At 31.5% G+C, this 53,259-nt stretch overlaps 2 protein-coding genes and 1 long non-coding RNA gene across 3 annotated transcripts; all 3 read right to left on the reverse strand.

The window, feature by feature from the left end:
* Positions 1–22,249: 22,249 nt before the first annotated feature.
* Positions 22,250–27,475, reverse strand: LOC143055284 (uncharacterized). Its single transcript, XM_076228418.1, has 5 exons — positions 27,160–27,475; positions 26,724–26,756; positions 26,212–26,256; positions 24,137–24,367; positions 22,250–22,890 (listed from the first exon to the last, which is right to left on the reverse strand). Exons 4-5 carry the CDS (start codon positions 24,252–24,254, stop codon positions 22,250–22,252), a joined length of 759 nt encoding a protein of 252 aa, XP_076084533.1. The 5' UTR covers positions 24,255–24,367; positions 26,212–26,256; positions 26,724–26,756; positions 27,160–27,475.
* A 3,715-nt stretch (positions 27,476–31,190) lies between these two features.
* LOC143055498 (uncharacterized) lies at positions 31,191–37,201 on the reverse strand. The gene is made up of 5 exons (XR_012972052.1): positions 37,126–37,201; positions 35,770–35,935; positions 34,830–35,123; positions 33,809–33,875; positions 31,191–31,245 (listed from the first exon to the last, which is right to left on the reverse strand). It is a non-coding gene; the product is annotated as an uncharacterized LOC143055498 (long non-coding RNA).
* Positions 37,202–46,281: 9,080 nt separating this feature from the next.
* On the reverse strand, positions 46,282–50,670 carry LOC143055116 (ras-related C3 botulinum toxin substrate 1-like). Its single transcript, XM_076228258.1, has 4 exons — positions 50,472–50,670; positions 49,429–49,597; positions 48,677–48,810; positions 46,282–46,390 (listed from the first exon to the last, which is right to left on the reverse strand). The coding sequence occupies exons 1-4, from the start codon at positions 50,652–50,654 to the stop codon at positions 46,340–46,342; spliced, it is 537 nt and encodes a 178-aa protein (XP_076084373.1). The 5' UTR covers positions 50,655–50,670; the 3' UTR covers positions 46,282–46,339.
* Between the last annotated feature and the right edge of the window lie 2,589 nt (positions 50,671–53,259).

Below are 53,259 nucleotides of genomic sequence, written 5' to 3' on the forward strand. Positions count from 1 at the left end.
TTCGCTAGAAACCGCTACTAAAACAGCAGTCCCTTTGTTCATAGCAGGATTGTTTCTGTAATCAACGATATCTTCTTTATTGTAATATTTGTAGCTGGTCATATCGTCCAGGGAGTTTTACTAAACAATTCCGCAGAATACATTTGTTCACTATCAAAGTACTGCGTGATACCAGTGTTGACAAATGTAGACTGGCTCCCGGTATGATAATACAGTTGTAGAACCTATCTAAATTTTTAACATGATGTCATTCAAATAATGCATGAAATATTTGGCACTGGACGTTATGTTTAATCGTGTGTCTTAAGTGATGCTCGAAACCTAAAATTTATTAAAAATAACTGAATAACAGTTTATGATTTGATGAGCTTTTAAAATATCAGAAATGTTGAATAATTGGAAGTAAATAATGCTGAACGATCGCCGTCGGATTGATATAAAAGACATCACTGGAGTTTATAATACACAAATAATTTACACAGTAAACAATTAATTCAACTACCTTTAATTTTTTGTATGTTCGCTATTAATGAGCATGAAATACTTGCAACTGGACAATAAGCAATTTCAGTCAAAATTTAATTCATATGATACAGATTAAATTTGAAATTATGATAATCATTAACAACCGGCATTGAACAAACTAATGCTAATAAATGGCTACCTCATCAATTGCTTCCCTCTTAATAGAATTGCCGTAAACGTTATCGATTTCATTTAAGACATACATGTATTAGCGCTAAAAGACGTGAGACGTTCTGGCGTGTAATAGTGGACACGTTTTGGGGAAAAACAATTATTGGACACGTTTGGGGGTTCTGAAATCGGACACGTTTGGGAATTATTGAATATTACGGACACGTTTGGGGAGAATAGACACGTTTGGGGGAATCGGACACGTTTGGGGGGAAGGACACGTTTGGGAGTGTTACATATATCCTATACTTAAATAGAAAAATAAAAGTATAGGGTCACCGTTCATTAAAGCTCACAATCTGCCTTCGAAAGAAGTATGTATTTTTTTGCTAAGTACCTTTTACTGTAGAACTAAAACATGTAATAGGACAAAATGTAAGAGGAAAAAAATGTAATTTCAAAATATAAAGAACTAAATTACAGAAATTGCTTAAATTTTACAATAGTTGAGTTTTAGTACAGCTTATTTTGAGAAAAAATAATGAAAAATATAAGTCACCCATGAGTTGAAAAAGATGTTTCAATTTTAATGCCAAAAAAGTGCATTTTTTCATCTAAGGGAGATAAATTAGAGCTTTTTCAGTGGTATAAACATTTCAAAAATCATCTGGGGCCAAAAAAAATAGATTTTTTGGTTGATTTTTGTACCATATCATATATTAACCTCTGATACTATAAGAAATAAAATTTGTAATGAAAAAAAAATGTTTAAATTTTTGCTGAATTTTTATACCCTCAAGCATCCTTAAGATACAACTTTAGGTGACAGGAAAAGTCTTGACTTGGGAAAGCCACATGCAAACTCAATGTTGCTCCCCTTGTAAATCTCAATTAGTGTTTTTAAAAAGAAAAAAAGTTAACATAAAAGAATGCAGGTTGTCAGGATCATTCAATTGGAGAAAGGTAAAAGAACACAACTTTACACTAAATAATTTTGAAAACTTATTGCCTATACTATCTTTATTGATAACAGACTGAGCCAAAAACAATTTCATCTACTAGTACGGACACTAAATATCAAAATTTGTGCCTATATAACTATATAAAATTTTAATAGTATATACTAGTCCGAATCAATATTTACTGGTCTGGGGCATTGGACTAGTGGCTAACAGTGCAGACTGTGATAAAAAAAATTCAGAAACATTATGTACATTATGATCATTGTGATTGTGTTAAACATCAGACAAGGCAATCAAAATGGTCAGAGGGGGCAAAGAAGTTTTGTTATAAATGTCAAATGGTTATAGTCTCAACCTATCAACATGATCAAAATTGTTGATTTCACAGTTAATATTTACTTTTAGCATGTTCAGCAGAATAGAATGTTTTTGTTATATTTTATTAAATGTAGATTTACTTTGTTCTTATAGGCAGGAGTGAATGGAAGAGAAAACAAGGCATCAGTAAAGAAGCAGATCAATTTATATTGATATGTAATAATTCCAACTGCATATGTTACAGACATTGCACATGCTATGAAGATTTATTCACATGTATACTATGATTTGTAGTTATATTTTATTGTATACTTTTGTAATATTATAAAGTACTACTACATGTATTTTTATATTTTGCTGTGGAGAATATCAAAGAAATTTAGAAAAATATAATTAAAGATAGTTTCTTCCATGTTTTCTGTGACAAAAAAAAATTGTGCAATTAGGAAAATGAAATGAGGCTACATTATTGAATATTTTTGAGTTTGAGTTTTTTTTTTATTCCTATTTGAAAATTTCATTGATATTTGAATGAGTTGAAACTAGTTTTTATCAATTAGTTTGTTTTCAAGATGAACAACAGTACTGTAGGTAACGGTTTTTTGTACAATAGTTTACTATGATGTTATGGTCACTCAAATAAACTTGAAACTTTGTACTTTCAAGTGTTCATTATGAAGTCAGTATTTTTTAAACAATTACAAATAAGTTACTGAACATGGAAATCTGACTGTTGAAGAAGGGTACAATGTGTTATGGACGCATATCTCAATTGCCTCCTCACCAGCCTCTCAGTAATGTAATTTTGACTTTGAAAATTTCCTTAGTTTACACTGAAATATTTGTGATAACCGGGTTAGTTCAGTTTAAGGAGAACCAGGGGTATTTTATATGCAGTTAAATAAGCTTTTGGACAATGCATGTGCTTGGGGATTTTAATAATCCTGAACCTTAAATCATAGTTTTATAACTTGCAATCTTTTGCAGTTTACATGTTAAAGTTTATGCTTAGGCCAGTTTAAAATCGACCTCTTATAAATAGGATTTAGAGGTAACAAAAAGACTCCCTTTTTGTGGGACAAATTGGCCTGATATTATATTTAGAAATTTACTGAAACATGACAATAGGGATGCAATAGAGAGTAACCTTAATATTTCTAAGAAAAGTAATGAAAAATGAAGTTGTAAACAAATACATATTTTTTTCAGTAAGAAACATATTTTTTATGAATCAAAATTTTAAAAAATTAATTAATGTAAAAACTTTTTTAAATGTATCAAAATTTTGTGTTGTAAAATCTTAAAAGATTTTGTTTTTCGGGATTTTTCCCAAAAATGTTTAAGAAATCAAAATGCATTATTTCTGCTTGTAGATTTTATTTCGGGATTTTTCCCGAAATGGGTAACAAAAATCTATGTAACAAGTGAGTGCCTGATATTAGATTTATATTTTCGGGATTTTTCCCGAAATGTGAAAAGAAATTATTAGTCATTAGGTCTAGCATATACACTTGATTTTTCGGGATAAATCCCGAAATATTTGAAGACATCTGTGTACATATTTTGTAGTTGGTTAATTTTTGTCGGGATATTTCCCGAAATGTGTTTCAGATATTTTTGTTAAAACGCTCTGCCAACATATATGTTATAAATAATAATGTTGAAAATGATTTCGGGACATTTCCCGAAAAAATAGTTGTCACATACAGCTTCACTACAAATATTTTAAAACTTTCATATATTTTGGGAAATTTCCTGAACATTAAATGTAAATTTTATCAGTTTTAAGAGTAAAAACATGCAATATTGTAAAAAATGTGTGTTTCTTTATGAAATTTGCATTCAATTTATGGTAAACATTGAAAAAGATTAGAAAAAGGAATAAAATGGATTTTACTCTTTTAAAATAGAGTCTGTTCTGTATTATTTGTTTTCTTAATGAGAGTATGATGCAATGAAGTACTGTATTCGAAAACGAAATATTAAAACTCATATGAAAATTCCTAAAACCTATAATCCTTCTGTAAGCAGTTATTTATCAATGTTTATAGTTGGGGACTTAATATTATTATGCAGATTCATGAAATATTTTCTTGGTGAACAATATTCCGGAGGATAATTTTGCTTTACACATTCACTTAAAGGAAAAACCATTCCCTTATAGAGTAGCACAAACATTTGAAAAGGAGATGAAACGGCTAGCATGGTAACGTACAAACAAGAAAATACTGTGTTTGTTTCATGACTTACAATAATACTTCATATTTTTCATATCAATGTTAAGTGTGAATTTATCAATAAAATTACCATAAACATCGACAGTGAAGTTAAAAAAAATAATCGCTTCTGTACGTTTTAAAAATCGTGATAAAAAAATAATATCTTAACTGAATAATTTTCAATACTGTTGATATCATTGCATTATTGATAAAAACGTTATGAAGATATACGTTGTGTATTTGAATAATCAATACCATGGCAAATAATAGTTTACAATATAACGTTATGCATACATCACTATATATTTATATTGATATATACCAGTTTTGCCATTTGAATTGAGGTTGAAGTAACGTAATATGCGATCATTTTTACTGTTTTCGTAATAAAAGACATTTATTTGGACATGTCATTTCTGATATAAATTGAGTTACAAATCCATGATCAATGACAGCACAAAAAAACGTATAATTCATTATAAAAATGTAATTACTTACTCTATATATTCCCGGAAATTTAAAACAAAACATATATTACTCTATATTGTATTTATTATGCTTTTTGATATTGCACTGTTATGTATTAACTGATTTGCATGTCTGCAAATACGTATGTACATCAGTATGATTCCCTGAACGTAAATATTAAAATGACGACAACAAGATAGATAGATGAATAATATAATTGTTATATTGTGTGATAACTAAGATTTTGCGTTCAATAGAAATACAAAATAAACATACTTAATAAGAGGTACCAAGAGCTTTGAGATATGACATCGCTGTAATCATTTTGTAAAAAACATTAACCAGGGGGAACACATGTACTGTTGTATGGAATCATTGCAAAAGACATTATACATGTTAGAAAGGAAGTCATAGTTTATTGAAGATCATTAGAGGAAGTAAGAATTCTGAAAGTTTAATCAGAATTTTGTTTAGAGAGTAAATTATGTTGTGTCGCTAACAAGAACTAAATTGCTTTCCAAAACAGTGCACGGACTGAACGTATAACATAAACCATTGCCTGAATGCTGAACACTTTGACACATCATTACAACATTAAGTTAAATATTGCAATGCCAATGTCAAGTGTGGATCTTTCTTCTTATAATTTAACATGTAATGATGAAAATAAAAAATTGACGAAAGTATAATGTAAACTGTAAACTTTATAGCATTTGTGATAAAGAAATTTGAAAATATATTGAAATTGTTTGAATTATCATTATTATTACAGTTTATACAGTTTATAATATAAGTTAGATAAAACGTTATTTCGAGATTAATATTGCTACATGCATATCTTAGTTTTGACATTAAAACAAAGGCTGAAGGAACGTTACGTGAGATTTTTGTACTGTTTCCGTATTAAAATGCACTTATTCTAACACGTCTCTCCTTTTTTATTGCTTTTTCCAACAATGCACGGAGAGTTATTACAGTGATATGATTTTTTCTTTACAGGTTTGACAGAGTGTAGGACAACCAGTGATATAATATGCCTGCTGAAAGAAGACAATTATATGCTTTTCTTCTATCTGACAAATATTTGTGATTACCTTAATACACGAAAAGTATTTGGAAGGCCATTTATTTTACCTCAATTTAGGATAGACTCTTGAATTTTAAAGAGTCAAAATAGAATGAACAGATTATATCAACTGGAAAGAAAATATAATACAAGCCCAAACGAAACAAATATAAACAAGCCTTGAAAACAACGTTCAAACCTATGACTGCGTTGGAAAAAAAACGTAAGTTTTATGCGCGTGTGTATGTAACAAATTTCGTTGTAGAGGGGTCTAAATACAGCACAAACAACATTTTCCAAAAAACCAATAGAGAGAAAAAAAATATATTTTAGCAAAACGCATTTGATTAACAGGTCGAACAACTGATGTTCTTAAACCCTGCTGACTGCCATTGATGATTGCCAAATAAATTGATCACAAGGTGTAACAAGTGGATCTCTATATTAATCTAATACCAAGTAGAAAACAAAAAACTTACGGCAAAGATGGTTAACCACAACATAAGGTGCTAATTTTTTTTACACCAGATCCGGATTTCGACAATTAATGTCTCTTCAGTGATGTTAGGGATTGAAAAGTATTTGGAAGGGCATTTAATGACCTCAATTTACGATAGACTCTTGAACTTTAAAGAGTCAAAATAGGATGAACGGATTATATAAACCGGAAAGAAAATATAATACAAGCCCAAACGAAATAGATATAAACAAGTCTAAATTGAAAAACACCGTTCAAACCTATGATTGCGTTGGATAAAAACCGCAATTTGTATACGTGTTTATGTAACAAATTTCGTTGTAGAGGGGTCTAAATACAGCACAAACAACATTTTCCAAAAGACCAAAAGAGTGAAAAAAAATATTTTAACAAAACGCATTTGATTAACAGGTCGAACAACTGATGTTCCTAAACCCTGCTGACTGCCATTGATGATTGCCAAATAAATTGATCACAAGGTGCAATAAGTGGATCTCTACATTAATTTAATATCAAGTAGAAAACAAAAAACTTACGGCAAAGATGGTAAACCACAACATGATGTGTTATTTTTGTTTGACACCATATCCAGATTTCGACAATTAATGTCTCTTCAGTGATGTTAGGGTTTGAAAAGTATTTGGAAGGCCATTTAATTTACCTCAATTAGGATAGACTCTTGAATGGTAAAGAGTCAAAATAGGATTAACGGATTATATAAACCGGAAAGAAAATATAATACATGCCCAAACGGAATAAATATAAACAAGTCTAAATTTTAAAAAAACCGTTCAAACCTATGATTGCGTTGGATACAAACCGCAATTTGTATACGTGTGCGTGTAACAAATTTCGTTGTAGAGGGGTCTTAATACATAACAAACAACATTTTCCAAAAGACCAAAAGAGTGAAAAAAATATATTTTAATAAAACGCATTTAATTAACAGGTCGAACAACTGATGTTCTTAAACCCTGCTGACTGCCATTGATGATTGCCAAATAAATTGATCACAAAGTGTAACAAGTGGATCTCTATATTAGTTTTATACCAAGTAAAAAACAATAAACTTGCGGCAAAGATGGTAAACCATAACATGAGGTGCTAATTTTTTTTACACTATATCCGAATTTCGAGAATTAATGTCTCTTCCGTGATGTTAGGGATCGAAAAGTATTTGGAATGCCATTTAATTTACCTCAATTTAGGATAGACTCTTGAATTTTAAAGAGTCAAAATAGGATGAACAGATTATATAAACCAGAAAGAAAATATAATACAAGCCCAAACGAAATAAATATAAACACGTCTAAATTGAAAACAACATTTAAATCTATGAATGCGTTGGATAAAAACCGCAATTTGAATACGTGTGCATGTAACAAATTTCGTTGTAGAGGGGTCTAAATACAGCACAAACATCATTAAATATACAATGTCTAAAATTGGCAACAATCAACATACAATCTATTTATGTGTGGATCAGTTTGTGAAGATAAACTGATACAATTACTGAATTAAAATGATATAAATGTCTAAGAATATACCTTAAACACGCTAATTAATACATTAAAAAGTTCTATTAGATTTTAAATAGAAATACTCAATATTTCGCTAAACAAATTAGCTTCATCAGGCGTGTTCATCTCTCAATGTGAAATCGGATGCATGACAAAACAATATTTTTGTAACTTAAACTACACAGAATTATAGTAAAAGTTTAACATATTTATTGATGTTCGATAAATTGTATGAATTTCTATAAATTAATTTGTATGATTTCAAGATTTATATTTAGATTTGTTTTTAAATCTTTTTTCGTCTCTCTCATTGAGTCCATTAGGTTCAAGAGTTCGTAACTGGTGCATCCAAAATCCCTCTCTTTTTGTCTTCTTTGTGTATCTCAATTTTGGTTTTTCTCAATGATTTGAAATGTGACGTTTTCAAAATCATGCCCTGCTCTTTAAAGATGCCTTGTGATTGGGCAGTTTTTTTCTTTTGTATGGTTATTTAATCGGATGGTAAATATGTTGCTATATCGAAGTAATGACATTTAAACAGAAACTACAGGAACGTTTAATATACGAGAACATTTACCTTTTTCGCAATTTTAAAATGCAAATATTAAGAGACGCGTCTCTTATTTACAAATTAGAAATACAGATCCATGATCAATGACCGCACATAAATTGTATAATTATATCTATACTTACATCCTTTTTTTCCTGAAATCATAAATCAAGTCTATTAATTCATTAACAGTTTAACATATTAAATATACAACAGTATGGTTCCTTGCACGTAAATAGTCCAACGATGATGAATGGAGATACCCAAATGAATTAAGGTTGTAATATGAAGAGACCACGCATTTTGATATAATCACAAACAAATTCTTACTAAAATCAGGTCAACAAGAGCCGTAAATTAAAACGACGATTATTTCCGCTGAAACATTTGCATAATTTTGTGCATTAACACTGTATCAGGGGGGACATATTTAAGGGTGTGTTGAATCAGTACAGAAAATACTATCTATGTCAGAAAGGAGAGCGTAGTTCATTGACGAGCTGTGGAGAAAGTAAGAATTATAAAAGTCACGACTTAACTCTTTAAAGGATGTAAATCTCTGATGACCCAATCTTTTCTAGAATTCAACTTTGTTCGTTACTTTGTGGGTTTATGTGACTGTTCAAATCTATTACTGGTGAAGAAAAGATCATATGGTAGTGCACTTCTTTTTTGAACACCGGTTTACAACTGTTGCCTTTATTTACACCTTAATATGCTAGTATCATTCACAAAAATTCACAGTTTCACAATAAATTTGTTTTCATACATACTTTCACTAAAGATGAAGACCAATCTTAGGAATTTAACTTTTAAAAGCTATATGTTGTGTTAATATAAGAAAGTTTTATAAAATATTGTTGCTTTTTCGTGTCAACTTTACCCTGATGTCAATTTTGTAAATTTGGGATTCTTTTTTTTTTTAGAACAAAAGGCATCATAATTGAAGTTCTTAGTGATAAATGATTGGAAAAAATACATTTCTTAGAAATTTCTAAAGAAGCAAATATGTATGGGATGTATACCATGTACATAGATATAAGAATATGTGGTATGAGTGCAAATTAAACATATATCAATCGAATAAACTCATCATTAATACCTTGATTGAAATGTTATATTTACACAAAACGCGCATTTCGTTTGCAAAAGGCTCGAATAAAAAAAAGTTAAAAAGGCAAAATAAAAAAATAAAATGAAGAGCATTGGGCAGGTTGAGAACCACAAATTCGAAGTGCATGAAGCTTTTGTAAAACCATTGCCTTAATGCTCAATACGTTGACATGAATTGTGAGTTGTAACGAGGTTATATTATTTTCTGCTGAGACATTTGAAAAGTTTCTTCTTAGGAAATGCCTAACAAAGTCCGAAATATAACCGTTGTTATATGCCTGGCGTATTAAATTATAATCCTGGTACCTTTGATAACTATTTACACCACTGGATCGATGCCACTGCTGGTTTACGTGTCGTTCCCAAGGGTATCACCAGCCCAGTAGTCAGCACGTCGGGGTTGACATGAATATCAATTATATGATCATGTTTATAAATTTCCTGTTTACAAAACTTTTAATTTAAGATTTTCATATCCCAGGCACAGATTACCTTAGCCTTATTTGGCACATTTGTTTGGAATTTTGGGTTCGCAATGCTGTTCAACTTTATACTAGTTTGGCTTTATAACTATTTTGATCTGAGCGTCAATGATGAGTCTAATGTAGACGAAACGCGCATCTTGCGTATCAAACTATAATGCTGGTACATTTGATAATTAGTTATCCATTCGTTTGATGTGTTTGAGCTTTTTATATTGCGTAAGGACTTTCCGTTTGTTATTTTTGTTATTTTTTTTAACATCAACACTATCTAGGGGAGGGCATATGTAATGGTGTGTTAAAACATTACAAAAGATGTCGTCTATGTCAGATAGGAGAGCATAGTTCATGGACGGGCTTAGGAGGAGGACAGAATTATAAACGTCCCAATAGACCTCTGTTAAAAACATGAGACAACAGTGTGGTGCTAAATAAACCTATCTTGCATTTCTCAACATGTCAAGTTATAGATATTTCATATCTTTTGGACAGTTTTGTGGTGTTTCGTAAATTATACCATAGCTTTTGTTGAAACCCCCCGGCAATAACCTCACGAGACGAAGTCGAGTGAGGTTGCCGAGGGGTTTCAACAAAAACTATGGTATAATTTTTCACCATTTAATAACCGAAAATCAACATATTTTCAAACTTTATTTGTTTGTTCTGGGAGCGAATCTTGGTTCATTTAAAATACAGGACAACAGAGTTGGTGTATGTGGGTTCGATTCCCACCCTAAGCAATCATTTATTTCAGCTGGTGCAAAGCGGGCAGTTTAGCTTAGTGGCCCCACACTGACTTTGTTGTTTCTATCAAAAAATTCAGGCGGCCGCGGCCAGGTCTTGACAATTTTTTTCTTTTGAATACCTTATACAACAAAACCATGGTATAATTGTGGAAATTAGACCATGGATAGCTATGGTATAATTTTCGGTTATTGAGATTTATACTCTGGTTGCACTCCCATAGGTTACATTGTACAGCTATAGGTTAAGGACAGTTTAAATAGTCATTCCCTTATTGTTCAAAATATATCGTGACATGCTGGACAATATCCGATCAAGTAGGTTCAGCTTATCAATTGCTAGTATATCATTTATATTCACATCAACTCATACTAGTGGCATCAAATTCGTAAATCATTTAAAGATAGGTTTATTTTTCATTTATAACCCTGGTTTCATCACGAGATTCCCATTTACGATAAAGTGATTAACAGAGGGTTTATTTAGGACGACATGACAAATGACATGAAAGACACTGGTAAATATATTCATCACAAATCATATACTGTAATAATGTCTAAACATTTCAACAAAACACATTTTTCAATACAAAACATTGACTTTTTACAATGGATTTTTAAAACATTATAACAATGAATGATAGCCTAATGACGTTTTCAAACGAATTGGCCCAACTCAAGGGCTGGTATTACCCAAAAATATCCGTCTGGTTACAGACGTTACATGATCATATTTGCAAACATTTTAATCCTTAATTTCCTCATATCTCGAAATATACTATGCATGCACTTTTGATATAAAACAATCAAATACCGGTTTACGAAACGCGCGCGTATGGCGCACAAACTTGAAAATTTGTGTTTTGGTCAGTTAAGATTCGCATCAAACGTGTCAAAGCGTAGAACACTGATTATTTAAGTGAAGTCAAATGACCATACCTTTGCACAAAATCTTCAGATCGGAACAAAATTCTAACTTGATCTGTAACTTTTCATAATAACACAATCTACCAATTATTAAATAAATATCTTCAAGCATAAAATGCGAACTGAATATTACAGTGCATTTTCAAATCCAAGGAACATAACTCTGCACAAAATCATCAGACCGGAACAAAATTTGATCTTGAAACAATTAAATATTTTAAGATGTTTATATATCTCAACTTGTTCGATTTGCTTGTGTATGTAACAACGTATTTGATGTCAACGAAAGAAATCTTTGTATTACTGAAAAATTATTACATCAAGGTTTTCGATATTACAAACTAGTTCAAACAATTACTAGATTTTATCATCGGTATAAAGAAATCATTCTTAAATATTAATCAATATGCAGACATCTTATACGTTCAGGTATTTTACATTGGAACACATTTATTATAAAACCAGTTGTTGGCATGATACAGGTTATGTTCATCTCATAAAAATTATGACAGTATGATACTAAACGCCTAACCGGAGGGATTGTACTTAATTTTTACATGATGAAGACATAATATTTCATTTAGTATATGTGAGGTCTGTAGTTGGCAAGTCAGTAACTGATTGTAGTCCATTGTTAGTTTATGTATCATTGTCATTTTGCTTAGTTTCGTTTGTTATCTTTTCTGACATAAGACTCGGAATTCTTTTAAAATGAGATTTGATGTGCGTATTGTGCGTTTCTTTTTATTAACAATGGCTAAAGGTATAGAGTTAGGGTTGAGATCTCACAAAACATGTTTAACCCCGCCGCACTTTTGCACCTGTCCCGTGTCAGGATCTCCTGCCCTTGTTAGGCTTGTTTGTTTTATTAACTTTAGTTCATTTATATGTTTTGGAGTTAAGTGTGACGTCAATTTTCATTGATCTAGTACATACTTTTATTTAGGGGCCAGCTGAGGACCACATCTCGGTGTGGAATTTTCTCGTTTAGTTGCAGACCTATTAATGGCCTTCGGCTGTTGTCTACCCTTATGAAATTTAAAATGTTGCTGCAGCATTGCCGCAGCGTTGCGGCTTTAAAGCTGCAACCTAATCAGGTTGCCAGAGGATTGTTGCCGGGGTAGTGCCGGATGATGCTGCTAGCGGCATTGTTCTGGCATCATTGCGACACTAATTCCATTCAAAATTAATGAGCACCACAATATAGCCAGAAAATTTGATGATGTCATTTCCAGCGTCTTTAGCTATTCCCTGTACTAGTGTGTTAGAAATTCACCATGTTGCTTGTGATTATAATTGTATTGAAGAATTTGGTGTTCTAGCTGGGTTTTTTTTTGGAAGATTTGAAGACTTGTAAGTAAACTCATATCAAGTAATTGCATGTATAGAAAAGATCAATCTTGCATTGTGTATTTCAATAACATGGCCTCATCTGAGTTCACTATATATGTATTGGTGAAGTGTGTGTTGTTGTTGTTTTTTTTGCAGCAGTTTAATTGCATACTTGTAGTTTGGTAAATAACACAATATTATTTGCTAAACTTAGGGCACATTAAAAATTTTCATTATTTTTTATGCAGATACCGCTAACATTTATTTTATGTGCCTGTGCATACAAATTTATAATGCATAAACAACTTGTTTTTGCCGGCACAATACATTTTATAGAAAGCACGGCCTATTCGCATATTTTGTCACTAAAATGATGCAAGAATATAGCCGTATTAGCGCCGCAACCGCGCCACAATCATAATGCCACAAAACTAAGTTGCATACGAAATACGCTATAGCCGCATCAGTGCCGCAACATGATGCCAGAATATTGCCGCAACGGTGCCAGAATATAGCCGCAATTATGGTGCCAGAAAACTAATTTGCATACGAAATATGCTATCGCTGTATTGAAGCCGCAACAGTTTGCAGCAACAAAGCCGCAGCATAGCCATACTGCTGCCGCAACTATGTGCCAGAGGGCTTATATTTCCATAAGGGTAGTCTTTGGTTGGGTTGTTGTCTATTTGCCATATTCCCAATTTCTATTCCTAATTGAATTGCAATATTTCCTTGTTTTCAATACATTGTAATAGCCATTTTCGTAATATCAAAGATGCTATTATTTTCTTAGCATGGAATATAAAAAAGGAGATGTGGTCTGATTGCTAATTAGAAAACAACTCTCCACAAGAGATCAAAATGACATAGAAATTGAAAGTTGAATCCTTTATTGCCTCATAATTGAAATATACATAATATACTATCATACAAACTTGTATACAAAAGGTCAAGCTAAGATGAGACTTGTAACTTTATGAAAGATTAAACGATCATAACAATCTGAGCAATATTTGAAAAGTCATTAAGCCATGTTTAGTCATTCAATCATTTTCCGGATTGTGGAAAGTTAATTCAGTTATGATCAGTATATTTCAAACAACTGTAAATGTAGACAGGTAATCAAACTGTTGAACAGTCTATCGTAGGTACAAGGGTAATTTTCAAGCACAACATCGCTCCTCGTGTTCTCAATAGATTGAACAGATCTAAGTTTGCCGTAGTCAAATTGTCTGAGCAGTGCTTTAAGTACTGCAGTGCATAAACTTGAAATTAAATAAGAGACTAAAAATGATTTTTTTCAGTCTGTAATGAACTTTTAAAATAACTGTTTCAGATTAAAATGTTTTTACTAATACCAGTTGTTTAAATTTATTGTACATATCGACCCAACTACGAGCAAATATAGGTCAATGTATAGCAATCAAAAAGGAACAATGTAAAACGAGTAAATCAGAATCCTGATTTATGTTTCATCTTTTACATTCTAGATACTCAATATTTTATACAGTTTAATTGTAAAATATAATATCTAAGTACTAGGTTTAAATAGTTTTTTACTATTGATTTTATTTCAATTCGCTTTCCTGTAAAATAATAATTGCTTACGTTTTCTTTGAATTGATATGTCTTACAAAACAAAAAAAGCAACTAGATTATTGATATGAATTATATAGCAATCAACAACATCGTTGCAAAAGAAACACCAAAAAGGTAAAAAAAAAAGTCACTAGCATATTTAATAAAAAAAAAATAACAAAATTAACCCTAAGAAAAGCCCGGTGTTAATTTTTTTGGATCCTTAATGGCATTCATCATTTTTTTTTAAGAAAAACTTAAACTTGTATCACAAGGACATGCTGAATGGGGACATATAATTTAAATCAAACGCGGTGTAAACATTGTTATATAGAAATAGGAAATTCGTAACTTAACGGACCCGCATTATCATTGTCTAGACGTGAAAAGATGCCCGATTCTGACAGGTTAAGCTAGCTATGAAACCAGGTTCCGACCATATTGCTTTTTTGGAAAAATGTCTGTACCGCATTTAAGAATATGGAAGTTGTTTTTTATGTTATATTTTTTGTCCTACAAAAACCTCAACAATCCGAAGCATATGATTCGATGGATAATACGATCTCTGACATGGAAAAAGATATTTGATAGCATATATATGAGGCTCAAACAATGTATTAGATAAAAGTCTCCAAAGTTGAATGTGGCATGTTGTTGTACGTTCATTAAACGAAAGTCTTTATATACCGCCATTTTTATTAGGAACACTAGTGACGCCATTAAGAACAGGACACAAAACCAAATATTTACAGAACTGTGATAAGAGTATTATACAGTAAAAAACGATGTTACAAATGTATGCAATACCCTATAGGCGAGTAACTTTAACCATAAAATTAAATTTTTAATGCACCCACCAAACACACGGCTAAATTGTATATCATTTGAAAGCTACACATCTGTACTATCTGATTTGCCCGGTCGTAAAAAAATCGTACGGTGCAATTTCCGTCAAATCAAGATCAAAGGTCAAGGACGAATAAGTGCAAATTTTGTATGATTTCAGCTTGATTGCATAATATGACTTTTATATACTGAATTCACATATGCAAAAATTAAAATTTAAGCAGAGAGATTAACAGTCATTAATCAAATGCATTTTTAAATATTAAAAGCGTATTTTTGATAGACAGCACATGTTTCCTTAAATTCGCGTAAAAGTTAACAAAATGTGTTTAAACCCAAAATTTTCTTTCTGATTCAACTCTTAATCACTTAAAACTAAGTAAAACCCTGTAAAAACTATCAAAGAAGTTTTTGAAACCATAAATTTCCTAAAATAGGCTTACTTCTAATCAAAGAGCAAATCATAATAACTCATACAGTTGCCCAAAATACCGCCATCTGCGAAAAACAATTGTTAAGCATATCTTCCTATTTAAACATTGTATGTTGTCAATATAAGATTTAATAAACAAATTCTTAAGAATCTGGAAAATTTAAAGTAAAAAAATATGTGCGCGATCATACTATTGCTTGAAATAAAGGGGGGGGGCGAAACTAAGAGATTGCAATCTGCATTGTAATAACCAGACTGAAATAAACATCTTTCGAATTTTCTAATTGTTTGATATGTAGCTTCATTATGAATATTGATGTAGTGAAAAAAACCGTTAATTGATTTAATATGAACCATAAAAAAAAGAAACTGAAAATTTAGACAAAAATAACTAAAAAAAATAAATTTATGTAAATTGAAATTAAAAATTTAAAAAAAAAACAGTAAACACATTATAAAACTTGACTTTTTGAATGCTTAAATTGTGTTGTTTATTGTTTAAATGCATTAATTCATCAAATAAGAATAATTTTGACGAAAAAAATTATTTAATATGCAACGATTCTGCCCGGTTACAACTAGACTTCCTGAATAGCTTGAATGACGAGTTCGTTTTTCATACGAGGATGCAAGAGCTTCTGATGACGACTAAAAAGAAGCTACCATTATCTTGAAACTCCACTTTCCACTATATAGATGATGTCATCTCACTTAATAGTGCCAAATTCGTGACAATGTTGCATTGGACTCGTATTTTTCATTGAAATTTAAAAAAAAAAACTCAGCAGATATAGTTTACTCTATCACGTATCTTCAAATCGACGATTAGGGTTGGTTGAAAGTAAGTTTTACGACAAAAAAGATGAGCATAGTTCAACCCATGAAAACAATCCTTACTACCCAATTATAAACTATTCATTTCTATGTAGCAACATTATAGCAACGCCTGCATATCTATACCACTAAAGGAGTAGACCAATTTCATTGAGCCCCAACTCCTCTGAAACAATAACAAGTCGGAAATATTTATGATAAATGTAGGGTTTTGTATCTCCTTCATTTGTCTTTGCACGTTCAGTCGACGTCCTAACAGCGAAATTAAAAAACGTATTCTTATTTGAAAACTTGCCTAATTGTAACGCAATTTCGCGGCATCTTGTTGTGGAGTATATTTATTTCCAAGTTGATACAATGTTCCAGAGCTTGCATTTACTTTCACGATTGTCGTTATAGTGCGTAACTGCTCACAATGGAGATATTGAATAAAGGCAACTATAGTATACCGCTATTCAATAGTCATCAATCGATTTACTAGTCATTGAAACAAATCCGGGTCACAAACCAAAACCGAGGGAAACACATCAACTATAACAGAAACACTGAACTGCTACAAAAACAAACACAAACCAACAAAGCAACAGATTATTCGATACTAACTGCCATATGCCTGACTTGGTACAGGACATTTAAAGAATAATGATGGTTTGAACATGATTTTAAACCAGAGTTTAAATGCAAAGCTGAAATCATCCCTTCGAAACTTTTATGGATGTCACTACGAGTTGGTTGATACTTATGAAATATCTGTTTCGCCAGATGACGATTGAGAAGTTCCAATCGACGTAACCAAAATACCATCATCTTTGCCTTGAATGTCACCTATTGAATAAGGCTTCGCACCGAGGTAGGAATAACATGAGCCACAAGACGGGTGTCACATTTGGAACATGATCAGTTTGCCCTTTTGGAGCCACTGACTTCAACCCAACATTTTTTGGGGAGTTTGTGTTACTCAACTTGTAGTTTTATATGTTGTGTTTTGTATACTGTTGCTTGTCTTGTACGTTTTTTGCCCGACTTTGTCAGTTCGTTTTCAATTATGCTTTGATGTCCCTTTGATATATTTCGTCACTCTTCAAGTAGTAAAGTTTAAAAAATTGTAGATTATTTTAGTTAAATGTATCATGATAACGATTTGGTTCTATATGTATATATATATATATCACCTTGAGCAAATTAAGGTATTTTCGCGGATATTTGTCTTATTACGTTAATCTTCTTTACATTACTTTGAGAAGATTTTTTTGCCGATTTTCATTACTGCAAGTTTATGTCATGAAAGTAAAATAATACCAAAGGGACAATCAACATCTCAAACCATGAATCAAATAAAACTTAATCAAAACCATGAAAAAAATAAAATTAAAGTCCAAGAGACGAACAACAGACCACAAAACACAGCACAGCATAAACACGATCATTGCCTAACACAGCTAATGAGGGAAGGGTATTCAATTTTTTTATTTTTTTATTTCACAACTGCTTATAGTGTTTTACATACACAATGACCTGCATTTGTATTTGAAAAGCATATGTTAAAAATACTCAAAGCATCTTTTATTCAAACAATTAGAGATATTAAACTTCTAAACACATGTTATATATCTTACACGATTTTAAACTTAATAAGAAGCAGCAGTATTATATTTAGTTCGTTTACATCCCGCTTTAGATAACTAAGTGTCTCTAAACAATGTTACTTATTTCAATGTTGCTTACGAATTAGTAGCAAAGTGATGTTTGCATTTAAACATGATTACAAAAAGTAAATAAGTTTGACTTCGTAAAAAACATATTTTTACCTCAATTAGCTCGTATACATTCTTGTCGAATTTAAATACCCCTTCTTTTATTATGGAAAATCATTCTTCTCCCTGATATTGACAATTACCGATGTGCTATCTTAACATAGAATAACAAAATGATCGCTAATTGCAGACGGCAGATTTTTGGGCAACTGCAAACACTTCAATAGAAGGCTGTTCTTTGAACAATAAGTAATACTTGCATCTTAAAATTACAAAACAAATATTTCTTGACCTAAAACATATACATTTATCTATTTTTTTAGCATACAAATATCGATCCCCCAAGATATATTTTGCTTTTTGAACAATTTTCATTTTTTTTTTAGGATTTCTGATGAATTTCAATTTCTCGGGAAATATTGAGCATCTAACCTCTTATTTTTTGTTTGATTTGGAATTAATGTATCATGTTATATAAAGTTCATATGATCTTTTGGAAAATTTTATGGTAGAAGAATTAGAAAATGACGTTTTGTTAAGTAATCGCAAAAAAAATTATGTTTTTTCATGACCTTTGACCTTGATTTAACAGAAAATGCACCATACGATTTTTTTACGACCGGGCAAAACAGAAAGTACAGATTAATAGCTTTCGAATGAGATATAATACAGCCGTGTGTTAGGTGGGTGCATTAAAGTCGTTAACTAAGCGTCTTTTTTTAATAAGTCACTCGCCTACTATGTTTTCCTGCAGTTATACGTTGTAAAATATGTTGAAAACAAAACAATATAGGAGTAAATGTTGTACTTACTCCAATTCTTCACTGAAGTTCCAAGGCTTTACTAAATAGTCTGATATGTGAATTGTATTATGCTCTGAACACAAGTAATTTTGACTGATTAATTCATCAGTTGTTTTTCGATTGACAGCAAAATCACCGTCCTTACAGGTAAATGTGTTTGTATATGATATGTGTAGATTGTAGCGCTTTTGCAGTGTATCAACGAATTTAAATAGGTTCGACGCCAAATCTCCGTAAGTCTTATTTGGCGTTTGAAAATCCCATGCCTGAATTCCTATGGTATTAGGCTTTACACAAACAACAAGTTTATCACAACCAGAAGAATCCAAATCAAATACACCTAACTGGCGATATAACGCATTTCTCTTGCTTCGAATTTTCTTATCGATAATAACACTGACAGAATACTGCTTAATGTACCAGGCAAGGATATGGTTGAAAAAGGCTGGAGGAAGAAATTTAAATTCTAAACAGAACCAACTAGTTTTGTAAAATGGTTGATTTCTGACACCAAACTGCTTTAGAACTTCAGCGAAAGAGCCAGACTTCATCATGCATGGCATGTATAATTCAGATGAATCTTTCAAGTTTACTATGATATCAAACCGTTTCATCACTTCAAGTAAATGTGCTTTGTTGTCTTCAAATTTCAATTCTGATTCTTTCTCGAATAGGCGAGAAATAAGTGAATCTGTTAATAGTCCAGTATCCATCAGGTTTTGCCAGTCATCTGAAACTTCGATAACATTATCAATTTTATCAGTAACAAGACACCGAAAGGCATTTATCAACCATTTTGGGTCCAAAATAACATGATCTGCTAAGTTTTCTTCGTCAAAGTAGACAACTGTTCCAATGTCATGACAGTGTTGCAAGCATTGTTTAATTTCATTATCTTCGCGGATGTCAATATCTTTATGTTTAGCAATTTTTAGCAATTCATTTGTTGATGAAATTGGTACATTGTTGTCTCTCAACTTTAATAAGACTTGTTGAAATAAAAGCCATTTTAACGGACAGTCTTTGCCCCAATCTTCCATTTCCATAGCTTGACGTGAAATGTCTTTTCTAATCTCTTCAAATACATTATCAGTGTCTTCGGTATTAGAAATAAAATAAATGTTTCTCAAGTGTCCTTTCTTTTCCTGTTTATTCATAACTTTTCCTAAATTCCTTTTAAATTTTTTCTGTCGCTTTGCTCTCTCTGAAGATCCCTTTAACACATTAAAGGCAATATATATCATTTAACGTGTTGAATTAAATATTTTACAAGAGAAAATAAGATTAATACGAATAATTTTTGAACAATTAAGAAGACTTTAATTATCTCCTTTTTTATATTTCAATTGTTTCAAGCGACTATTATTACCGTTCTTTTGATAATTATTTAATTGTTAAACAAGGCTCATCCATTTCGACGGGATTTGAATCATAATACATGTAGTAATTTTGACGCTTTGTTTTATAGTCTAACGGCTAATATAAAAAAATAAACATATACACCCAAATAAAATTTCGTTTGCTACTGGCATTCTTTGAAATTTCAGGTTGAGTGAACAGTCTATATCAAATCACTAATCACTTGAAAGACACTTTATTTTAAATACGTTGATACTGTTAATATAAATGCTGAGGTCAAACATATATGAACACTTAATATGCACAGTGGAATGTATCTTATGTTGATGCTTGACGCCAAATTACCATCTTCATTCAGAGGGGAGCTATCTATCATTATCTGAACCAAGGTTAGAAACATTATAATACTGTCCTTGAACGATATCAGTCGTGTTATGAAATATTTATTGAATTTAATCGATACCTATAACTTAGTGCGAGTTAAAGGTTTAACTCACTGGGCTTACAAAATGGATTTGATATCACATTAAATGATTGATACCCTTTGTTTCTTTTAATATTTTATACCAATATTAAATATTTACAATAAACCAATATATAGAGTTTCATAAATTTAGCTAAAATCGAATGTATCTTTGACTAGTATATCAAATGTTCAATTGTAAAATAATTAGTATTCAACCATTATTGTTTTTAACGGTTGATACTTTCGAAGAAAGTACATATCCCGTTAATGTTGTGGACGAACTTTGTGTCACAATTGTATGCACTTTTTATGGCTTACAATCTAACTCACGAATTATATAAATGATTTGAATGACGAATTCATCGAGTCTATTTTCTGGGTTTTTTTTGTACATTATTTGAGCATGTAATACTCTCGAAGACATATCAGTGACCCTCAAATAAATTTAATATAATCCGATGTAGTAAAAAGAGTAAACAGCTTGGACAAATACAGTTTAAATGATTTCCATAATACAGCGTTGGTAATATATTCCTTGGATAAACAATCATATTTATTCCGAACTCTTCTTATTGTAACAACGCAGAAAGAGTTAAAAACACGTTTTTGATGCTTCATCTTTAATGTTCTGCCTGGTAATTTTACTCTATTTTTTACTGGTATTTATCATATTGTTTAAACAATTATATTTTCTATTTAAATGTTTAGACTCTAATTTGGCCATATAGCGTCTTTCTATTAATTGTAAAGATATAATAATTATGAACTGAAATGTTTTACAGGAATTAATATTAATACCTTAAATTTATCTTCGTTTGTACACACAACAATGATCGGAGGGTCAAGTCTTCCTTGTTTTGTATTCGACCAGTAGCAGTGAATGGCGTCAAACCAGAAACTTACATACTCTGTATAAATATATGTTTACGTTATGTGAATATATCTGCATATTTTTTACAAAATATCTAGTATAAGTAATTAAAACAAAAGGTCGACTGTTATTTCTAATTCATTTTACCTATGCTGGGAAGTTGTCTTATTGGCAATTATAAAACACCTCCGTAGTTTTATATTTAAATCCCTAATAATTGTTGTTTAAAATTTCTAAATAAGACCTCGCATGAGATTATTTCAAACATTGCTATGTATTAGAATAAAAAAAACAGGGGTAGCTTAACTGTATCATATGCAGCTGATCATATGAATGATTAAGGTTTGCTATCATACTTAACAACTGTTCAATATAATCCTATCAAAACACTTTGTAGATGTAAACTAATATATGTCAGATGATCATTGACAGCAATGAAAAATGTATAAGGATAACAATATGAGGTAGGTTTTTTTTTTGGTGTCGGTTTATCAATTTAAAAACTTACGTGCAGAATCTTTAAAATCTGTCCCTTGATTCTCTGTAAAACTAAACTTCAAGCTATCAGTTACCAGCAAAAAAACTGCATGTTTCGACAGAAAAACTTGGTGTGTGGCATAAAAATCCTTCTGGCCAGCAAAATCCCACAACCAACAAAACCCCAACATATCATCTTGTTCCTTTTCCTTATATTGAAGATACGATTTCATAATTGTAGAAGTCATTTCGTTTATACTCTCATCGTTAACAAGGTCAGACTCATTTTCCTTTGTATAGTTGTTAATTTTAGAGTCAAACGTTTTTTCTAATTTGAAATTATCCGGTTGCATCATATCTAAACCAGTCTCTACTGCTGCATGATCGTCTTTCTTATCAGCTAGGATTAATGTTTGCATGTTTAATGCGTCAACACTTTCATCACTTTCGCTCTGAGCATCGTCCATAAAGCTATCTTTGCTATCACGTTCATCCAAACTTGTGGGAAGTTCTTTGTCTGATACACTTCTTGATTCATCTTCGTTTGAACTTAAAGTTTCCTGATCATCAGCAGTTCCAGTTGATTTGCGTTTTGCATTAAGCATCTTCTCTTTAAACACTTGGCGAATCAATCTGCGTACATCATCGTCCGTCTCTGTTATCATGAAAACAAAATAAGATATGTTAACAATTTGGAAATTAGGATGGCGTTCATTATCACTGGACTAGTATATATTTGTTTAGGGGCCAGCTGAAGGACGCCTCCGGGTGCGGGAATTTTTCGCTACATTGAAGACCTGTTGGTGACCCTCTGCTGTTGTTTTTTATTTGGTCGGGTTGTTGTCTCTTTGACACATTCCCCATTTCCATTCTCAATTTTAACATGTGTATCAAAAGTTAAAAATGTAAAAAATAAGATTGTTTCGTTTCTGTGTCGCACGAAGAGAAAATGCACGAGCATATGTGCAATGCATTGATTTGCTGTTTGGTAAATCTTTAATATTTTAAAAAACAATAATAATGTGGAACAGTTTCAGTAAGTATAATGCAGTTTTCAATCAAAGCTCTGGTTGGAACAATGTCTCTGTAGCTTCTTGATATACTTTATGGTTTTCATATAGAAGAAACGAAAATCCAAATAAATGAAAATTCAAAATGGGAAAACTCTATGAAACTGACAAAAATCATTATATTATCAAAAATGTCTGTCTGTCCCAAGTCAACAGCTGGTAGTTCAGTTGCTGTTGTTTGTTGCTGCTTTTCATTAATGCTCATGTTTTAATGTTTTGTTATAAAACAAACCCTTTATATAATTGTTTGAATTGTAGCACATTATTTTATGTTTGGGATTTAAATAGCTGACTATACGTCTATGCTTATTGTTGAAAACTATACGGTAACATAAAGGCGCATAATTTGTTTCGTTTGAATGGTTTTTTCTATGACAACTATACATACACCATATCACCTTGTTTAAGACATGTATGAGTTCAGATAGTTTACGATTAATGTCAAAACTCATTATGTAAAAACTCTTTAATTTATTGAACATCTAAACAGGTGATACTACTAATAGTTTATTACAAGAAATATAATTTTTCGAGTGTTAGATACACTTATAAAAAATAGTTGATGAAAAACAATTAAATAATTGTATTCCTAGTCCTTTGAAAAGTATAATGAAGATACTAATAATGCTGTAGTTCATGTCAACGGTTTTAAAAAGCAGTTCACAGGCGCTCTGTTATGATGCAAGCGGCTGTGTAAAATAGAAGAAATTAACACGACTTCGCGTTCATGAGAGTGTTTCGAAAGTACTAAATAGAACCCATTTGTAAATTCTTTTGATTTTTTTAATCTAATGACTAAAACCTTACACTGAATATACGAATAAATCTTACTATTACATGGACTCCATTTTCCATCAGCAATACTGATATTACATTTCTCGATTTCAATCCCATCTGTACTCTGTGTAGAAGTGACATCTTCCTTTTTGTGCCACAGTAATCGTCGCATTAAACTGGTTTTTCCTACTCCGTTTTTTCCAATAAATACAAGTCTTGTAAAATGAAGTTTCCCACATTCACCTTTCAGAAAAAGTTCATGTATAAACTTTTTACTTTCGTCATCTAATAGGAATAAGAAAAAGAAAAATCATTTTCTATCAGTCCAAAACATGTGCATGAAATGTTTTGTTTCATACCACACATTCATCTATTTTGTCATGATCAGGTTTACCTTGTCTTTCGTTTATTGCTTATCGTCGCGTCAATTTGTTTTTTGTACTTAAGGCTTTTCGGGATTAAGATAAGAAAAGAGGGACGAAAGATACCAAAGGGACAGTCAAACTCATAAATCTAAAACAAACTGACAACGCCATGGCTAAAAATAAAGAAGACAAACATAAAAACAATAGTACACACGACACAACATAGAAAACTAAAGAATAAACAACACGAACCCCACCAAAAACTAGGGGTGATCTCAGGTGCTCTGGAAGGGTAAGCAGATCCTGCTCCACATGTGGCACCCGTCGTGTTGCTTAAGTGATTACAAATCCGGTAAATAGTCTAATTCGGTAGGTCATATTCATGAAAGGGAAGGGGATTGTAGTTACGACGTAAGGAACATATCCGATATCATTTGTGAAACGGTTATTCCATAACGGTCAACCAACTCGTGATGGCGTCCGTAAAATTTACGAAGGGATGATTTCAACTTCACCATTTGGAACTCTTGGTTTAATAGCTTCCTTGTGAGCAGCAAACCTCTATCAAGAAAATCATGATAGGAAATGCAAGCACGGGAATATCGTATCAATTGGGAGATATATACCCCGTATGCAGGTGCTGCTGGAATGTTGCTACTTAGAAATGGAAAGTTCACAATTGGAAAGCTGAAATCATCTCTTTTGTCGTAAAGTTTTGTTTTCAACCGACCCTCATTGTCAATTTCTAGATGTAAGTCAAGATATGAAGCCGACTTAACTGTAACATAATACTGACTACTGTACCCATATTATTTACATTTTTATGTAATTTGTCTATTTGGTTTGCTCGAACATAGTCTTAAATATAAATATATTTATTAAAGTTATTGGTCACATGACGTTGTAACGGTCAAGTGATTGTTTACTATAAACACGTGTGTGTGTTTATATCTAGCACATGGTGTGTGTTTACGTTCAATTTGATTGGATGCATATACTTGTAGTGCCGGTTTTACGGGTATATGCCCTCATGATTTTCGTGAAAAGCATGATTAAGTATTACTTAAGGGGTTAGTTTGAGAAAATAAAGTTATTCGAAGTTTGCCTATAGTTCAAAGTAGCAGCATTCGTTATTATGTTTACCCACCCACCCACCCTTTTATGAGATGGTTATCGTTAATGGGAGTATATGCATCATATATTACATTATATTAATATGAATCTTTCCTCTTTTGTAGATAGTTTATGATTGTGTAACTGTATATTTTACTGTGCTATTGTATGATTGGATTGGTAGTGTGCCTGAATTATAGTGAAGGACTTTAGTTTGAGAATTATATTGAATGTAAAGTTAATATTAAAGGCTGCTACAGCTGTAGGCACACTTATCCTATATATGTGTTGTTTTATTTATTAAATAATTTATATTCGTTTGAGCTGGCGAATTAGAATATAATAGAATTTTACGTGACTGTCATACAAATGAGATGTTTTAGAACTAGCTATTAAAAACCTGGTTTAATCCTTTATTTGCTACAAAAGAAAATACCTGTACCAAGTCAGGAATATTACAGTTCTTTTACATTCGTTTGATGTATTCAAGGCTTTTATTTCTGCAATTTGATAAGGGACTGTCCATTTTGATATTTCCTTGAAGTATTATTGTTGTTTTACTTTTGATCATAATGCTGTTTAGTCTCATTGTATTGATAAACTTTTTTTACATTCTAACCAAATTAAGATTTATTTTAAAATTTTACATACCTGTCGCTTCTTTTCCATTTATTTGAGTGGATATGTCATCTGCAACTATATATATAGATATATCTGATCAATAACGATATGTTGGTTGATGTGTCTCAAAATATAATTTGTCTTACAGATGATTATAAATATGAGTAGATGTGGTATATTCGTCAATCAATCAAAGTTCAAATTAAATCGACGCAAGCAGTTATAAGCAACCGTAATGCCTTCAACAATCAAAAAACCTCAAACCGTTTTTTCGTCAAAAAAGGCCCGACATACACAACATGATACAGTAATTTGAGAGAAAAAAAATGTCTTAATTGTTTACCATGCATTTTACTTAAAACAAATATGACAGATATGAACTAACAACAACTATCGACATATATGCTCCTGACTTTGAACAGAAACAAAAATAATGTGGCGCGGTTAAACATGATTAAAGGCGCCAACTCTTACCCTAACCTCTGACAGTGGTGTAACGGCACAACATAAAAACAATGAAGGCTCATATAATTTTTACATACCAGTCGTTTCGTTTGGTTTTGGGTAAACGTCATCTGCAAATATATATGTAACTGATTAAGTGTCTTAAAACATAATTTATTCAGCAGATGAGTTTGATTAGGAGGTAGAGATTATTTTAAAAAAACTACAGTAATATTGATGAAAGGCGTATGAACTGCATTCATAGCGATGTATTGAATCAAACTGTTTTATACGTTTAGTAATTCGGATCTTTAAACCTTTCTGGATTCAGTGCAACCAAAATGGATGGCCAACATTAATTTTTTTCTTAATTGTTTATTATTCATTGTGTATTGCTGCTTTGTTATCGTCCTGAATTGTTTTCATATACTATCATAAATTATGGTTATAGAATTGTCAAAGTCTTAGTCTATTGATATTTATTAACTCCATCTTATATTATAAGCAATGAAGATTCAGAGATATTTTACTCACCTATCGTTTCATTTCCATCAATTTGTGTAGATATTTCATCTGTAACTTTATATACAGAGTTATAATATGAGTGTGTCTCAATACATAAATTGTCTAAACTTATTGTTTGTTCCTAACATTACATTTGTATCATCTGGGTTGATTGATATAGAGCCTTTAATTATTTTTTTTCATCTTTGATACGTTCCTGATGGAGTGATGATTATTTCAGAAAAGGGCTTCGAACAACAATGAATGTGCCAATGCCATTTAATTTTTGTCATTGAACGTTTAATAGGTATAAACCAAAGACATTATAGAGACATTGCATTTCAAAATAAACAATGTCGTCAGTTACTGCATCTTCATATTGATATTAACATCATTTTCATTGTATTTTGCATTAAACACCAGTAAGAAAATTCAAATCGAAAACTCCCTTATCAGTAAGAAACTAATTATCAAAATAATACAGTTTATCAATATTGAAACATTTGACTTTTCTACACTTTACACAAGAATACCCCATTTTAAACTGAAAGAGAAATTGAAAGAGTTGGCATTGCTTGGTTTCATAAAAAAAAAAATTGCCAACGAAGATACAAGTACCTTGTCTTAGGGAGGAATTATCCTACGTTGAAAATAATAATTAAATATGTTATTTGACAGTATATGAACAACTAATTGTATGAACATGATGAAAATGTAGTAAAGCAGTTCCATAGAGAAGATTACTCTTATATATAACTATGTAACATTCTTAAAACAAAAGAATTACTATTATTATCAGTATTATTATGTTTATTATTAGGAAATAATCTAAATCATTTCCCTTTAATTAAATTTGTTTATAGTCTTATATATTGTTAAAAGTAATTTTTCTTTTGTTTTGTAATTATTCATACTGATACACGTAAGATCATATAACACTTGTTTTGACACACACACTGGAATTTTGTTTTCTCTATTAATAGATGCATTTCATACTCCTGTTACTAATTTTATTCTCATGGGTGTACATCTCAAGGTTTGTCTGTATGATTGTTCGGAGTGTTATCTTAGAATTGAATGAACGCCATACCTGTTTGATTGACCCTCTTTTCTTCTATCAGGTGTTTGTATTTGTACTATTGAAAGAAAACATGCTTACCAAAGACATAGTCCTTGCACAACACGATGACAGCAAACACAAAACAAACTGAAAAGATGGAAGCAAGTTTAATTGATTATAACATTTTTCTTATTCCTTTTCAACCTTTCATTTTTTATTTTTTTTTTTTTTGTTTTTTTTAACAGGATTTGCTCAAAACTTGATGGCTATGTTTTACAAAAAATAACCTGTAAGGGATTCTATAACACATTTAGTATACACTATAAGGGGAAGATTTTCAGTGGAGATGGACATGCTTATTACTTTGAATTGCATTCCCAATTAGAATAGTAAAAACAAACACGTTGATGATTCAGTTCGCTTTTATGACCGAGTTTTCTGCAAACCTAATGCATGGATATTCCGCAACCTCAGTGTATCTAAACAGTCAATGTTGTATATTTGAACAATTCTGTTCAATTAAAACATTATCATATTACGAAGAAAATGTTGAAAGTATCATCAAAACATGTCCTTCGCGATGGTGGTATTATTCTTGTCGTATGGTATTTAAACATTTGTTAAACTTCCCGTCTTGTACATGTTATACGATTTGCTTTGATAAGTAGTTGTCTCTTTGTTTTAAAATGTATAATCCTGTTTTTCTAACCAAAAAAACTTACTTCTGTATGTTTAATTGTCACAAACTTTACCATTCAATTTATAGTAGTTTAGAAAATTTTAATTACCGAACGTGACTTATTCCCGATATGACTGTTTTGCTGAGTGTGAACTCGTATTGCTATGAGACGTGTCACGGTACTTTTCGATCCAAAGTTCATGTATCTAGTTTTGATGTTATATTTGTTAGTCTCATCGAATTTTGTCAAATGTCTTAATGTCTTTTCTGTTATATTCGTGTGTTATGGTAAAGATAATTAATCACTCCTTTCATTTTTTAGATTTTAGTTTGGTTCAACGAAATTTATACGATATATTTGGTTTACAGTTTGATTCAGAAGAAACACCGACATAGCTAGATAATAGTTCAAAACTCATAGATCATTAGAAAAAACAAATCCGGGTCACAAACTAAAACCGAGGGAAACGCATTAAATATAAGAGGAGAAGGACGACACAACATTAAAATGTAACACACACAGAAACGAACTAAGCATTAGACAAAATCCGAAGAGAATAACAAATATAACATCAAAACTAAATACATGAATTTGGGATAGAAAAGTACCGTGACACATCTTATAATAATGTGAATTCACACTAAAATATAAGAGCAGACAATCGATACAAAAGAAACACAACGTTAAAATGTAACACACACAGAAACGAACTATAATATAACAATGACCATATTCCTGACTTGGTACAGGACATTTTTTTTAAAACAAGGAAAAAATGGTGGGTTGAACCTGATTTTGGGGCATGCCAAACCTCCCGCTTTAATGGTCATGTTAAATATAACATTAAAATGACAACACAACATTACAGGACTACAATACAAATAAATAGGAGAACACATTTGACAAAGAAACACACGAATAATAGTTAACAAAAGGCACCAGGTTTAAAATTTAATACGCCAGAAGTGCGTTTCGTCCACACAAGACTTACTAGTGACGCCCAGATACAAAAGTTTGAAAGCCAAAACAAGTACAAAGTTGAACAGCATCGAGGACCAAAAGTGCAAAAAAGTTGTGCCAAAAACGGCCAGGGTTTTCTGTTTGGGACCAAAACATCCCTATTATTTAGAATAATTTATACTTTTGCAAATAGTAAATTTTATAAAATGACTATATAAAAGATATACATGATAAAACTGAAGTATTAACTAATTACAGAAAACAACCGGATACATTACATAAACCGACAAAATCCAACACAAAAAATAGACACATCCGAATTAGTCAAGGCCTCAACGCAAAGTGACGTCACATTTGAAATTGTAAAAAAGGACAAAAAAATGACGTCACATTTGAATTTGTAAAACAGCACACAAAATGACGTCACATTTGAATTTGTAAAACACACACAAAATGACGTCACATTTGAATGAATAAAACTATCTATCAAAAATAAGATAGAATTAGGATTGATTTAAGATTAGATTTGTACTAAATACTGATAATTATTATACAATGCTATATATACATTATACATATTATACAATTAGACATTCAACTATATTCTATGTCCGGTTAATTTTGAATCAAACTGTAAAAGTAATACATCGTACAAATTACGTTGAACAAAATCAAATCTAATAAATGAAGGCGGTGATTAAATTTCTTTACCATAACACATAAATATAACAGAAAAGACGTCAAGACATTTGACAAAATCCGATGAGAATTATAGTTTGTTTCTGTGTGTGTTACATTTTAATGTTGTGTTTCTGTTGTGTCGTTGTTCTCCTCTTATATTGATGCGTTTCCCTCAGTTTTAGTTTGTAACCCAGATTTGTATTTTTCTCAATCGATTTATGAGTTTCGAACAGCGGTATACTACTGTTGCCTTTATTTAAACAAATATATTTCAAAAGAGTTTTAGTTTGTAACACGGATTTGTTTTACTCTCAATTGATTTAACACTTTAAAACAGCGGTATACTTTTGTTGCTTTTATTTACTGTCCACACAAAATAACTTTTTGAAGAATACTGTGTACTCACCAGCTGCACTTGCAATGATGATATATGCAACTTTTTGTGCATCGGTGTAACCTGAAATAATAGAAATTTCATTTTATAACAAAATTTATATTTATTCCGATTTTGAGTGGCATATAGAATGTATACTGTTGGTTATATATTATAAGAAACTATGAATTCGAAAGAAATGTCTCATTTCCTGCAACAAGTAGCAATTGAAAATCGAAGCATACTTGAGGAACCTTCACTTGACAAATTTATAACATGTTTTTTTTTTTTATTTTAAACATTGCTTACTTCTTCTGCTACTTTCGATTAACTGAACGGTATTATCATCTGTGTTGTTCGATCTAAAAAGAGACATGTACTAAGTACTTACAATTAACACAATTGTCAAAATGATTGAAAATATAAAAAAACTAAATCAACAAATAAATGATCTTTTTAATTCGTATTCATGCCTCATTCAAGTTCATAATATTGCTTTTTTATTTTATCACATGAGAATATTTTTCCTCAATGCAAGTAGTCGTGATTGCATGAAAGTGTATGATTCAGACATTTGATTTTATTTCTTACTCCGTATAGTAATTTAGTAATTAGGCGAGTTCATTCAAGATGTGATTTAAGATCAATGTATAGAAAATTGGTTACATCATAGATTTTGGTTAAATATTATAACGTTACAGGAAAGCATATATAATCAGTCAACACTTTCATTATAATGTGTTTTAAAATCATAATTTTCAAGTATATAGATATTTCTATAAAGAAATATATTATTGTCAAAAATTCATTGAATTTCTCGCTACATTGAAGACCTGTTGGTGACCTTCTGCTGTTGTGTTTTTTTCTATGGTCGGGGTTGTTGTCTCTTTGGCACATTCCCCATTTCCATTCTCAATTTTATGTATTATCATATTAGAGAGAGAAAAATATATAAATGTTACGTTTATGTGTTAGTTGATTGGTCTTATACTTCATCAAAAACGACCTTGACCAAAAACTAAAACTTGAAGCGGAACATTCGGACAAACGGCTAAACAAATGGAATGGACGGACGAAAGGAATGACGAACGAACGGACTCACAAACGGGAAAAACTGATGTCCCTGGATTGGGCATAAAGTGATATAGACCGTTCAGAGTACCTTGATCCTAAAATACGTAATATGGTAATGATTTTCGTGGTACCATGAATGCATTTAACATGGTCAGGTATGCCTAAAGAATGTCTTTCTATTAAAAAAAAAACATAAATAATTTTACAAAATGAACGTATGCAAACTTACAGCCACTTGATGACACAATTCATCAATGTATAACTGTATCAATCAATTGCATGAACATCTCCATCTTTATTCCTTCTTTAAACTGTGTTTGGTATTGATGTTTTTCTTTTTCATTCTTGTTGTGTAATTCCCATGAGGCATTGACTAACTTATATCATTTTGTTTATTTTCTTTTGTTACCTCTTCTGACATTGGACTCGGACTTCTCTTGAACTGAATTTTACTGTGCGTGTTGTTATGCGTTTACTTTTCTACATTGGCTAGAGATATAGGGGGAGGATTGCGATATAAAAAAACATGCTTAACTCCGCCGCATTTTTGCGCCTGTCCCAAATCAGGAGCCTCTGGCCTTTGTTAGTCTTTTATGATTTTTAATTTTAGTTTCTTATGTATAATTTGGAGTTTAGTATGACGTCCATTATCACTGAACTAGTATATATATTTGTTCAGGGGTCAGATGAAGGACGCTTCCGGGTGCGGGAGTTTCTCGCTGCATTGAAGACCTATTGGTGACCTTCTGCTGTTGTCTGTTCTATGGTCGGGTTGTTGTCTCTTTGACACATTCCACATTTTTATTCTCAATTTTATTGTTTAATAATTTAAAAGAATACCATAAACATTTTAGTAAAACAAAATCAAACACTCCTTTGATAAATAAATTTTATTCAAAAACTTTAACCTACCTTTGAGCAAAGATTCATTGATTCTTATTTTTTTTTTTATTGTAGGCAAACAAATTAAGCTGTTGTAAATGCATGCATCTCCGATATAAAAACTGGTTAAATTTGTGTTGTTTCCGTCAATAAATATGTAAACAGGATTTGTCGAAATATTGTCGATATATGAGCTAATGTTATATGAAATATAAGTCTATTTTTGGAATTTAAATTTTCTTTTTCAAATGTAAATAGACAGTTGGAAACATTCCGTCCATGTTATTCCACTACCAAACAGCATACTTTTGTAGCAATACTTAATACATTTTAACAGACCCTAGTGAATGGGAACTGTTTGTCATTTTAGTTTGGTTTAATATCTCAGCTGTTAACCATATATACACCTAGATCTTAATTGTCAACCTCTTTGTCTTTTGACATTGAAAATCATTGCACTTATCATATTTGTATTCACATAGTTCTTATATCATTAGTGTATAAGTACAGAATAATTAATATTGTGCATGTCATAATCTTACTAGCTCGTCGTGTAGAGTTAATATATTGAGTTTTCCTGTGATCGATATTTGATAAATCACTTCCTGAGCTACTTTTGAAATAATAGGCAAATACATGAACATTAGATAAGAAAAAAAAACCAGATTCAATCGAATGATACATGTGAATATCCAAGTGGATAAACACTATGCAAGAATCAAAGAACTAGACAGATATTTGTGCAGAATACAAAAACACTAAGAACAAGAAAGGATTCCGACTATTTATAGAGCACATCAACGGGTGTAGCTATCAAATAAAATTTAAGATGGTCGTTTCTTGCAATGTGACATTTGAAATAACCTGCAAATACATTTACGTAAGTTTACATTTTAAAAACATATTTAATCTAATAAACTATCTACGAGGATAATATATCCCAGTAACCATGGTAACGATCTAACTTACATGGAGGGCAATATTTCCTGGCATGTTGCATTCACCAGTGTTTCCCCATCAGTGATGCATTGGAAATCTACAGAGAAAATCTATAAATTACTAATCCGTATTAATCGTATTTATAATAAATTCACTAAATTTAGTAAGTGAACATCAAAAATCAGTCTTTTAGATTTACAGCTCTTCGATATTTCTATTAGATTTCGGATTCATATATAAATTTGCCTGGAGTGACAATATAAAAAGATGAATAACAACCGGTATGGCCCAATTTTATGGGCAACATTTTGTCCTGGAGATTTTAACGAAATTGAACGATACTTTGTTACATAGCAACGTAACATGAAAACAAACAGAACAATTTGTTTCCGGATGCACAGACAAGCATTAATAACTGCGTACAATAAATTTTGATTGTAAATTTAAAAGGTCTTTTACATTACGTTAAGGAATAAATATCGAAAAAGGTATCAATTTGACATAAAATAAAATTCCGTTAAACTTCATGTACGATTTTGGCACATCAACGTGACGTCATACAAAATGGAAACTTTTGAACTGAAGGCTGTTGTGTCGAAAATACGTTTTAACCTGTGAATAAAAAAAATCGATCAAATTGCTGGAAGGAAAAAAGAATATTACTTCTGATTTGCGATATCATTTCATTAATTGTAGCATTACATAAATCTTCATGTTTACTATGTGAAGTGCTGTGTAATACACGTAATTTGATTGATCGACTAATCATATTATTAAATAGAGCGGATCTCACCGGTTGTCTATGAAGTCAGATGTATGATGTATGTGTCGTCTATATTCTTGTTAGAAAAACCGAGTAACAACATAAGAGTTAACAGAAATATGAATACTATTATCAAAATGTTCGTGAATGAAAATATTAATGATCTTTTCAATTTGTTTGAGTTACAACTCAAATATAAAGAATTCACGTCAAAGAAAATAGCATATATTATAGACTTCTTTCTTTCTTAAAATGTATATAACAATCAACTTAATAAAACAAATTCACCTTGGGATAGTTGTATACACCTAGCTCTAAAACATGAGCAGTCTTCCTCAGATGGTTTACAGAAACAACTGTTCTTTGGTTTTGTAACAAAAGCATACCCCTTTGTGTAGTCACAGCGACAAGCAACATCTCTGCTAGAAGAATCATTCCTAAATACTACCTGTCCTTCTTCAGTACACTTTGATTTACTGTATATACATTCACTGTTTCCATGTGTGGTGAACACAATAGGTTGATATCTTCCGGCATTACATTCTGCTAGGTTGAACAACGGTTGGAACACTAGCTTACTTCCTTTGAAAAAATAATGAAAATAAATTGATTGTTACACTGGTGTCTACATGATGTAGTTTCTACTCACAAGAGTGGCACATCTGGTGCCATATGTGGAGCAGGATTTGCTTGCCCTTCCATAGGACCTGAGATGACGCCGGATTTTTGGTGAGGTTCAAATTGCACAGAAATACTTTTCTATGTTATATTTTGTATACTGTTGTTTGTCTTTTGATTGTTATTCGTTTGTTTTCGCCTCATGCGTTTTGGCGTTGCTTTGGATTTCTTATCTCTTTTTTATAACATGATTTTTATTCTTGTTCTCACATTGTATTTTTTTTTTTTTAGAAAACAAATCCAACCAATTTGTCGTTAATGAACATACTATTGTACTATTGTTTTAACAGAGAAATACAAAAGTATGATAAATTGTAAATTTTAACTGAAATTAATGAGTTAAAGTATGCGTCCAATTGTATATTCGTCTTACGAAATCTAAATAAAAGTGAAGTTTAGTCTTGCGGAAACAATTGTAACCTATGTATCTTTGGTGAAAGTGTCTCATTTTTATGCAATTCCATTCTAGAATATTCAATACAAACAATTGAAAATAACTGACCTATAACTACCTAATCATGAAATATTAAATTTTAGAAATCAGTTTTACCTATGCTACTTTTATCTGTATGTGAACAATTTTCCATATATTTCTCTTCCAGTAGGTTAAACAAACATGCATATGTGTCCTCCGAATAACATGAAACGATTGCTCGCAATCTCCATTCTGCTTTTGTCGGACATTTTAATTCATATCCCGTCGCCGTACAAATAATCTAAAAGAGATATTAATTTACTATTTCCTTTATATCAAACATTGTGACCAGATTTTAGTTCTCTTTAATATGTCATTACTCAAGGTGTCTTCTTTAGCAAGGTTTTTAATCAGAATGTACCACTGGACAATTAAATTAACATATACACACTCATGAAGGAAATGGTCTTTTTTCATGATGTGAAATGTTGCCAGTAATTCAGACTAACTTATTATTATCTAAACTGTTTGGTTTAATTTTGTGTGATTTACTGTTTGGATTAATTTTGTGTGATTTACTGTTTGGATTAATTTTGTGTGATTTACTGTTTGGACATTGCGTCTGCCGTTATTTCAGAGTCAAGTAATTTTCTAGTTTTTTATTTCAATGTTTGATTTAGATTTGCACAGGGGTATATCAAGCATACTAGTGACACTGGAGATAAACTGTACTGTAAGTTATATATAATAAGTTATATGGTTCGCTACTGACCTTCTACGGAGGTTTAGTAAAATCCATAAGGGGTGAGGCCAGAGGCTGTGTTTTGTTGGAAAAAAACAATGGAGCACAACAACATTAACAGTAGGCGTGACGTCATAAACCTCTATGAAATATACTTACCCCCTACGGATACATAGGGAGTCACGACGTGACGGCTTTAAACCAATTTAAGCTTGATAAATAACCCGTGGTGCGATAACAAAGTTTGTATTTAGATATGATAAGACAATTTGTAAATTTAATCTACGTATAGCAGGACCTCAACTCTGTAAAATAGGGGGAAAAATACCAGAGGGAAGGTCAAACTCATAGATTGATTTTTTGTGAATTGAATTAGTCAATCAAAATGATTGACATTTGCTTCACTTTCAATGTTGACATCCTTTTCCTTTTAAATAACCAAACACGCATATAATTCATACGTTAACCATCTACAGCAAAGCGGTTACATCGACGTTCACATGAAAAATGATTCAAATGGGATCGAATTATTGCAATGCAAGTGAATGATTCATAATCAATGTTTCTTAGCTTTATTTGACAGTATTGAACCATAATGGCTGCTAAAAGCGAATTACTATTTCTTTCACAAACGGAAAAAAATCATGGTTTAGATTTTTTAAATGTGCCGTAGCTAAAGTCCCATTAAGAGAAATGGAGTACAACAGTTTACCTGTTGAAAAGTCGTATAACATTATTTCTATATTTACCAGTATTAGAAGAATAATCATGTTGCTGCATCATTTGTCAAATTAACAGTTTTTCTGTGAAACCTTAAAAGACAACTGCAAAAAAAATTAATTAAATTAAATATAAATTAATATATAATAAAGTGTCTCACTATCCCCTCAAGTGGTGTTGATTTTGCCATTTGATAAGTGACTTCCGTTTAAATTTTTCACGGAGTCTGTATTTTAGTGATTTTACTTTATACATAAGCGTAATTATTATTTAAAAAAACTCACATATATTTATTCACCGCCATAGAATAATCAATATATGCAAGTATATGATTCAAAACTGAGATTTTAGCCTAAATGAAAAGATGAAGTAGGCATATCACATGTTTTACAGCAATATTTTAAAATTATATGGAATGAACTTTTTTTTTTAAATTTGTCGTCAAAATTCTTCTTTTTTTTGCCAGTGACACTATTGTTTGTTTCGTATAATTTTAACTCGTAGATACATACTTAATATGGAGACTCTACTTATATGTTGAATCAAAGTTACAATTTGCAAGTCAAATCAAATCGTTTGTCGCAATTTTTTCAGACCAACCTTCATTAGCAATTTATAGATGTAAATCAATTATGAGGCAGACTAAACTATAATATCTTTTATTTTCCTTTCAATTAAATGAACATTTTCAAATAATTTTCAAAGGTACCAGGCTTATAATTTGATAGCCATACGAGCGTTTCGTCTACATAAGACTCAACATTAAAACTCAGATCTAAATATTTAGAAATTCAAACAAGTACGACAATTTTAAAATAGTCACCAAAGTAAATAAACTGGTGTGAGGCTATCGTCGGTATAATGGAACGTGAAGTTATTAGAAAGTGCTTGTTTTTCTATGTATCCGTCCTTAGAAGCTAGTTTTGGATTGCAGGTAACAGTAGTATATCGCTGTTCAATATTCATAAATCGGTTAACCTGAAACAAAACAATGACCACTAATTGATATTCATGTCAACACCTTTTGTGCTGGCTACAGGGCTGATAATACCCTCGAGACGACACTTCACTAAGCAGTGGTATTGACAAAGTGGTGTAAATAGTAATCACAGGTACAAGGATTTTGATTTGCTACACCAGACGCGCTTTTTGTCTGCATAAGACTCATCAGTGAAGCTCAAATAAAAATTGTTGGAAAGTCGAACAAGTACAAAGTTGAGGAGCATTGAGGACCCAAAAATCCAAGCAGTTGTGTCAAGTACGGGTATTGTTTGTGGAAAAAAACACTTATCACTCAAGTGTTTTATAATCGGATGGTCCATGTTGTATTGTTCAGTTTGTAAACTTGAGTTATCTTTTTAAAACATCCGTAGCATTCCAAAAGGAAAATATGTTGAGATATTTCTTGGCGCTGTTTTAAGAAAAGAAATAACTAATATGAAATCCTAAAAACTTCCAAATACCAGTCCATAATGTATTCATCCCATTTCCACTATGTGACAAATGTTTAAATGTTTTTAAAATTCCGTTTTTCAATGACAAAAAACTACTTTTTTTCTTTTTCAATTCGCAAAAATAGTGTTTATCTGCATTTAAAAATTTTTAGCAATCAAACGCTTGACTAATCTATGTTTAGCGAATCAATTAAATCGCCTGGTCTCGTGCCATGAATCAAGTTTAAACTATTATGTATCTATCCTTTTGTGATTTATCAAAGATATCTGTAATGAATTACTATAGACCGTGTGCTTCGTAACACCAAAACTATTATTTACACTAACATGACTAAATACAAAACTAGTCTCCAATGTTAAGGTTATGTTGTATATTAAAATGTCCTTTTTACAATACGTTTAGGTATTTATATTGTTTGGATCTTATCAAAAATACATTTAACCCTTTTCGTCCTGTAACTTATAAAAAATATGTTTTTATTTACACTTTAAAAAATCTATCTTGCAAATCAATTTCAGATTTGTTTAGTTTGAAATAATTATTGATGTTAATGTTTCATTAGATCTTTGTGGTTGGTTTTCCGTGTCAAATTATTTATTAACAATGCCATGTATCCTTAGGAATAAAAAAATAAACAGATTTGCAAAACGGCGCTTAACTGCTTGTTTTTAAAAACACTCCGGAAGTCATACCAACTGTTGTTCCATTAGAGTTCATCATTTTAGTTAAATTGTGGCATAATAACGCTCATACTTCTAATTTAGATATATCAAAAGCTTAGCAAAAACGAAAGTGCAATACAATTTTAAGACACGTTACTGACATAGAATTGAGTACTTACTATCAGATAGTGAAAGCATCGTAAATTCGCATGATTCCTTAATGCCCTTTTGGTTCAATTCCTGATTTTATTTAACAATTACAGTCATCGATTTATGCGAATTGTAACTTCCGTTTATGTCACATTACTACATAAGTTATCTCCCTTCGTATGTTCATTTGGATTGTAATGTGCCGGATCAATTAACACATTACAGTAGTTAAAATCATTATCTACGTATACGTACTATTTCAATAGTAAAAGTATTAGTGACATTTGCCTAAACGATAATGATATGTTTTATTTCATTTTTACAATTGACTTAATGTGCATCGCAGTGTCATTGTATTAATAATATATCTTGATACCTTGGAGTGCAGTATATTTTATTAACAGTTGGAGATTTAAAATGCAACTTCCTTCTTTTTCATTTCAATCTATTTGTTGTTGGAGAGTCTGCTGTTTTTGATTTTCGTAGTATCATGTGCTGTCCAATATTTTGATGTGATAATTTCCACACCTAAATATGTTGATGATTAATTTCATATGTTGTTGGCTTCATTGTGTATGTGTCATTGATGTTTTCCTAGTAAAGATATAAAGAAATTTAAACATTGTCGAAATCTAACTGTCACCGCAGTGTAAAGTTAAGACGGACCCTATCACTGGTTGGAGTGGGATGGTTAACTAAATGATTCGAATAAACTTTGTTAAATTGATCACCACCAAATCCGACTGGGCTTTGTTTTTTGTGCACTGATATGTTTCATTTTAATCAGTAGTAGTTAATTCGTTATCCTACTGCATTGTCTGATGTAATGACTCGTTATAACTGCAAACACATGACGAGAAACCTTACATAAAATGTATTTATATCACGTCATACATAACGAAAGAATGAAATTAAACTGCCGAAATTCTTAACTCACTTATGGAAAGAATATAATTGCTTTGGTCTTATCTCTTACCTTTTATTACTTATGTTAATTGTTCCTCGTCCATGTAATCTACTGTGTCCCAAATTTGTCACATATTATTAAAGATGTGTTAAGTGTACTTGTCACAACATCTTAACAAACATTCTCCTTGTTTTAACATCGTCACAAAATACCTTTTCCACAGGCCATACCATGAAAGATTGTGTGGACATCATTATTGTGTGCGTATAAAAGAGGGACGAAAGATACCAAAGGGACCGTCAAACTCATAAATCGAAGATAAACTGACAACGCCATGGCTAAAAATGAAAAAGACAAACAGACAAACAATAGTACACATAACACAACATAGAAAACTAAAGAAAAAACAACACGAACCCAACCAAAAACTAGGGGTGATCTCAGGTGCTCCGGACGGTAAGCAGATCCTGCTCCACATGTGGCACCCGTCGTGTTGCTTATGTGATAACAAATCCGGTGAATAGTATAATTCGGTAGGTCACATTCATGAAAGGGAAGGGGATTGTAGTTTCGACGTAAGTAACGTAAAGTAGTCTGGTTAAATTCGCTGATGGCGTTTCAAATTAAAAGAAACTTGTATTTTTGATCATTTTGCACAACCACTTGGTCATGTAACTGCTGGTGATAGATTTATCCATGAGGTTTTCTCCATACAGTAATTTTAAAACACTTGTATTTTGAAAAGAATATCAAATATATATTTCTAATATGTACATAAACTGTTTATGAAGTGATTAATTTTTCGAAACCTTTAATTTTTTCACCCATAGCATTACTCATGTGACATAACTTTTTGTAATTGTTTAATTGGAATTTTTTATTTGACCTGAAAACTACTTTGATGATAGCGTTACAGGTGAGTTTTTCGAAAACATATAGCGCGTCTATCGTACCAACTAACTAGAGGCTATCAAGAGCCTGTGTTGCTCACCTGATTCTACTTGGGATTTTGAAATAATTTTGAAAAATGGAAAAATAACAGATACTTATAATGATGTTCGAGGCCAAATTTGGTTTAATATTGCTATGTTTGCATTCATTCCATTCAGCGGTTCTTTAAAAGAAGACATTTGTAGGTATTTTCTAAGGGTCCTATATTAAATTAATTTCACTCGCTGGCGGCCATCTTGGATCATGGATCGAATACAAAGTAACAACACTTGGTCAGCATCTCATAAAGAAAATTCATGCCATGTTTGGTTTCATTCCATTCAGTAGTTCTCTAAAAGAAGACATTTGTATGTATTTCCCATTGGATCCTATGTTAAACTCAGTCCCCGCTAGCTGCCATCTTGGATAATGGATCAACTACAAAGTAACAACACTTGGTCAGCATCTCATTAGGAACATTCATGCTATGTTTGGTTTCATTCCATTCAGTGGTTCTCTAGAAGAAGTTCAAAATTTGAAAAGTTATCGACGACGACGGACGACAGACGACGAACGCCAAGTGATAAGAAAAGCTTACTTGGCCCTTCGGGCCAGGTGAGCTAAAAAGCTTGGGTCATTTTAAAAGTTTTTATATATACTCGTTTAATAGATTATATTCACTTCCGTTTTTTGCTATTCCATCGTTACTTTTTTTTCGATTTCGAGTTTGAATATCTTATTGGTATTTTGTCTTCTTTTCTTCAAACATGACATTAAAATACTGGTTGTTTTTATCTGACGTTGAGTCTTAAACCAAATGTGTTTACTAACATTATGTGAATAGAACTATTCAATTATCATGCATGTCATACCTAAGTTATCATTTTCAACATAAAATGTTTTAATATTTTTCAAATTGCTAGCGTTAAACTAATTACAATAAAACAATAAATTCCAACCATGCCCCCCATGGAACTATTTGACCGACAGCAGCTACAGGCCACAGGGTTGGAGTATTTTAGAAATACCGCAGAAGTTATGACGTAGCGTTTGATCTATAATTGTATATAAGCTTGATTAAAGGACGTATTTTAAACATTTAGAACACATATGAAGTAAAATATAAACAGTATGGTTGATTTTTTGCTTTTTATTTAATGATAGTTTATTTAGCCAAACATTTAGATTGTTATCTCTTGTTAACTATATAATAAAACACTCACAGACTCGATAAGTATTGTTAAAGATACAAGTATAATAGTGAAATAAATATCGAAATAAAAGGGTTCCAAAATTAGACGCTAATTATTGTTAAAGATACAAGTATAATAGTGAGATAAAAATCGAAATAAAAGGGTTCCAAAATTAGACGCTTTTGTCGCCTCAACACCTAAGTGAACCATCTGTTTGTGTAAAGTCTACCAACCACGTCAAGGTCGCAGACCGTCTGGCGGGTTATTTTTATATATATATATATATATATTTAGATTTCTTCCTGTATTAGACAATTTTAGAGTACATAAAAGGGGTTTGTGGTTATTTAAATATATAAAAATGTTGAAAAAATAAACACACAAAGCGACATTTCATCTTGTAATTCATTTACACTGAAACAAAATTCAAATTCATATTTTAAAATTGAAATGAAATCTGAAGAGCTTTCTATTCTTCGTAATCGTCAAGGCCCTGTTGACTTGCCAATGTATAAGAATACATCTTGTTTCCTTGGAAATGATATTGTTCAGTGCAACGAAGAATTTGTTCAACACAAACCCATTCTCTACCACGAATCTGTTTTTCTTTGAAAAAACAAATTAAATCCTAAATTTAGTCCAGTGAATAGAACTGGGGTCGTGTTGGAACTTTTTTTACAACCGTAGTTATCGGGTTGGCGGCTTTGATTGATCTGATGTCATATGTATGTGTGTTAGTATGCTGACTCTTTTGACAATTGGAAGGCGTAACAGGATAGCTGTCTTTTCTAGTTGCAAGTCTACCACGTAACTTGTACAAATCGTGATGCATGACTTATTTTTTGCTTTTTTGGTTTTAAAAATTAGCAACACAGATAAAGGTCTAAATATCTTAGTATCTTAGTTGTGATAGCGACGCCACTTATGCAGATGAGGAATTCAGCAGCTTTAACACAGACTTTCCCTATTCCAACGATATTTGGTGTAGTCTCCTAAGCCGTGAGAGCATGAGCTGCTGATAGAATTCGGAAACATGTCCCATAACCTAACCGTAGGGGAGACAGCACATTTACAGCTTCATTCCTGAAATGTTTTCATTAAAGGCGCTAGATGCATATTAACAGAAGGGGGCTATATCCTGATTCCCTGAAGACATATTATCATGAAATGTATCATAGCACATAAGAAGTGCGTCCGAAATAATATCTGGTATGTTTATTAGAGGATCTGTTAAACAAAACCATACAAAATATTGATACTCATAGCGACAACATTGCCTCAGATGTAAGAGTAAGAGCTCTAACAGCTGTGTTGAATTGTTTTCCGGAAAGCATTAGTTCTATGGTACATGCTACGTAAACTCTAAAATCTAAAGTAGATCTGCCAGACCCCCAGAGTTTCAATAGACGCAATACAGTATGCTACGGTTTGGGACCCTCCAAAACGAATGATATGACTCTGGAATTCAAAAGGTTTAGACCATTTGATCTGCTGTGTAATGGCATATAACTGTTGGTCAAAGGTGTGAACTGAAAATTGCTGGCCGGCTTTCATACACATATCAACACACCTTTGCATGGTAGTATATAAAGAAGCTGTATCGCTTGGTTTGGAGTTTTTCTCCTTTTTTATCTCTTCGAACGTTTTGCGGAATTAACGTAAAATCTACCATCGTGGTAGCCACAATTTTTTCCGTTCCTTTGTTAATTATCATGACATTTTTAAAACCTACTTAACAAACGAACAGATGTGACGAGAGAAATAATCAAAGTGATGGAAATCACTCAAGGAACGATTGGAAGAGTATTTTGAATAATTTCAAATCATTTTTAGGTATGGTGTGGACAAAAAGAACATTAATATGATTAATAAAGGACTATTGCTGACAATTACATAAACTGCAGATTTTTATGAGGAAAAACACTTTTCCAGCAGATAAAATAAGCTTTATGTGAATCAAATTGAATGATAGGCGGTCACTTAATCTGCACAACAATATCATTGAATTGCAGTTTATTACTTAACAAAATAATGTTCCCTGTTAACTATAAATTAACTGTAAACAAAACTTTGAATTTTGGAGAAAAAAAAAAGACTTTTCTACCTCAGGAATAGATTACCTTAGATCTATTTGGCAATGCTTTTATGAATTTTTGGTACTCAATGCTCTTCAACTTCGTACTTTATTTTGATTAAACATTTATTTTTTGATTCGAGTGTCACTGATGAGTCTTTTGTAGACGAAACGCACGTCTGGCGTAAATATAAAATTCTAATTCTGGTATCTATGATGAGTTTATTTACATGTTTCACATTGTACATTTTACCTTTAGAAACAAAACAAAATTGCTCATTATAGATTCTTCCATTGAAATAAAGTTTATCAATTATCCTTAAAGCTTGTATTAGACACCATACCAAACTATAGACTTGAAGCTAAGAACTTTATTGTGTCAAAATAATATTCTTGAAATGTTGTCTTGGGGCATTTTGTATTAGTGGAAACATAGGTATGCTTTGTTTCTCCTCTGAGAATTGCTTACTGATTTTTAACAAGATGAAAGTTGTAGGGTGTATTTCAATCAATTTATAATTTAAATATTGTTCAGCAAAGGGCAATAAAAATATACATTTCAACATTAACAAATTAAAAAAAAAAAAGATTTTATTGAAATGAAGATTCCTTTTTGATTTCAAATATAAATATACACTTCTTCTATTTATTAAAATGACTAAAATTGTTAACAGACATTTGATGGGACATAAACTAAATAAAATTCAGTTTGTTCTAATTAAGATTGTTTTCTTTTTTTCACTGATAAAAAATAAGTAATCTAAATCATGTAAATGGTTGACTAATTACAGATGATTATTGTAGATTTATCAAGTAAATTATTGGCCTTACTTTTATCTATTTAAATCAGATATCAGATTTAGTTTTGTATTTATTTTTAATTTTTTGGGGGGTGGGGAAGATCTGATTATTTATCATTTATCTTTCAGACACAATTTACAGAATTAATTATGTAGTGTAGATCAATAGGGATAGGATATTAATCTATCATCTCTCTATATATATCAAACATTTAATATATAAATTTGTGGTCAAATATGCATGTATTGAGATGTATATTGAAAAGGTCAGTAGAATTATGTAAGACTGGGATTGATTAGTTCATATAATTATGTGGTCAATATAATTGGCATTTAAGGAAGTGGGGTATTGTTAGTAAGTCCCCACTTTGTATCTGATTGTTTAGTGATCATGGCAGTTGTCAATTATGCTAGTATTGTATCATTTCTTAACCATCTAATCAGAATGTTAAAAACATGCACATCAACACATACTTGAATAAACTGCTCCAAAACAAAATTCCCAAATTTTTCACTTTTTATGTGCCTATGTGCACAGACATGGGAATTATAGGGAAATATATTTCAGTGTGTATACATATCATAGATGTAGAAGCTAACCTGTGCTAATTGCTAGGGAGGCTGGTGCCTTAGAAAAGATTTAAAACTAGTTATAATCCTTCTAAAAACGGCTATTACTTAATGGAGATTACTTCTCGATGTTTATTAGAGCTGGTGTAAATTAATTTTTCAGATGTTTTATTTCGGTTTTGTGAAGTCAGTTTTTCACCTTTTTTGTCTATGATATAGATTTCGTTGATCTCCATCTTTCTAAAATCTAATTTAATGACCCGTTGGCATATTCATATTGTAATACGTATACTCGCCTATCGTTCTGATATATTAATTGATCATGCAATTTTGACAGACACTAAATGAAGACCTATAGGAAAAGCATACATCGATAACTTGTATTACAAGGGTTCTTTATTATCATGTTAACCACAAAGTGGATCATTGAAATGAATGCAAAAGTATATTCTCCGGCTTTATTTATTCTATTTATTGCACAAAAGTGTCATCAATTGTTTGCTTATCTCTTCTGAAACCACTTTCTTTCAACTACTCTACAGCTTTCCCTTAACTGAAATAAAATGATAATTGAATTGATATGATATCTGTAGTTTCTTGAATCTATAATGTTAAGGTTATAATCGAAACAATGCAAGTATATATTTCTCAAAGTTTTCTATGTCAATTTTTGCATTATAACGTTTGCATGATATAATCAACAAAAATATTTCATTGAGTGAAAACCATTTCACTGTTAATTTATATTTACCTCTGATGTTTATTTGTTCACTGTTAATTTATATTTACCTCTGATGTTTATTATTGCCGAGTTATTTTCTACTAATATTTTTCTGATGTTTATTTTTATCGAACGTACCATTAACGAAATCAACATAGAATCAAAGAGCATGTGGAAAATAAGTGAGCTGACGGACGATGCTCTAGATCGATGTTTGATTTTTGTACTATATATTTCTTCCATGTGTTTGTATATACCAGTTTAACGTTGTAATGACAGTTTTAAAAAGTGTTTTTGCATTATTGTTTGTCTTTCAAAATCTATTAACACTGTATGATGTCCACTTTTGTTCATGTTTGATCATCTTTTCTTTCATTCCAAGTTTTCCGGCGCACTTCCGGCTGCTGTTCGGTAGCCGAATTAGTTAGAAGAGTTCACGTGGTAAAAGTTAACGTGTACAGAAAAGCTATCTGGGAATAAGAGTACGGAAAGACATTAGCAGTACTTTTTTTTAAGTTTTTGATAAGATATTTGATTTTCATTTAAAATAAACTCTGTAACACGATGTCAGTAGTTTTACTGTGATGCATACCTTAACATCATGTAAGAAGATTGATTTGTTTCGTTTGTGTGGAGTTTTCTTTACCAAGTTTACTATCATTTAATCCGTTCAAAGTGAAATTAACTGCTTCCAATTGAAAGTGTGAGCGCAAATCTAAATTGATTGATTTACTGATTCTGGTGTTTAACAACACTTTCAATGATGATGATGGATGTCTGTTTAACATCAAGCGGTGAATTTAATATACAGACCAAATTCAGGACAATAACGTTACGTGATATTTAATATTAATTCGTATCATGCTTCGTACTAGACCGACACGTTGAGCCAGATTATAGCATGCTAGTTTTTGAGAAAACAGTCAGCAAAAAGGAACCCTACCCGGACACAGTACTTTGACTTCGAAATGAACAGTCTTTTTTTCTTTTTCATTGATGTTGCGTGCTTAGTGGAGGAGTAGCACGTTTTAAAGTCGTTTGATTGACCCGGTCGGGGTTAGAACACGGGACCTCGTGTACCCAAGGCAAACACGCAACTACAAAACCATCGTGCCATATATGGAGCAGGAACTACTCTTCCATAGCATCGTATTTCGCCCAAGTTTAATGGTTGGGTTCGTGTTGCTCAGTTTGTTGTTGTTTATGAAGTGTTTTGTTATTGTTGAATGTATTTTCCTTGTTCTAATTTTTAGCCACGCTGGTTCTTTTTTTTTAATTAATTGTTTGGAACGGTCCCTTGATATCTTTCTAAAATTTTCGGTATTTCACAATTTGACTTCCTGTTGTGTTTTGCATATAATCATACACATGAGAACAAATAAATAACCGATGCTACTTCTGGGTAGTTCCGTCACAACATAGAAGCAAAATACAGCCCGAGTGTGGGCTTTGTTCATTGTCGAAGGCCATACAGTAACATCCAGTTGTTAATATCTGTGCCATTTGGTCTCTTGTAAAGAGTTGTCTCATTGGCAATCATAGCACATCTACTTTTTTTATTTCTAGCATGATAATGATTTAGTATAAAAAAAGAATGTAAACTGTCATTGTGCTGATATTTGCTTAATCATGTTTACGTAAAGAATTGGATGGGGTTTACAGAAAATAATTGGTCAAATCTATAGAAATCAGTACAAATTTTGTTTTTAAAAAGAGAAACTTAGAGCAAAATTAAAGCATAGAGTAGTGTTTAAGGTGGTACCTAACACTACAGGGAGAAAACTCTGTAAAATCAGCAGAACGTTTTAATGACGTGGTGTTGTTAAAGAAATGTTAAGCTTCTCAATGATCAAAATAAGTTTTTGTCAAACTGCTATATAACCAGTGTAATTTTTCTGATTAAACGGTTGGTTCAAATTTTTTGAAATTTTTATATTTTTGTCAGAGAGTCAAAGTAAATACTTTGTCAAAATTGTAAGAAAATTAAACGAGCCAAATTAATTTTAGCTCAGGTGTTGGGTACCACCTTAAATATAAAGAATTCTCGAGTCAGCTCTATCATATACATTTACCTTTTCGGTCAAAACATGAGCTTAAACATTATAATCCATAACTTACAGCCTTATCAAAGCAGTACTTCAATCCTTTCTGTGTAAGTGCACTTGTTTCACAATATGGCAGTCTGTGATCACTGGCAAAAGTCTCTGCCTCCTCTTTAGTTATACATGTGTCTGTACCTGAATCTCTTAAATCTGAAATATGCTTAATGAATGCAACCCATGTCAACATACTTCGTTAATCATCTCTATCAATCCTAAATCTCTTAAATAACCAGACTAAAAATTGACTATTATCCGCAATAAGGGGGAAATATAGACGTTATCAACGGAAAAAAAATTGCGGTCCGAGAAAAGTAACATAAAATATGTTAAAAAAAAGAAAAAAGAAAGACGAACTATGATCAGACTAAAACCACGTAACTGGACAGAAATCTTAAGATTGAGCAACATGAACCTCAAAAAATATCTTATATATTATAAAATATCTATAAAAAAAGGTCTGAACTCAAGTGCTGTTTGAGGCTAAGATGATGTAATGCTGACACATTTTGACGGGAATGAGCTGGTATTAATCAATGGAAACCACGAGACATTGAATGTATAGTATTGTAATACACAATGTAGTATAGAATCTGAGTTTTTTTTATCATCATTTTTAATGAACTATATGTCATTCTTGAACAAATACCGGTGCCAATCACTCGTTGTGAATCTATGGTCCGTACGAATTCCTTAATTACAAAGAAAAAGCATAAAACTGTTTACATTTAATATTGCCGGTATAATAGAGGTGTGCTGAAGAATTATTACCTGTTTTACAACCAACTAACACTTTAGCTACATTTGGTAGATGGTTCTTTATTTCCGGTATCCATCTCTTTTCTATGTTTTCCAAGGTTGATCTGTCGTTGATAGAGAAACACAGTAGAACGACATCTGTCTGTGGATACGACAAAGGTCTTAATCTATCATAATCCTCCTGCAATGTAAAACCTATAAGCTTCTTAACTCTCATATTTCTCCTGAAATGTTAAACCGATAAAGGTCTTAAATTTGCATTATCTACGAGACATAAATACAATTAGAATACTATTTTTTTTTTCAATCATAAATAAAAGTGTAAAAGTGAAATGATAATTCGCTTTCATCAGCAAGTTTATTTAAATTTTGTCAAAATAAGTTAAGAAAAATTGCCGATGAATTATTCATTTGTCAGTGAATAATTCGACCTCACTGAATCCGCATTTATGTGACCTTCAATTTAACCCCTTATCTAGAGATGGGTTACGCATGAAAGCTATTAAAACAAAAGAAAGGCCAACATTGAAAGTGAAACAAGGGTAAACCATTTGATTGACTAATTCGATCCACAAAAACTCATTCCTATACAGGAAAAAACGATCATTAGCATATATTTTTTACCTATGATATGAAATCAAACAGACCTTGATAAATCCAATGGCACGAGTTAGCTATCTATTTATATCTAGATTTATGTTTATACCGGATTATGTGACCGTCGGCAGTCTTAGAAGGTCACCTCGATGGTTTATTAGATGGCGTCTAAACTAAAACACAGACGAAATGCTGATACATATTATCGAGCCCATGCCCTGTATTTTTTTGTTTTCACTTCAATTTACGTTTATCAAAACGACACAAATAAAAGTAGAATAGCGAATAATAGCGTGTTAAAATATAAACAATAGGGAATGGTGTAAAAATTTTAAAATAAAAAGTATAGCCTAATAATTAACGTCAAAAGAAATAAAGACCCCGACAATGCAGAACCTCACAAAGACTAAATGTACTAGAACAAACAGAAATATAGTGTATCTCTACAGTACTGTTACCTGTCCAGCAGTATCCCAAAGTCCTAAACCATATGGTTTTCCGTCCACCATTACATTTGCAGTATAGTTGTCAAACACGGTGGGGACATATTCACCTGGGAAAGCGTTTGTAGTGTAAGAAATCAGAAGACATGTTTTACCAACACCGCTGTCTCCGGTAACAATCAATTTCTTATTCTCCATGTCAACCAAGGCAATACTAAAATAAAACGGTGGTTATGAAGTGAAAATATCTCAGTTCTGGTTTCTGTATATAAATAAGATTGAGGTTATTTTCATATTCACAATTTCTTTGAACACGATGTCACATGACAGTCAACATTAGAGTTCGCTGGTTTGACCCCGCAGTCAAATATTGACGGAATAGAAAAATCTTGTATCCCTAACGGATCTCTTTTTTTACCTGTCTGCGCATGTAGCGTTTTGTCACCAGTTTAGTCGTTTTTCTTGTTGGTTATATTTTTATTTGTCTTTCGTCGATTTGTGAAGTTGCCCTATGACATCTTTGTTATGGTTTTTTTTTTTTTACATTATTTTAACACTTTGAAGACATCATTTTCTGACAAAATGCCGGCTAAAATAATAAAATTAAACTTAAGTCTCGTTCAATTTCTTATTTTTCTAAACTAAACAAAAATAATAGAAATATATCATATACAAAATTTTAGTAATGACTTTCTCCAGAGAAAAAACTCGTAAACCTACAAAATGAACCACTGAAATAACTTGGTTCTTTTTTTAAAACTGCCAACTAAAAGTTTCATACAAAAACAATGCATATATATATCACAGCATTCAAAAAGTGAGCAAAAAAAGAAATGAGATCCTGGATCATTCTGATCATGAGTTTTTATCACCTGAGATCACCCCAGTTGTTTGTGGGGTTCGTGTTGTTTATTCTTTAGTTTTCTATGTTGTGTCGTGTGTGTACTATTACTTGTCTGTTTGTCGTTTCATTCTCAGCCATGGCGTTGTTAGTTTATTTTCGATCTTTCGTTTGAATGTCCCTCTGTTATCTTTCGCCCCTTTTTTTAGATTAAGGACTAAAATAATAGCGCTACAGACAGGTGACATTTAATAGAAATAAAAAGATGTGATATGAGTGCCAATGACAAAACTCTCCATCCAAGTCACATTGTGTACAAAGTAAACAATTACAGATATTTATTTTGAACAGTGTTTTTGTTTTAGTTTTTTTTTTTGTTTAAGTAGACTGTACATGTATTTATATATACTGTCACTCCATTGATCGTGTATTGAGCTTATTTGTGCACGACGACGTTTGCATGTGAAATAGCAAGTTAAAAAAATATAAAAAATTGACATATTTATGCAATAATTATTGATGCAAAACATTGAAATATTTTATATCTATTTTTATGGTGATTATGGCATATACAATTAAGGTGCATCATAAAAATAAAAAAACCGTGTTCCATTAATCTTTTACTTGTTGTTTACAACCGTTCTAAACTAATAGAGAAATAAGAAAAACTGCAATGCAAACTGATGATCAGAGTGGCCCGTACCTCGAATGAACAGAGATATGGGGTATGAATACGTCAATTAGACAAAATGACCCAAATACAACTAGACGACAATATACAGTTCTTAACAATAGGATTAACATCAATAAAAAATGTCAAGCTTTATAAACAATGTATCAATTTTGTAAAAATTGAGAAATTAAATAAAAAAGAAACCATCACAAATGTTCCCTCACTCTTTTCAAGTTGTCAAAACAAGATGAGATGTCGACAGATGAAGTCAAGCACAAACACATGGCAGAGAGAAAATCATTAGGTTTGATTGAATATTGTTTAAGTAATCGGAAATAGAAGGCGCTTCTAAAAAAAATCCACAAATGAAACATTAAAACCGTGTGTCACAGGGCTCAGTACTTGGGCCCTAATTATTTCTTGTTTATACATTACAAAGCAGATGCAATTCAATGTTTAGTTATAGACTTTTTGCAGATGATAGTTTATTTATGTATTATTTTATTTTTTTCGAATAATATGCTTTAGATATAGAGAGGAAATTAAATATGGATCTATCTATAATACTAAAATAACGAGGTCCAAATTATCAGCCTTCATAACGTAAAACAAAATAATAATTACACCACTCCAGACCCTTTTTTTCCACAAAATTAATATTGCCAATAATTAACAAGTTCCGGGTCGAATTCGATACCGATACCGATACCAATAGTATATTCACCTGTTACCTATTACCTTATCTGTACGTTCTGCATCTGACAGGCACATCACCAAACGGAGTATTTAGGATTTTGCTATATACACGGGTTGACACTACTAAATTCATTCATTGTCAAATTGTTCCCTATTGTACTATTTCAATCAGTAAGACTTTCTAAGATAACAATACGAATACTAAAAATCTGGACTTAAAATAAGGCGTATAGGTACAGTTTTCAAATTGTTATAAGCGGACATGACGTAAAACAGCGAATCAAAGAATTCACCTTTATTTAAAACTAATATAATAGGACAATGCTGTTGATTAAAAAAATACCCCATTCCAGGACCTGTTGTTTTCCAAATAATAAATATTACCAATAATTGATCAGTTCCAGGTCGACGGGTTCAAAGAGAAAGATTTGAAAACAGAGAAAATTGTGTATGTTATTATCGGCAGCAGTCCTTTTGCGCCAATTACTGTTTTTCAGGGGTATCATTTGCGCCAAATTTTGTTTTCCAAATGTATCAATTGCGCCAATATTCGGAACTCATTTGCACCAATTTGCCTGTACACATATCGATCA

Source organism: Mytilus galloprovincialis, chromosome 12 (genome assembly GCF_965363235.1).
Source record: "Mytilus galloprovincialis chromosome 12, xbMytGall1.hap1.1, whole genome shotgun sequence".
NCBI lineage: Eukaryota > Metazoa > Mollusca > Bivalvia > Mytilida > Mytilidae > Mytilus > Mytilus galloprovincialis.

What these genes read in the sequence shown, in the direction of transcription:
- LOC143055284 (XM_076228418.1), bottom strand. Translation starts at nt 24,254, where the DNA reads ATGCGACGATTACTGTGGCACAAAAAGGAAGATGTCACTTCTACACAG. An exon ending in AAAATGGAGTCCATGTAATA is followed by an intron (nt 22,891 to 24,136) that starts GTAAGATTTATT and finishes TCATGATAACAG; the next exon opens with AGACGGACGATGATGTACGC.
- LOC143055116 (XM_076228258.1), bottom strand. Translation starts at nt 50,654, where the DNA reads ATGGAGAATAAGAAATTGATTGTTACCGGAGACAGCGGTGTTGGTAAA. An exon ending in TTTGGGATACTGCTGGACAG is followed by an intron (nt 49,598 to 50,471) that starts GTAACAGTACTG and finishes TTTACATTGCAG; the next exon opens with GAGGATTATGATAGATTAAG. An exon ending in GTTAGTTGGTTGTAAAACAG is followed by an intron (nt 48,811 to 49,428) that starts GTAATAATTCTT and finishes AGCATATTTCAG; the next exon opens with ATTTAAGAGATTCAGGTACA.